General features: G+C 39.2%; 1 protein-coding gene and 2 long non-coding RNA genes across 8 annotated transcripts; 2 read left to right on the top strand and 1 right to left on the bottom strand.

Annotated features, from left to right (window-relative positions):
• The first annotated feature begins 17,756 nt into the window (after positions 1 to 17,756).
• LOC125695141 (uncharacterized) lies at positions 17,757 to 41,713 on the top strand. Of its 2 annotated transcripts, XR_007377833.1 has the most exons (4): positions 17,757 to 17,860; positions 29,339 to 29,399; positions 37,175 to 38,680; positions 41,606 to 41,713. It is a non-coding gene; the product is annotated as an uncharacterized LOC125695141 (long non-coding RNA). The 2 variants fall into 2 exon arrangements; XR_007377832.1 differs by lacking the exons at positions 17,757 to 17,860; positions 29,339 to 29,399 and having other exon boundaries at positions 34,238 to 37,335; positions 38,630 to 38,680.
• A 1,326-nt stretch (positions 41,714 to 43,039) lies between these two features.
• LOC125695140 (uncharacterized) lies at positions 43,040 to 47,316 on the bottom strand. Of its 2 annotated transcripts, none has more exons than XR_007377831.1 (3): positions 47,207 to 47,316; positions 46,071 to 46,145; positions 43,040 to 45,967 (listed from the first exon to the last, which is right to left on the bottom strand). It is a non-coding gene; the product is annotated as an uncharacterized LOC125695140 (long non-coding RNA). The 2 variants fall into 2 exon arrangements; XR_007377830.1 differs by lacking the exon at positions 47,207 to 47,316 and adding an exon at positions 46,254 to 46,769 and having other exon boundaries at positions 43,049 to 45,967.
• On the top strand, positions 47,161 to 52,729 carry GSC (goosecoid homeobox). Of its 4 annotated transcripts, none has more exons than XR_007377829.1 (4): positions 47,161 to 47,488; positions 47,592 to 47,851; positions 48,141 to 48,610; positions 49,828 to 52,729. XR_007377829.1 is itself a non-coding variant. In XM_048949239.1 (3 exons), the coding sequence occupies exons 1-3, from the start codon at positions 47,161 to 47,163 to the stop codon at positions 48,291 to 48,293; spliced, it is 741 nt and encodes a 246-aa protein (XP_048805196.1). In that variant the 3' UTR covers positions 48,294 to 52,729. The 4 variants fall into 4 exon arrangements, 1 of the variants encoding a protein (XP_048805196.1); XR_007377828.1 differs by having other exon boundaries at positions 48,141 to 48,643; XR_007377827.1 differs by having other exon boundaries at positions 48,141 to 49,708.
• Positions 52,730 to 72,089: the final 19,360 nt, after the last annotated feature.

The following is a 72,089-nucleotide window of genomic DNA, read 5'->3' as shown; positions in this document are numbered from 1 at the left end:
TGCTGGCCACTGACTCTTTAAATATAGCAAAAAGTAGCTGCTGCAGCCCAGAAGCAACTGTGAGCCATTTTAGGTCCTGTCATCACTCACTCTGCCTCCTCTTCCAGCTGGTAGCTCTTGTCACTTCTTTCTTGTTCCAGAGGAATCTCTGGATGTTCATAGCCATTCCTTATTGCTTCTAATTATTTGTTCAGTCCTCACAACTTCTATCCTTTCTTCTATGCGTGACTGGGATGGATTGCTGCTTTTTCTTTAATGATTGAAGCTGGGAGTGTCTCAATAGGGGAGATGGGGGAAATATCTCAATGTGGTAGTGTTGGTTCAGACTGCAAAATCTCTGCTGGGAAAGCCTGCACTGAGTTCACTTAGGTGCTAACCTGTGGTGCCTTTCTCTCTCGTGCTTTCTGGCTTTATCTGCCTGCAGGGGACAAACCTCCTCATGCCCTCTGCTTCAGCTGCAGGCTGAAAGGGACCATGGAAGGAATGAGGATCATGTCTCCTTTGGGCTACACATTTGTTATTGTTTCCTTTTCATTGTCTCTAGTAATTCTAGACTGAAATTTGCCCTGCACATCTGGGAAGTATGACTGTACAAAAGCTTCTTTTTTCCTACTTGAAATATTATGCCTTTCATTTTTCATCTTTTTTCCCACCTATATTTCCACATTTAAAAAAAAAAAATCTTTAAAAAGAAGCATTACCTTCTATTTTTTTTCTTTTTTCTTTTTTTTTCTTTTTTTTTTTCTCTTAAGCTATCGTTTACTTGTCATTGAAATGGGGAGCACAAGATATGGTTGTCATTAGTACTTTTCAGATTGCATACGGACACTGCTCCGTTACAGCTGCCGGCCATATGACCAAGCTTTCTTTGGGGAAACCTGTTTGCTTTCACTGTGTAAATCTGCACTCATCCAAAGCCTGCCCTTCTGCTGTTACAGCTCTTGTAAAATGGACATTTTTGTTATGAATTAGGTGTTGATATTGTAGAGAAGTTTAAAAATAAAGAAGGTCCTGACATCAAGCTATAGAAAAAATACCATTTTACTGACTAGATTGTAGAGGTAATGGATTTAGTGGGTAGCATCTTTCAATACTTTAAGAGTCTGAACTAAGCAGAAAAACAGCATTAAACTTTGAACCTTTGGCCTGTAAGTGAAAATGGGATATGTTTTAGTTTAAGGAGAAATACAGCCATTGGGTTGTGATGTTGGCTCTAGACTCAAAGAACTGCGAACCCATTCCTGAAAATATCCTAAGGGATTGTTGTACGGAGAAGGTTACTGGAATATGGATATATGGGGAATTTTGCATCCCTATGTATCCCTCCAGTATCTTCTGAAGTCCTGGAGAGTTGGGAGGAGTTGCATGTTCCCATCATTTGCAGCTCTACTGCAGAAATTCTTCCTGTGTGAAGAGGATTTTCAGGGGGCTGAGGAGCTGCAAGTGAGTTATTCCCTGAATGAGGGAACATCTAATTTGTTATTCCTAAATGAGTTTGTCACTTCCAAGGAAACACAGGTGTTAAAACTCAGCTTCAATAGATGTACATCAGGGCTGATGGGATAGTTTTGGTTTCCTGAAAATTGTTGTGAAAATGAATGTTTATTCAGACCTTCTGACACAACCTGAAGCACAAGGGGTGGCCCTCTGGGTACGGGGGTCCTCACACAGTGAAGCAGATAGAGTGGCCGTGCATACAGGCAAGGGGAGGTCACACATCAGTCACAGAGCTGTGAGGCCACCGAGCAGTTGTACAGGAGCAGGAACAGCAGCCAGAGGTGCAGGAGGCAGAAGCTCCTTCAACTGCCACAGAGAACAATTTGGTCTGCTTTAGCCCTCTGATGAATCAGCCTTAGTGCCTGTCAAACACTGCTGCCTGTTTCTCAGTGAGCATTTTTTCTTATTGGCTGATGGACAGACAAATGCCTGTGGGTAGGCAGACACATGACATCCTGGATACCAGACCCATTTTTTTCCCTCTTCCAAGAAATGAGGGAATTGCTTCTCTTTGTACTGGGAGTGATAAACCACTTGCTGAATGCCTGAATTACAAGTGCCTCTGTTGCCTCTATCAAGCTTTTCTTTTTCTTAAAAAATTTTTTTTCTTTTTAAGATGACACTTGATGAATATTCAAGTAAATATAAAAAGAGAATGAAAGCACGTTGCTCAGTTTTGTCAGACTGCACGTGCCACTGCTGCTGAGTTACACTATATCCCTAAAATGACTGTGGGATCAGACTGGGTATTAAGGTATGGTACACTGAGGCAGCAATAGGGAAAAATGCATGAGTTTACCTACAAAAAAAAAACAACAAAAAACAAAAAAACTTGCCATTAGGCTAATGAAACAATACCATACATCTGGGTTGACTTTCTCCTTAGTGATAAAGAGTTGGTATAACAGCTAAGCCTTGGTCATGGCTGACTTGGACATATTTTAAACTCTTTGATAGGGTTCTCATATCTCTTTGTCTAAAATCATGACAAGGAAAGTATTTATTACCAGGAAAGCTGCACCCCTAGGCTAGAACTAGTCATCTTTGATTTAACTTTCGACTGAAGTTGCTGAATTAAATGTAGTTTTATCTGTTTGCATGGAAGGCTTCCAGATAAAACAACTGTTCTAGTGACCTGTACACTTGTATCATGTTAATTAGGTTTGAAAACTCATATATTGTTTTCATAAGGCTATTACATTTTCTGTAATTAAATTAAGCAAAAAATAAGGATGCATGGCAATAATATTTATTATTAATACCAGACTCAAAAGGCTTACAACATGCGAATTGAAGGTAAGGACCTTGAAGACAGCATGAACTTCAAAACAATGTCAAATTGCCTCGTTTTTCAGCAAGTCATTACAACATGTATTTAAAGAAAGCAGTGATAGAATGAGGAATAGCCCCACTGAACAGACAGACTTCTCATCTTCTTTGAAACTGGGCAATTTCTGGGACCATCAGTGCCTGAATGGGAATGGGGCTTTAACCCCCACTGCACAAAATGGATGGGGCTGTGATTTTGTGCTGTGCTCTGTGATCTGCTGGTAAGGCACCCCATCTCCTGAGGGTCAGGAGAGCACACAGAGGGCACTGCATTTCAGTGCATGTCCAGAGCTGCAGGATTGGCAGGAGATCAGGATATGACAGTCCTTTCCTCATTACTGCCAAACATTGAGGGCAACTTTTTGCCTTTAAGTTTGAAATAAGAAGACTTTAAAATAGATGTTCTGTGGCTCTGACCACAGAGAGGAGAACCAGCCTGGCTAGCATGGTCTTTGGGAGCAGATGTCCTGTACTGTTCTTGGTGTGCAGGGAAGCCTCTCAGCCCTGGCTGCAGTTTAGCACAGCTGGACTATCCCACATGGCCAGACTCTGACTCCAGCAGCTGGGTGGCCGGCGGGCTGTATTTTGCAGTGTGTGTTTGTCATTTCAAGGGCAGATGTCCCACGAAGACAGAGTACAGACCCATTGAGAAAAGGCTATAGGACCAGGGCTGTCTGCTGGACAGAAAGGACAGCTTTGGAGGGAGCACACAACAGCCCCTTAGTACCTGTGGGGAGGTCATAGACCCAGGTTCTCAGCAGTGTGGGGTGAGAAAACAAGCGACAGCAGGTATACACTGAAACTGGAAGGGCTCATACTGGCTGTAGGGGAACATCCTCTCCTTGTGAGGGGAAGCAGCAGCAGACAGGTTGCCTGGAGAGGCTGTGCAGCCTCCATCCTTGGACGTTCTCCAGGGTCGTGCCCAGAGATGTACCCTGAGCAGCCTGGTCTGGCCTCATGGCTTATGAGGGGAAATGGACAAAAGAGCTCTCCTGAGGTCTCTACCAGCCTGAACTACCTTATGGTCCTGTGACATCTTTCATATGTAGGTTTTGCGGTTTCTAATAAAGCAGTTTTCTCTCAATTGGGAAAATATTAGTTTCAGTTCTCTGGAAGATTGTCTTTTATCCTTAAATGCAGGAAAATAGTAATATCTTACAGACCTTCCCCATCTCTCAAATTCAGTGAACTTTGGTAAGGAGTTCAAAAGGTCCAGGGCAGGGACACATGGATGAGCAAACAGAGATAAAGAGGAAAATAACTTGACTGCAAAATCCTCATTTTCTTAGGTAAGTAGGCTAATAGTCACATTTCTAAAAATGGACAAAGATTCAAATGAAATGCAATATTTGCTAAATCATTTCACTTAGCATTCAATGTAAAGATTATTAAAAGAAGTATTTTTCCCAGAAATCTATGCATGTCAGCTAATTATTGCTGAGGTATGCCATGGTACAAGAAGACTTTGCCCTTTAGGTAGAATATTCTGAATTGTCTTGAGTCCATGTACATCAATCAACCAGAACTAATCTCATGGTAAACATATACTGTGCAGCAGCAAAACCACCACTTGGATCCTCTAAAATTTAATTAAAAACCTATGAGAGATTTTTAAAGGCAAAATGAGAGTGTCTGTCAAATGCAGTCATAGCTTCTAGCAGTGCTATTTGTAATCTTGGGCTGTGTCCTTCAATGCTGTATATCTGTCTTTTGACATAATCCTGGAGGATTGTACAGTTGTTATTTTTACAGGGTACTTTCAACTGGTTCTTTTAAAAGTGCCTTTACTGCTTGGGCACAGGCTGTTGGCAGAAAAATATTGCCTGGTATACAGTGCTGGTTTACAGTGCTTTGTGTGCTTACAACTCAGAGAGGAGAAATATACTGAGCAGCTGCATTTTAAAGCTCCTCAGAACAATGGCTGTCCTGTAGCACTACTGTCCAAAGTAGGTTGGTGAACCAGAGCTTGAGGTTCCTCATGTGGAGAGGTCTGGCTTTTACTTTTAACTTTGAAAGCACTTGTTATCTCTCAACTGAGTTCCCTCTCCAGTTGTTCTGCCAAATCACTCCCTTTTGCCTGAGCTCAGTTACTGGCTTTTCGGGCTCCTCTGCACTCCATTGCTGACCCTCCATGCCATCTGGCCAGAGTCAGCATGCCCTCCAGCAGGATACACATACTACTAACAGAACCTAAGTCTACAAAGCTCTTTGAGTAGTGACCCTCTTGCCCTGTTCAGAAGTATGGTAACATTGCATTTCCTAAAACCAGACCCTCCCCTGTTGCCAGGGGACAACAAAGCATTGGTGGGAGAAGTGGAGACCACTCCCTAGTCACTCCTTTCTTACACATAGAGTAAGTGATAACCACAAAATGATTATCTTGTGGTTTTATTTTCATGCCCATAGGGGGAAAAAAAAATATTTCAGTACAATTGTTTAAATTCATTTTCTCGCAGAGCTGAAGCTGTACTTCCAAGGTTTCTGAATGAAACAATTGATGGCTTCATTTGGGATGGATGATGGCTCTTTGGAAATTGTTTTGGTGGAAGGATAGCAGATAAAGAAAACTTTTTTTTTCTGGGCATCAACTGTTGGCTGAAGTTGATGAAAACAGCTTCTTGCTCCATACCACCTATTTACATTTTCCATATGCTGGATTGCAAGATTATAGGGTTTTAGATTCTGACTTTGCATGTTGTACTTTACATAATAATGAGTTTGTATCTGAGGCTGAGTTGATACATGAGAAAGCAGAACCACCACCACCACCCAGAAAGTGGGGAAGCAACAAACCACATATTGAAAGAAGCTCTCAGTGAGTTGTTCACCTTTTTTCTGGGACAAATCTTCAAATTCTGTTTTCTTCTATGCAGAGGTTATCTGCTTTTTGGGCAGCATGGAAGGTGTCTGACTTCCTGCTTTTTGGATCTGTTTTTAGTAAGTTTGTAGTAAAGATTTTCTGAAGTGGCATCATGAATTACTCTACTACAAGTCATTCTTATTTCACTTTCAACCATAACATTTTTGCACTTCTTTATTATCACAGTGGCCTTTTACTGCCTGGTTTAACTGTAGAAATATTACCCTATCAAAACAAAGTCCTTGAGCATTGCTATATGTTTACCACTTGCTTCCCTATTGCAAGAAGATTCTTTGGTTAAAAGGAGCTTTGTAGTAGAGTTGTTCCAGAGAGGCTGGGTTGGATGGTCCTCTGAGGTCTTTTCCAGCCTGAATTTTCTGCCCTCTGAAAATGAATTCAAGAATGGATTTTTTTTCCTGGTTCTTTTCATTTGACATTTTTATTTAATATATACTTTCAGGTGAGATATCTGCCAAGGATTTTTGCTGCATAAAGCCATGCTGGGCACCCAGCTGTGGGAGTGGTCCTTTTGCATCTGTTCAGCAGTCACTTTCTGTGAACTTTATCCCTTTTTGCTCTTCTCCACTCTGACTTATAGCAAAATTGAATTCAGAGACATCTTCAAATTGTTTCTGCAGGCAAAATGTAACTGGCATCCAATATTTCCTTGAACATTACTATGGATGGATCCATCACATCCCCCTTGGTCCAGAACCTCTCTCATCCCAGCAGTTCCCTCGGCAGAGCCCTTGCAAAGATCAGCATTACACTGGGCAGAGAACATGGATCACATATGAGGAGCAGTCAAAATTTTACATCTCACTCTGTTTTGTTCAAGCTGAGTTCATGCATTTTGCTGTTTAGATGTAGACTCTATCAACTGACCTAGCAGAAAGATTTATTTTAGTTCATGTTCTCAGAGAAAAGGGAATTATAAGTGTTTCAAAGGCTTTTTATACCAGGAAGTACTTAATATTTATCTTTATGCTAAGTCCATACTGAAGACAGAATATCTTTAAATGACAGTCTCTGGGATGTTAAGGGACACTTCGCTTTAGGTAAGTATTTGTTAATGGATGTTGCACAGATTCCTTGTAACTTACACTTAACAGACAAGTTCAAAGACCTTCAGTTACACTGGTTTTGCCAATTTCTGGCACGCAGGAAAAAAGGAGAGTATAATCGTACAGGATACTGGCAGAGCATCTTATTATGTGGCATTGACTGAGAGTGAACATAGATCTGCTGCTACAAAGAGCTACAGTAAAAGCTGGAGACATGGAATATGTCTGAATTCTTCAGCTTGAGGACAGCTGTAATTATAATGAGCTTACAGAAATAATGCTGCAATAGTAGACTGTTCCCTTCCTCTATCTGGGATTAGACGTAAATGACTCATACTAAAGAGTAACATTACCTTTCCATTGAGAGGGTTGTCATTTCTCCAGCTATATGATAAATCATTACATGTTTATTAGGAAATGGAAAATGAGAGAAATGGTATTCCATTGCATGTTTATCCAATTTGTGTCCAGCTGCTTTAAGAACACCCTATTTCTATTTAGTATCTTAGTGAGCTTTGCTAAATCCATCTGTTCTAAAGCAGTATTGTGTTAAGCACAAAATAAAGAACTCAAAGCAGGCACCAGCTGCAGTTACCAACAAGTGGCCTATTGAAATCCATTTGAAATCCATTTGGTCTGGCTTACTAGATGCTTATGAGAAAGAGAGACCATTCTAATATATTTAAGGCTAAAACAAGGTTGTGCCTCCTTGGCTAAGGCAAGCAGCCCAGTGATCATAGCTGGTGGTCTGGGTGGCAAGAAAGGACAGGACAGTTTTGTCAAAGCTCCTTTGACTTCAATGGCAATATGTATTCAAGAGTGCCGACTGAAGGATTTGACCCCCTGCAAACAATGGTAGTATGTAAAACTAATTATCCATCCATTGAAGTTTTCTCCTCTACCTTCCCCCCTTCTAATTTCTAATGAATGTAGATAATTGCTGTGTTCCCACTTACACGTAGATTAGGCCTCTGGGATTAGGCTGTGATTGAGTAGCTAATACTAAGGGTAAACGCCTCTAGTGTTCCTGCTAAATGCATTCTTGCTAGTAAGTTAAATAATCACCCTACTAAAGCATTACTAAAAGATTTAAATACTTGTTTTGGAGACTTCTAGTAGATTTCAATAGCTTCTGACACACTGTGACATGCTTCAGAATGTTCATTTATATACAGTTTGATTTCCTTTGATGATTGTCAACTTAAGTTACTAAAAAAGGAGTGTATTTTGTATGAAGAAAGGAAGGGGTGGAAGAAAAGCAATATATTAGAAACATGAGTATGTGCCCTGGCTTGTCCATCGGTCTTGGCATCATTTTATTTATACATTTTCTAAAGGATTAGAAGTAATCAGTTCCAGAGGATGTGCTCTGGAGTATTGGCAGCGTCTACTTTCTTGGCAATCATTCCAAATATTTTATATAGTTTCATATTGTTTTGTGCAGTACTGTGCATTGGAGGTTTGACGTAAACAGCGTTGATATTTCAACTCCTATGGCAACAGCCTTCTTCCTATGTGCTCTGAGCTCTGTGAAGTCTGGGAGCTGGAGGGACCTGGTAAGTACCTGGGAGTGCTCTCCTGTGAGGAGCAGAAGAACCCTCAGAGCCCCAGCAATACGTGGCTCCGCTGAGCCCTTCCAGCAACCTCATTTCCACTCCACCTGCATGAGGGCCTTGTCAGTGGGCAGCAAGACTCGAGCAGTTCTCATGCAGGATGTGCTCATTACATTCTTGTTTGCAGCTCTGCCTTACTCACCAGGTGAGAAATAATGAAGCTCCCCAACCCCTTCGTTTTAACATTTGCTTATAAATAACTCCTAAGGTGCAGATGTCATCATGCAGATATGGGTGTTCCAGTTAGATCTATCCTCCATTGATTCATAAAGGTTATCTCTGAAAATAGGTTCAAACGTTAAGCTTGATCAGCTGATTCCCCACCAAGCATGCTTCAGAACTGAATACATTGAATGGAGCCTACCTGGCCCCATCTACTGAGGCTGGGGGTTGGGTTTTTTGCTGATATAACTGTTAATTTCAGGAGTAGAAGTGGAGTGGGGTGTTAATGCAATAACTTGAACTGAGAAGCAGTAGAAGAGCTGAGAAAGGAACATGATTTAGATTCCCTCAGATGAGAAGTATAACATTAATAAAAGAGAGCTCTGTATTCCTCAAGGGTTTACTCCGTGCTGCTGGCAAAAAGAGCAAGGACATGTTGGAATATCAGTAAATGGTCTTCAGAAATCGCTAGCAAAGTTCTGGAGTTTAATAAAACCTAAATAACATTGTAAAAAGAAACACAAGAAATAATTGTTTCTTAATATGGCATTTGCCTAAAGTAACATTGATGTTGATTGAAGTAATGCAATTTTCATATCTAAAATGTTGCAGAGCAGAGTATGTCTACTTCATTTATGTTTGTAGAAACTTAATCTACAGGAAAAGATTTTATAACAGAATTGGAGGTTAAATTTCATTTGTTGATTTAATAAAAGCTAACAGGATGGATTTGGGGATATTTCATTAATCTTTCTTTCCTTTCAGTGAAAAGGAAATTAAGTTCAATCTAGTTCAAACTTTCCTTCACTATTATACAATAGACTGCCAATGTCCATGTTCTCTCTGGCAAGTTAAAACCTAATTAGTCACAGAAAATTCTTCCCTGATCCTGTCACTGTGAGGCAGGAAAAGCCTGGGCTGCAGACAAAGAACTCAAATGCACTAGATGCTTTCCTATGCATGCAGTGATATAACTGAAAGTAAGGTATTTTGTCTTTCATGCACTGAAATCAGATCTAAGCCACCTTTGCAAAATATGAAGAAAAGCTTTTAACGTGAAATGGTGGAAAAAGCGTGCTGCTATTGACTCCTTCACTGTGCCTGCCTGTTCTTTGGAGTGATAAGAAAGGATGTTTGGGTGCTGGTTTTATATGGAATGCGGGACAATCAGCTGCGCCCAGCTGGGGCGGGCAGGGACAGGGCTCTGTGCCTGGCTGCAATCAAGTGCGAGCCTCCTGTTGGAGCCCAGAGTGGCTGCTGTGGGGCACGGGGGCATGTGTGCTGTGCCTTCTTCCTGTGGCCCTGGGTTTGTAAACTGCAGCCTCATGCTTCAGCCTTGTGGAGCTTTGAAGAGAGGGATCAGCTGATAGAATTAATACAGAAGTAGTGCAGAATCAGGCACTTCCCCTACACTTACATAAAATAACATTTGTCCTTTCAGCGCTCGTAATTGCACCTAATAAAAAATAATTATCTATTAAAAATACCTGCCCTTTCTTATTCAAGGCTTCATTCTAACAACTGCTGTTGCATTATTCTGGGCTGAATTAAGCCCCTCTGGCACCTACGCTGTCTCATATGCACTGAATATCCGGTATCTGATTGAATTTTACGGCACACACTGTTCATCAGCTGGGAGAGGAAAGCTAGTTTACTTCTGGAGGTGAGACTGCAGTGCATAATTGTCAGAAGCATGTAGTTTAAAAGGGAGCTTTGTTTGTTTCTGAACTCGTACTCATAGCTGGGTCACAGGCAGTGTCAGATTAGTTATAGGGATGCTCTGTGTGCTTTGCATTTCAACTGAGATTTCCAATGCACTCTGTCACACTGCCTTTGTGCAGCCCCTCTGAAAGTCTCAGCATTCAGCAACAAATTCAGCGTGATCCTCAGGAAAAATTTTAGCTATCCCTGTCCTATGACAGGGCATCTAGATACAGCCCTTTATTATTATTGTTGCACAATACGTGGGGGGAAAAAAGAGCTCAGCAAGTAGACATGAGCTGCTCATTCAGCAGCCTCTCTCCTCATAACAACAGGTGACTAAACTAAACCAGGTACCACGATGAAACCCTGTAGGATATGTGTTATGAAGGTCTTTTTTTTTTTTTTTCTTTTATTCCGGTGGCATGGCTTTGTGGAATATGGAATAGTCCTTGAGTTTTCTGTAGTGGAGTGAGGGTGAGATGAATGTGAATATCTCCAAGAACCCAAAGCCACCTCTGGGGATGTTGCTTAGTGTGCCCCAGCCTGAATTCAGACGTCTTTAGAGAGATATCTTTGTGAGGAGAGGAGGCGGGTGTCTTGGGACCAAGGAAACACCAAGCCCTGCGGTGCTCCCGCTGCAGATGGACAAATGCCTGGTACCCAGCTGTGCTTACAGACTCAGCTCTTGTTCCCTTGGCTTCTATGAAAACCACAAGTGAAGAAACCACTAGGCTTTGCCCAGGAGCTGCATATGGTATTTGTATGAAGCCTAGTTGTAGGCTGACTGAGAAACTGCACCAGAGTGTATTTTCTCCCTATCAGGACATACGTCTATTTGCTGCTCCTGTGTTTGGGGTGATACAAGCAGAGGTTCACCCTGTTTCTGGGCAGGAGTTGGAGAGGATATGGATCTCAAAGCTAGAGAAATGCCCTTCCCATTTCAGCATGCTCATCCTGGTGAGCACTGGGAGAAGTTTCTCCAGAAGAGTTGTGTTAGGCACTTGCATGCCTCAGGCTTGTGAATAATTCAGTATACAAAGTCATGGCTTTTTTACAACGTTAAACTCTTGAAAGAAACAAATGGAAATAAAATGATAACTAGAGCTTAAACACACAGGCTGCGGCAACTCAAGAATTTATTATTTTATCTGCTACTGTAGAGCAGAATTTTAAATGGATATGTCATGTCAAAGCTTTTATTTTTCACATGACTGTTGAAGAATGTACTACTGTGGAAGATATCAGCATTCCAGGCTTTTCCTATATTTGATTATAGCTGATAGCAATCAAAGTAATTTTATTGCCAATAATAATGCTAGCAGCAGCTTAATTTAATAGCATGGAGGTTAGATGTTATTTATATCATTCCTCAAATGTTGATAACTTTGAATTTAACTACAAAAAATTTCTGCAGTGAAAAGTTAAAATATGAAATTAAATTTAGTGCCTTGGCCTCAGTACTTAAAAATGTTCAGACTACACAAACACATTCTTACACGAGTTGTTCAGAGGCCGACTTTTCCATGGAACATGGGCTCTGTTCCTGAAAGTCCAAGAACTGTCAATCACTTTATCACTGTAAGCATGCAAAGGTAAAAACGTGCCAATACCTGAAAAATCAGTCTCCAAAAACCTTTGTACTTTGTCAAAAGTATATAAGTAATCATGGAAAAAATAAATCCCTTAAATGTTGTTGGGTTGTTTTTTTTTTTTTTTTTCTCATTCTATTTTATTTCCTTATCTTGGTAGTCTTAGAATTGCATTATTGTCACACCAATTTATTACTACCAGCTTTGAAAGCTGTGTCATGGTTACACCACTGGAAAGTAGCAGATTTTCATCCCATTGCAGTTATGGGATTTATGCCACAGATTCAGACAAAGTGGATAAGCTTATAGAAAAACTGCAGGGCTTGACCCTCTTGTGCCATCTCTGAGATGAACTGACATCTCTGAGATGTCAGTGATGAACACTGGTTTTGTTTGACCTCTTATTTAAAAATATCTGTGCGTGTTTAGTCTCAGAACTATTGCTCTTGACCTTCTGCAGACATGCTCATTTCTCTGTGATCAGCACTTCCAAGGTTGGAGCAGGCAAAGTAAAGTAAGGGTGGGAGTTGTGGAAACATGTTCTATTTTCCTCTGTTTGCTAGAAGCTCCCAGGGGTTGACCAAAACAGCAGAGGAATGGTCTCCTGTCTCTTGCAGTTTCTTAATGTCCAAAAGCTAATTTTCTGGAAAATTTCGTTCACAAACTGGCATCAGGTTTAAATGCTGAAGAGGAAATATGTGAGAATTTCATGCTTTTAAAGCACTTCAACACAGCTGGTTAATTCTGTGGTAGGGAGGTAAAGTTATCCCCTGTTACAGAAAAAAAAAGCAAAGTCAGAGGAGTCACGTATGAACTCAGGTGAGAAATATGCAGACAGTCAATGGCAGAACTAGAAGAAACAAGGGAGAACAGCAGCTCTGGGACTGAGATAGAATCCTCTAGGTGGGAAAAGACCTTCAAGATCACCAATTCCAACCATCAACCTGCCCTACTAAGTACCATCACTGAACCATGTCCCTTAGGGCGAGTTCCAATTCTTTACCACCCTCTCATTGAAAACAAAATAATCATGTCCAATATAAACCTCTACTGGAACAAAAGAGGCCATTTCCTCAAGTTCTATCACTTGTCACTTGAGAAAGGAGATCAATCTTCAAAAATAGGCAGGATATAGTAAGAAAGTATAGGGAGAGAAGGACTGGAAACCTCTTTGTGGCCAGAGGAGATTTCTGCAGGAGATTTTCGCACCAGCTCTGGAGAAATTCCATCCCTATCTGCACTCCTTGCTCCTAGAGAAGTTCCTGTCCATGTCCATCTTCCCACCAGGATGGTACACTTAAGGTGGAGGGATCAGTGTACCCCAGTTCTCTTGCTCTCAGGAAGCTCTGCTAGACTCACCTAAATACAATATTCAAAAGCTCACACCAAAATAACAGAAAAAAAAATCCATCTTCTAACTGTAGAGTGAATTGCTTCTCTGCTTTAGTAGACTTCATGATAAAAACAGAAATAATTGTGTATTTACTTCCATGATTATTAAATTACATATAGAATATGCTTCCTGAGTATTAGCAGAGTTTATAACTGAATTCATCCTATCCATGCTCTGGTTACATCTAATGAGGATAATTATTACATGGCTTAACTATAATTTGGTATTGACTCTTTTGCACATGAAAAGCTTTTGTTGGCAAGCATCAGTGGAGAGCTTCAACAAAGGACATCTTTAGCTTGTGTAAACATTGTTATTTCGAGGTCTCACCCTAAACTGCTTTAGGCTAAGTACTTTCTCCTCAATTGAGTTAATAAAGCCAAAATGATATAAGGATGGGATTAGATACTGGCTTACACCGTGGAGAAAAAATGAAAGTTGGGCAGGGAAAAATGCAGTTAATTCTGTTCTGTCAGCAGTGGATATTAAAGATTATTAGTTGGCACACTCAATTATGTGTGAATCACAATAGTGGCACTGTTACTTTTTTATTTAATTTTACAGGGGCAGGTAAAAGTGTAGGTTCAGTATCATCTGCGGTGATTATTTTTTGCTTGCCGAGATATGAGGTTATATTAAAATATTTGACGGATTTGGAGGAAACATCTCTGTGTAATAAAATGTCCCACAGTTTACACGAGTAAATGGGTAGAAATGAAAAAATCTGTCTGTTGGGAGCTTGGCTTTAGCTGCAGTCTATGAATATATTTCTTTAGGGAGCAACTAGTTATTCTATTTAGTAATTGTTATAATGATAAGCCAACAAATATAGCTCTCTTTTTGCTGCTTCCCTCTGCTGGATAGAGTCAGTAGTGCTTAGTTGTGTGTCATTCATTAGCACCAACAACCACAGGAGATTTCTCTACCACCCTGGGAATGGAGAAGATGAGTTTTCAGGGTACAGAAAAGTTTGAATCTTCTTCTGATACAGCGAATATTTCAGTCTTCAGGTAAATTAGCAGTCAAAGAGACTATATAAAATCCTTAGGTCAAGTAAATTGTTCCAGTCTGAGGCTTTGATCCTGGGAGCTCTGTTGAGTGGAAATGTGTGCTGTGCTGGAGCAGAGCGTTGGGCACACCAGCCTCTGCCCCTGGCCCTAAGGTAGACTGACAGTAGGGCAAAGAGGTGAACTGCATAAGAAATCGAATTAATTATTGGCCATATATGTTGAAATTGGTGGATTTTGTTTTGTTTTGTAGCAAAATAAACCTCCAAAGCATTGTTTATGTTTTCTCTTTTTCATAGGTTTTGATAACCAAAAGAGACCGCTGTGACAATATGCTTTGAGTGCTTGACTGCAGTTCCAAGACCAATAACAACAGTAGTTGAACTAGAGCATATATTTTAGGAAAAACAAACAAACCCAACCTTCTAATCTTGGTTTCCAGTTTCTAGAGTCAGAAGGCCTCCCACAGCATGGTGACATTCCCATGCCAGAGCCCCCTAGTACAGTTTACATCCCCTCACATGGCAAATGAGTCTCATTTGAAGATTTAAATATCCAGATTCATCTTTCATCCACTGGATCTTGCACATCTTTTTTTCTCCAAAACTGACAGAGCCAGTCATCATACGTGTGTGGCCTGTATGAATACTTAACTTGAAGCAGCTTGGACAGCTTTGTAGCTGTCTGAGTGCCCAGATGTATGATTCTATAGCCTCTCATTCAGTTGTTTCATTGGTACTCACTCTAGAGAGGAACTTGCCCTTCAGAGACAATGGTGGAGTTGACATTCATATGAATTTCCACACAGATCCCCACATCCCTTCAGAGATAGAATTTCTCAGGATCATAAACAAGACCTATGTGTTTTGTGCTTAGATGTCTGACTTTTGAGGCTTACTATCCTAAAACATGTCATCTAAGCTAAATTTACCAATAAATTTAGTCTACTGCTCTATTTATTTATTTATTTAGTAAAAAGTGTGTCTTAGAATTTATAGCCTGAGCTAAAAATTCCAGAACAATCTTATTGTACATTTTTGTCACACACTGTCCTTCAACCAATAGTTTATTATGGCTGGGGTCATCCTGAACACTTGTTTATTATTCTGCCCAAGCAGAAGAGTGGATCTTCTGGAAAAGGGAGTTTTCTTCTATCAAGCTTATTAATCCAGTGTCCTTTGCCTTGAGATGTGCAGAGCACTCCTTGGATTGCTGACTTAAGTCTCTCTACTGCAGCCAGCTCTCTGATCTGAAGAGTTTCTGCTCCATGTGCTCTGCAAATCAGCAGGCTTCAACATCCTGTAATAAATTTGAGATCTATTTTATAGGAGGAATGGAAAGGACAGTACAAGAAAACACCATACCCAATAGCTTTGGTTCTGATCATGACAGATAATATCATTATAAGAGAACTGAACCTCTGGATGCTCCAGGAAAGTGAACTACAGATTCAGGTAATTGGGTTCATGCTGCAAGCTTCAAAGGAAGATTTGGCAGAATACATTTCCCACTGTTCCTGCAGTATTTATCACAGAAAAAAAAAGAAAAAAAGAAAAAAAAAAGAAAAAGAAAAAAGAACTTTTGGACTAGTATTAGTATCAACTCTTTGTGAGTCTTTGCCTATATACTGCCTTCAGTGAAGGTTGGATGGGACCCTGGGCAGCCTGAACCAGTGGGTGGCAGCCCATCCCCCATCAGGGGGATTGGAACTGGCTGATCTTCAAGGTCCATTCCAACTCCAAGCCATTCTATTATTTTATTATATGATTATATATCTTGTCACTGCTGTCAGTAAATTCAGTGCTTCACAGTTAGGGAAAAAAACAATAGCAGATCAGGATCAACTTGTCCAACAGAACAGTGGGGAAAACATCTCTCCTGGTCTCCCAAGTAATCAAATATTGGTACAATATTGTATAAGTATACAAATGCATTAAGTACTTACTAGCACTCAATCATCTCTCATTACCCCCTTCATAATTGGACATTCAGAGAGCTCTGCTGTAAGTTTAATTCTCAATTTCCAGGAACTGCCTCATTTTGTTCCTTGGTAGGGTTGTGACATTTCTTCTTTTAATTCTTTTAATACGACTTTTCCTCAATATCTGGTTTGGAAAGCTTATACCAAGACTGAAATCTCCTGCTGGATAAGAAGGAACTACTTCATTAGGTTTAACACTCTAAGTTTTTTTACTTGATTATTCTTCCCAGGCACCATAGGTTCTCATTCAGTACAGTAAACAAGTGTGCCACATTATCGCCCTGATCATCAGGTTACCACTTCAAGAAACCACAAAATCTCTGCTGAAATAGCCTGTAGAGAGGATAAAGAGCACACCAGGATCAACTTAGACCCTAGTAAGTGAATGTGGAGAGTATTTCAGCAAAGGAACCACATGCTTAATGTCATGGTTGTGTTGATATTCAAGGTTCAGGTGGATCAGGATTACCCTGTTGTTGCATAGACCAGGTGAATTGGAGCAGATGCTTGAAATTGAAATAACAGGCCAGAAAAAAAAACAACCTGGGTAGATCTGTACATGATTTTAAGTATCTGGTGTTGCTCTCCCAGCTGCATGCAGAGTTCTGGTTTTCAGAAGGGCTGCGATGTTTGCCAATTGGGTAAGATAACTTAGATCTTCCATGTCCCAGCAAGGACTTTTGCAAAAATCAAGCTCTGGGAAAGGAGATTTTCTCAGCAGGTGCAGGGTATTGCTTTCTGTTGGCACAGCAGTTTTGGCTTTGCTAAAATGTATGTTTACTTTATGTAGTTCTGAGTGTAATAAGAATGCTAGCAAAAACCACTTGGAAAAGGAAAAAAGGAAATGTTAAACCTGAACTCGGTATTCTCAATGAAATGATTACTCCTTCAGGATGAAATTGTACTTGATTCTTACTGTAAACCTTTCAATTTCTTACATAAATAGCATGATTATATTTACGTAAATAGTTGCACCCTGGAGTACAACAATCCTATTGTACACAAAAATCCTATTAAAATTTTCAGAGAACTACTTTGAGCAATGGTCTGTTATGCATAAAACCAGACCTTCTCACTTCTTTCTTCCTTCAGAGCCAAACCATGCATTTAGAGGTATGCACCCAAATACAGAATTGATCCCTTAGAATTCTGTCCTAGAGTTCAATATAGGAAAATGCATTCATAACTGAACTAGGGATATTTCTAAGCAATATAATGTATTTCTGTCTATTTTTTTTTCTTTTTTTTTCTTGTCCTGGAGTCTGATTACATGCATTTAGACATGATGTAAAAAGCCTACCCAAAGGTATTTGACTCATCTCTGAAAGACACAGCTGCTAGCTGTCTTCAACCCAAAACAAGTGTGGTCCGGTATCTAAGCAAGAGAGAGCTTCTGTCTCATTTTATCTCTCTTCAGCATTTTTCTGCTGTAAAGAAACTGTATGAGAACTGCTGAATCACAGCCTGAACCTCTGATTGATCACCTGAGGCGAGCAATGAGTCAGCCATGGCAGAACAGGTGAAGGTAATTGACCTGTGCTGCAGGAAGGGGTGGAGCCTGGCTGCACCTCTCCTACACCCATCTAAGAGCTGACTACCAGTGCGAAGGTTCTTTTCTGGAGATCCCTCCTCTGGAGTTTTACAGTGAGCCCAGGATGCAGGTAAGCATTCTATCTATTCTCTTTTTGTTATTATAATCTGCTTTGCCTAATTCTCTTGTTTATTTCATAATTATAACATATTTATATTCATTAATTATACAGAAACTTACAACAAAGATGAATATTACCCCACTCCACAATGCCAGCATATAAAACTTGAATCCTCAAAATGAGATGTAAAGTATGGCCCAGAGTGCTCTCTCAGCCTCTTGGATTGAGAAGCACGTATCAATCTCTGACCCTAATTTCAAAGCATAACTTTATATAGATGATAGCGTTGGGCAAGTAAATACCAAATACCAGCAGCTATTTATGGAATCAGATTGCTCATACTGTAGGGCAATGTTTTCAGCAATGGCTGAAACTATGACTGTATTGACTAGTTGACCATTGATCCTGTTGCTGTAGTTTGTATGCATTCTGATACATGCAGGCAGAAAAAAGTTTCTTCACGATTAAAGATTGTCTGGAGGATATAAATAAATACTGTGAGTTGAAGAACTTTTGGAGTAATTCATAGTAGGCTTGATTTCTGAAGCAAGCAAACAAAAAAGTTGAGTGCTTGACTCAGACCAACCCTGTGAATGAACATGTGCATGCCTGTACACATCTCACTAACTTTGTTTCAAAATAACATAGACAGTCAATTAATTGAAAGCAAACACATCTTACTTTAACTCTCTATTTAGATAGTACTCCCTGAAAATATTCTTTTTAAAAACAAAGCCGAAATACTTAGAAAGAACAGTAATGAGCTGTGTCTACCATTTCATTTCCACGTTAGAAGGAAAATAAAATAAGATCACCACGAAAACTCTGTCCCAATTGTATCTGAATTTCTTGCAAGTTTTCACCAAAATTACAAATTTGGTGATTAGTTTCCAGTAGAGAAATGTAATCCAAACTTCTAGTGAATGATATTCCTGGTATAGTCAAGTAGCTCTGCAGGAAAGATATCTCTGGGCAGATTCTGTCATGATGGGAAGTGCTCAAAAGGGTCCTACGGGATTCTGTAGTATTTCAAAATCAAGCAGTTTTCGTTGCAAAGGAAGAAAAAATAAATGAAGTAAAAGTGTTAAAAAAAACATTTGTAATCTGAAATGAAGGGACCAGGATGTGTGGCAGGAAGAAATCGTAGCAGGTGAGTGAAGCTAATATCCCATGCTACTGCAGACCTGTGGTCCGGACATGCAATTCAAATTATTTTGTTAAGAACTGATAAATCTTTGATTTTTGGGAGCGATGTGACAGTACATTTTGTATTTCCTGACGCAGCATGAATCTAAGAATGTTTCTTATTTCATATGGAAATGATTTTGGGATGCTAGCGACATAACATTTGGGGAATGAACAGTCTAAAATTTCTATAAACACCAGAATCAAGGCATTTATGAGTTTTAGTAAAAATTTTATTGAAGTCTGGTCATGTTGGCATATTGTGCATTTTAAATGTAAATTAGATTACTGGCAGTAGATTCAATTTAGTGGTAAAAATGTAAAGAAAACAGTTGGGCTACAGATGAAACAATAATGTAGCTGTTCTTTAGTTAAGAGAAGAGTGAAATCCAGAAACAAATGGTGCTTGGGAATACTTATGGTAGAGGAAACATGCTGCATACAATTAACTTTGTCAATTTTATGCAGTACAGTAGTTTTTGTTGCTTTGAAGAGCAGTTTCTGATAGTAAGCATATGATAGGGCAAATGGATGGCTCTAAGGATCTGCAATGGAAACAGAAATCTTTTCATCTTCAACTCCCTTGTTAAAATGCAGCCTAGGCTGTGAGAGATAAATGCTGATGACTCTGTGTGTACAACTTGTCTGACATGACACCAGGTCTGCTCTCCTTCTCCTTCCCCCATAACAGTATTTCATATCCAAAGTCCATGTGACTAAAAAGGACTACGCTTCTTGGCACTGCATTGGCAGTTCCAGGGGAAATATACTACTCCTGGGATGTGGGCATTTGTCTTCTTTCCCCAGTTTGTCTCATTGTCCTGATGTCTGGACCTCATTCCATTAGTCTACCAAGACAAAACATCTGCTTGTTGGGCATGTCTTCAGTCATTTTGGAAAAGCTTTCAAATCTCCTGAAAAGCAGCAAGCATAAATAAAACAATAATAATATATCAGCTTAAGATTAAGTTGCTTGTAAAAATATTCAAGAGAAGATTCAGGGTGTGGGCAGAGAGAAAGCTGCTCTACTGGACTATAAAGAAGATTTAGAACATGTTGGAAAACAAATCCCATTTGCCTCAAAGATGCAACCATACTGGAATTTGATGATTTTGCATCTACAGCAACCTCTGCAGATTGCAAGTGGTAGAGCAGTGCAGCTAAGTAGATTTGATGCAGTTATTTAATTAAGCCAAATCTGTTTTTGGTTCAAAGCTATTAAAATGGATACTGTTGTTTACACAAACATACAACATGCCCCATTGCCCTGGTGTTATTTATCCTGTAAATGATTAAATTGTAGGAAAAGAGTGAAATTAGAGAGAAGTCACCCTCACATGCCAATCCATCAGGCTAAAGGCAAGTGTCAGAGTATTGTCTTGTAAGTAATGGTCTTCGAGGTTAAAATCCTGTTCTGTGATGAGCTAAGCTCCTTCTAGAAATGAATGGTGGGAGAAACGGAAACCTCCCTTTAATGACAGACCAAGTTTGATGAAAAAACACTTGGGCAAAGCTCATGTGAAGGAGAGGGCATGGCTAGGATACTGACAGTCACCTTCTGTGTGTGGGAACAAGAAGCAGGGAAAATAACTTACAAGTGTTAGAGCCCAGGGTTTTACCAGTATGGGGTCAGGTTTGTGAGAAACTGAGAAGGTGAGTGAGGTTTTCAGATAAGAATTAATTGTGCAACAGACTTGAAAACTGAATCCTGAATTTCTGGCCTCCAAAGCATGACTTCTGTACAGGTTCCTCAGGTCCATCAAAGAAATACTTAATGCATTTTATGAAAAAGAAAGCTGGAGCTTTGTTTAGCTGAATTAGAGTGGTTCAGGCACTGCAGTGACTAACAGCATTAGGAAGCACGAAGTCATACAGAGGTACAAGTAAAACCAAAATGTGAATAATGCAAAACTGGAACTGATTTTACTTTTGGATATGTTACTCCTTCTGTTGGGACCCACAGCTCTTTCATTAGCAGCACTCTTCCCTTGGGTGGATACAACCTGTATGTATTTGCTGTAACATTTCTCTTGTGAACTGGCTGGTTTGGAGGAAAGGCTTTGGGCTTGTATCTCCCTTTTGTTCCCTCCAGCTTCTAACTCTGTACTTATTAGTCAGCACAACTTCTATTGTGTTCTGTTGTGTTAAAATTGGAACTGCTTTGGCAAGAGCCTTTGACACCTCCTCTCAAGTGGGAAGTTCACTTCATTGGTTAAACAACTGGCTGGAGATTTGTGAGACTGAAATCAGTGTGTTGCACTCCTATTGTTTTCTTTCTGCCTTTGGCTAAATCACTGGAGGAGGAATTCATCTCATCTGGCTTCAGCTGTTACAAATTAGGCATCCAGATTAGCTTGTTGTCTATGCTCCCTTTGTAGTAAATGGAGTGGAACAGGAACCTCTAGGGGCTGACCCATCCCTCTCAGAGATGTCTGCTCCATCCAATGTCTACAGGAAGATTGATCAGTTAGCTAAGATCCATATGCCTTACTTTCAGGTGCCTAAAATTAGTAAAATTGGATCCCATACTTGGTCTCTCTTTTCTGTCTTGCACAAAAATTGAATCCATTAAGCTCATTAAAAACAATACAATACTACAGCTATTCACATTACACAAAGAAAACAAAGTCAACTTGGAAAGCAATGACTGGCTTTTAGAGCAGATACTTAGGAATGTAAAGGAATAAAAAGATGCTTCTTGAGCTTTTAAAATCTCCTTATCCCCAGTGAGATTTTTCAATTGCTTACCTCTTGGCTCATTATGAGATGAGTAATTGAAAATCTCACTAAATGGTCACCTGTGTGTTGAGGTATTTAAACACCTAGCTCTGTCCTAGTCTTATTAGGGAGGGCGCTACACTGAAATGAATCTTGCTCTTCAAGTGCTGTTTTTCCTAGTTTTGTGCCCCTGCTTCTGTGTACCACATTTCTCGCTCCTGGCAGAGGTAAGCTTGGAAGAAGAGCATGCGTGACACACAACACTGCAACTCTCCCCTGCTGGTAGATAATTCATTAGGATGAGAGCTGTGGCAGGGCTAGGAAGAGAATCACTTAATCACAGCCTTCCCTCCCATTCAGCTGAAGTGTGTGGAAACTTGGCATGGTAGAGAGTCTTGTACATAAACTGTATTTTATTGCTTGGAGTTGACAATTCAGCTGTGACTGTGGAACTAGAAAGTTACAGGCACAACGCAGAGAGTGTGAACTTAATTTCTTCTTTCTTTTGGGCTGCTTTTCTTCTCTCACTCCTTGCTGAGTGTTTCCATCAAGACCAGCATGATAAGAGTTAATGGGTGGCCTGGGAATGAATGTATGTGTGTGTGGTGGAACCGTTCCTCCTTTCTGATTCTCCCTTTCCATTTCTTTATGTGAGCAGACTTGCTTGCTGTCCCAAGAGTGCAGGAGGCAAAGGTGAGAAGGAAGCTGACAAACAAGGAAAATAATCCCTTTGCCCACCCCTAGTGGAAACTGTTAGCTACAGCGTGCTAGCTGAGACAGAACAACTTAGCTCGACCAAATCTCTTTTATTATGTTCCTGTGTTTATTTTTCCGCTGTATTTATGACTTAGCATGTTGTTTTTGGTGTGGAAAGGACTCTAAAGCTGTAGATATGTGCTGTAATTATACAAATTCCTCTGCATGGAGTCTGTTAAAAAGATTGATCTATTTTTATGAGGACACACACAAATACTCATTTTGATGGACCTCATTGGCATTTATTGCAAGCCTGCCACTACTAAAATTTAAAGCCAACCTTGTAAATTTTATGGAAACTACATGCTGCAATTATTAGCCTGAAGACCTCCTGTCTCGCAGGAATGAGTCAGATTTTGCTTTCCACGTACACTATGGTTTACACCTGAAAGAGATTAGTGGGGACCACCAGTAGCTTGAAAACCTAATCTCCAGTATTTTGTTTCCAGTTTAGCTCTGAAAGATACTCCAGGTGTTCTCATTAATTAGTCATTGTAAGTCACTGTGTCACTATTGTGCATAGAACAGCTGTTTTCCTGGTGCCCTTTTTTTCTGCAGGAGTGTTTTAAATTAAAAGTTGGTTTATACACTATTTAATGTTCAGAAACAATGTTTGTGACTGGTGAAAATGAAACAAAAACAGCCCCTAACAAATCAGTTTAGGAAGACAAATTCTACAATGGTGTAACTTTACTGAGTTTTACCTAAGTGGATGGTCCAGCTAAACACCACAAGCAGATCCTGTTTTTTTTTTTCCTGTTTTTATTTTTTATTTTTTTTCCTGTGGCAAAATTTCCACTGTTATCAAGAATTGGCCATAGTCCCTATAGACTATGCATTTTGTATTTCTACTCATATGACTTTATTTTATAATCGCAGACACTGAGGCAGACAGAAATTAAGTAAATTAGAGCTACCAATCCAGGCAATCAAAATGGAAAATTGATAATAGATATAGCTAGAAAACAATAGTATGCAAAGTATAAATATGAATTTGTGTATTTTGTTGTATACTGCCCCACAAAAAGCCTTGCTAAATTTTTTTTGTAAAGCCTTGCTAAATGTTTTTGTTTGTGACCAGTGAGACAGCCTGTTGCAAAGGAAAGTTCAGCTGAAAGCAAGCAAGTCATTGTTAAAGAAAGAGAACTTGTGTGGGATCTAACAACTATAAGTTACATTTATTTTGTAGTTCATTATGGTGAGGCTCTAGAAGAAAAGGTATTATTGTCAAACCTTCTCATCCTTCATTTCAAAATAAGTCCTTGTTCTTCTCAGATCAGTTGGATCCCAAAAGGAGAAGGGGGAAGAAATACTTGTGTGTTCATCTTGTTGGTATTATGCCTCTCTCCTCTGGAAAGCTAGTGCTATTCTCCATAGCTCTGATAGTGCACCTCTCCAAGCATCTTAGTATTAATTTGCAATGGCTTCTAATCAGCAAACCTCCCTATTTCAAAGTAAACTCAGAAATGGTACGTCAGATGTGTGGTTGTGAAAACTGTACCTCCAAGTTGCTAAAGAAGGGACAGTATCTGCAGTTATATTGACTACAGATTTAAATGAAAGAGGGTTGATAAGTTTAATTTTAAGTCCCCAAAAGGCTTGGTTAAAAAAAAAAATAAAATAAAAATTGTTGTGACTATAGTGTAGCTGTAATAAAAAGTTTGCTGCACTTTCTTTGTAGCATCCAGTTTGTTTGGTCTTGGGGGAAGGATCAGAAGAGGTAAGCCACTTTTTTGGCTTGAAAAAGCTAAAGAGGTGCAAGTTGATGTTATCTTTTCACTACCTGTTGGATCCTAGCCAAAAGCAAGAACTCAAAAGAATTTATTTGTTTTTACCAAAGAAATGAAGAGGAAGCTTCCTGTTAGGGGAAGGTGGGTGACAAGGAGAAAGGACTTACGGGTGAAATTACTGAAGAAATGATTGAAAGAGCTTCTTAACAATCTGGTTTAGTAATAGAGTACATCAGGACTAGAAAAGGCAAAGAATAAAAGGCATTAGTCTGTGTAACATATTAAAAATGTCTGTGGAAGTGGTCACTTTATGAATCCAGTTGTGTCAGGATGACAGGCTGCAGTAAAGATATTGCAATTTCACAAGAGGACTATCGGTGTCTTGACCTGGCCTTTAGACTAAGGGGAATGACAAAAAAACTTGGGAAGACATCTTGAGAGTCCCTGGCAAATGGTAGGTCTATGTGTCTTTGTGAAATAGCCTTAGATTAATCAAAATTATTGTGAAGGAAAAAGGGCTTATAGTAAAAAGACATTTGTAAGAGGAGGATGCTCTTCACTCATCCGTAAAAAGATATTGTTCTGATCTGTAGTGACTAGCAAGCAGTATTTACTTTGTTTTCCTGTATGAGAATGTACATAATGAGAAATATGTAAAGCTCTTTTGACAAGTGGGCAGGGCTTCTGTGAGTGAATTGTTTCTTTCTTACTTTTCAGAATTCTTGTTTCAACTTGAATAGTTTACCTCTGGAATTGGATACAACTTTCTTTAATAGAAGGACAGGTTATCTGTATCATTAGAAGAAGCATTAGAAGCATTCTTCTAAACTATTAATTCTTCTAATGTAATAAATTTAGCAATATCCTGATTCTGAGTATATCATAGTTGTTTGTGGAGCAAAGCAAGTTAGTTGTGCTCTTTCTCTGATTTCAGAAGTACAATGCATGCATGAAATGTTGTCACTCATGATATGTCAAGATATAATAATGTGCAAAATGCACATAGAATTTACACTATAATGTGCTTTAATTTGATTTGACGTTAGATTTCTACTCCTCATCTTTTCATGATAGCTACTGAAAAGATGTAATTTTATTTTGAAGTCTTAAATTTTACCTTTGGCATACTCTGATAAATGGAAATTGAGGAGGGAAAAGTTATAGAGCAGAGTTGCGGACACATGCAAATTAAGTTTTGACTTTGATTATATTTTTTTTCACTTTCTATTTGAGATGTGCACTCATTCTATTTTCCTTTTTGGTGAATATTTATCCTGATGGCTATAGCTAAATAATTGCTTGGTGTCTAAAGCTTTTTCATCTGACGGGCAATTCAAAACCTTGACCAAGGTCAATTGTTAAGGTGTCGAAATCTGAAAATTTAATCATCACCAACAGTAAAATGATACTCAGAATTATACCTTTAAGAAAAGCCAATATTTACCAAGGAAAGAGTTTTTTTTATATCCAGTGATCATAGTAATTTCTAAAGTGTAGCATCTTAGAATTTGCTTTGGCTTATTCACTTGAGGAAATGGCTGTCTATTCATTCACTCAGGAAATTCTGGACAGCTAGTCAGAAAAACAGACAAAATTCAGTCTGATCAAGAGTAACACAGGTTTTGTCTATAACTTAAAGAAACTTGGTGCCCTAACCATGTTTTGATCTGCCTCATATACTTTCAATGCACTGCAAGTCCCCCATCCAAAAATGGCCCACAGTTGAAAAATCAATTCTCAACCACTTTTAGTAAGACCAGTGTGAAATTATGCTAGTTAAAACATCTTCAGTGGGACTGGGCTCTCCTCGCAGATATAGTACCTGCTCACATGAGACCGTAATAGCATTTAGTGATGCTTTCCTGTACAACAAACACTTGCAGCTCATTTGTCTGACAATTCTCTGAACCCACTTCTGCAAAACATTTCTAATGGCATTTGCATGCACAAATTTGGAACAGGGAAATCCAATTTGCCATTATACTTAGCAATTAATTGAGACATATAGCTGACTTTAACAACAGAATGACACACAAGCTGCATCTGGTTGACAAGACCCTCTCTTTCTAGCTGGGGATTTGCACATCATTAGATAGTCACTCTGTTGCAACTGGAGCAATGCTGTCATCTTTTATGGTATGGTACCTCACAAGAATGTTCACTGCAGAAGGCACAAGAAGGTCAATATGTCCTCATAGAAAACTGCTGTTTGTTTACTTCGGATCTCAAGAGCTGCTCAGGCCTCACTTGCTGCAGCTGTTGTCCCAATGCAAATCCAGTGCTCCATCCTGTGGAAACCCAAGGATTAGACTCATATCTAGAGGCTGCACATTATTTCAACAATAATAACAAGTTGGCTAGATCATGTAGTTCAGAGCAAGGAGCCCCTGCGCCACTCTGAAATAATCTCATGTGCTTTGAGTATATCTCAAGTTCTCTGAATGCTTTTGTTTATTTTTAGTGTTTTTTTTTGTTTTTTGTCTTTTTTTTAAGACATGCTTCTTGATGGCTGTCAAAAGTTTAACTGGGGAATAGCATATATTTTGTTTCTGAGTGAGTATTGAGTCCTCACCAACAGTTCCTGGGCTTCCCAAAGTTGCTGTGAAGATACCTTTGATACCTTTTGGTAACTCCAAAAAGGCAGGACAGTAGAGCAATAAGAATGCTGCAGTTGATTAAGTACCCTGTTAACAAGCAAAACTGAAGACTGCGTGGAAAGGCACTGTACTGCTTTACAAATAGTACTGACGTATTTTTTTTTTCCTTGTGCCTAAGAATCTGCTTCTTGATAAAGACACAGGGACCTCATTCATTAGGAACTCTCCTGGGGCATCTTTACTCAGGTTATTTCCATCCTCATTTTGCTAGCATCTTTCAACCAGTGACATGATTACAACCTTATGTAAATATATCCAAAACAAATAGCTTAGATATTACGTATTGTTCTGGTAGTATGCAGTGCAACACATTGTCATTTATGGTGTTAGATTTTGCTATCAAATAGCTCTATACTGTTACAACTGTTCCTCTAGTTGGTTTTGAGGATGGTAGATTAAAGCTTGTGTTATCTCCATCCAAGGAAGAACAGTCCCACCTAGGCTGCATATATGCAGTAAAGCCAGTATGTTGAGTTCAGTAGTAGCACTTGGAGTGACTGTTACTGTAATGCTGCTACAGGAAATGAATGTGTAGAAGTTGGATTGCTCTAACGGCAAAGAATTAAAAAAAGAAAACAAAAAACTCAGCAAATCACGGATCTCACAAACATCAATCTTCGGAGTGAAAAGGAGTCTTATCATAATCACACATGATCACTTCCCACTTAAATGCAGGGCCTATTTTTTTTTTTTTTTTTTCCTGATGTTCTGAAGATCTCCAGGTGTGGAAGCGAATCTGGCTCTCTGGACAGTGTGATTCAGAGTTCTGTGAAGAATTTTTTTTTCTTATAACTGAAATTTCCCTTGCTGCAGCTTCTGTCTGTTGACTCTTGTCCTGTTCTGCGCACCTCAGGAAGAGCATATCGTTAACTTTCATTATCGAAGAGTGTTTTTATCTCAAATATATCACATAAGATCTTTTCATTTCTGCAGTATCCTACTAAATGTATATCAGTAGGGGAGGAGGAAGAAGGTCAGGGCAGTACAAGATTTTTTTTTTTTCAAAGTTCTGTTTCCTCTAAGGATTTCAAAGAACATACTATGGAAAAAAGGCACTAGATGTGCCTCTGGAAATGTTACATCTCTTCTCAGAAGTATATTTGCAAATGTGGGCGTTGAAAACTTGTAAATACTGAATTACTTGTCTTGTCTGAAATCACAAAAGAAATTAATCAAACCACTTCAGTTTTCATTTTAGGTGCCACCCTCTGTATCAAAGCAATTCAGGTCAGTGTGTCAAAAAAGTTTGTGCCTGTTTTTTTCTTATTGTCCCATTATTGAAATGATGATACAAATACTTTTGGCTTGGAACCTAAAAACACATCAACAGCTATGAGACCTTTTCTTCTAGGAAAAAAAAAAAGTGTTTCATTTTCTTTTGGGTTATTTGTTTTTTTCCCATTGGTGGGCATTCATACATTTTTACTAGATCTCTTCTTGCCACCTTAAATTAAATTCATAAAAATGTCAGAATGCAAGTGGTCAAAATTCTTTTCTCATCAGTGCTGTGGTTCTAGAGGGATTTTTTTTCTCCAGATGATGCTATTTGAACTTGACTACTGACAATAAATTTACTGCTTGTAGAGCTCCAAATATGTGATGTCTTTTCCTTCACTTTCCTGACTTGATGCTTGTAACTTTTTCCCTTTCTGGGAAAATACTGCCACACACAAAGCACTCTTCTCTATTTAGAAGAAGTTCCGTGGTCCTTCCCATGAGAGGGTCATGTAAGGTAAGGCCATGAAATGAAAAGTTTAATCATGTCCATAGCAAATAGGAACAGGGATCATGTTAGAGAAAAATAGTCCATTTCCCTTCCTTGGTCTTTGATTTATACTGTATTTTAGCAACTAAAATTTGTTGTCATGGCCCTGTAAGTTGTTCTGGTATAAAAATAGCAGCCATATAATCCTCAGCCTACCAATGTAAGTTAAAATGTAGAGGTATTGATTTGGAAAAGATTGGTTTAGCATGCACTATTTTGTGTTTTACAAGAATTATTGCATTCTGAAAGCAAGATTATAACAGTGTTTCCAACACTCCTGATTCTTATTACAAGTCTCGCGACATTTGGTGTTTTTCCTTAGAATGCCAGCTCCTAGACACATTTCATTACCTGTGATTCTCAGTTTTCATAGAAAAGGAATGATTTTAGCTCTTGCAGTTCCTGGGAAAAACTTGCAAATCTTAGCCCCAAACCCTTTTTAAAAAAAAAAAAAAAAAAAAAAAGCAAAAAGTAAAGACCAAAGAACTTGTAGAATTCCAGTTTGTAAATTAATCTTACAGTCTTTGGTTCTGATTCAGAACTTCTGGGTGTTTGAGGCTGGAAGTAGATTTCCTATTAAATTAATGGATTACTTTTCTTTTAAATTCATTTCAGATTTATTTACTTTTTTTTTTTTTTTTTTTTTTTTTTCCCTAATCTTTCTTTGCTACTCCAGATTGAAGTCTGAGAAGATTGACTTGAAAGGCTTTGGGATGCCTCAAAAATAGCGTTCATAGGTGAGTGAGGTGAACGAGGCATTTGCATGCCCAGTAGAGATCTGACTGGAAATGTTTCTGTATCCATAAGCATAACATTTGTAAACGTTACCAGAACATTTCACAATATAATTTTGAACTAAATCTGTGTTTGCAGCACTTAGAGGACTTCACAATTTTCCTATTTTAAAATATATCATGGAAGAGAAGTCTTCTAATTTTGGCATGTGCTCAGAAATGCATGGAAATGTTAGAAGAATGTGCAGGGAGGGCGAATGAGTACAGCAGATCTACCTGCAAGATACTTTAATTCATTTTCTATAGAACGTAGTTGGGATCATTTGTGCTCATCAGAGGGTTTACAAAAACAAAATGAAAACATTATAAATATGATGCTCTGTTCCTGGAGGACTCATTTTTCTGTCCTTCAAGAAGAGAACAAAAGTAGTTCCACGTGCCCAAGGTGGTTTGTCATGAGGCATGGACTGCATCCAGCAGGAAAAAGTGCATAGACTACAAATGATGGCGTGTACACAGGAGTATATTTGTATTCAAATACAAAAATACTTTGGAAATAACTTTGATTGGAAAATTCATAAATTATAACAGCTTGTTACTATTTTTACATTTACTCATCCATCTATGTTTATATTTTACAATGAGTTATTTAAGTCAGCTGATGCTGCTGCCATGTTCTGCTTATACTGAAGTATCTGAATAGACAAAGTTTTTACAGTACTGTGATAAATTCCAGTCATGCAGTTCTGTGGGGATCTTTTGTCTGTTTTCCTTGTGTGTGTGTGTGTGTGTGTGTGTGTGTGTGTGATTTGCTTGAAGAAATAAGAAAATAAAGCAGGTGAAGTAAAGAAAAATTGAGGTAAAACAATTTCTTGCTGCAAAATGAGAAATTCAGATATCTGAATACAATTTTCTCCAAATAAAATACATTTTTTTCTTTCCTGAGGGGTTTTTTCTACTGATACAATTGTAGCTTGTTGTTAAAATTGGAGTTGTATCATAGGCAATGCCAAACCAAACAGAGCTGGCTGCAGCATTTTAATGACTTTCTCTGGCCCACACGAAGCCTATCTACTGTATTTATTACAACAACTCCTCAGGGCTAGTCAGAGGCATTGTGTTCACTGTGAAACTTGTTATGTTTCGCAAACATCAATTAAGAAGCAGCCTTTCTCACTTTGCTACATCTCTACCTCCTCCCCCCTGGGTTCTACATCTTAAATAAAGTGGTGAAGGGAAAATCCATATGGTAAAAATTTCTCCTATATGCATGCATATATACATGACTATGCATGTATATGTAGATGTATAAATTTCAGAGAAGCTGTGCTACATTTCTACGTCTCCAGTTTCTCCTGTATAGAAAGTGTTGTGAGATGTGGAGGAAACTCCCTGCACAATTGACCTCTGGTGCTGCCACAGCTCTCCATAAACTGGTCTGGCCAAACTTTCACAGACCAAAACTTTGTAATATTTTCTGTTTGTGATCAAAAAAAGCTCTTCCTATGTGGGGATCTGACCATGGAGCTTTGTGTTCTCCCACCTCTCCCTCACTCCCTCTGTGCTCTGTGCAGAGCATCACTTGCAGTCACCACTCATGGGAAACTGTGTTGCACAAATTCCTACACAGCCGCTGATACCGAAGTGCAAGAAAATCCCATGGCTTCTCTACTTCTTTGCCTTCAGTTTCCCCTTACTAACTTTATTTTGCACTCTTAATATATTAACATACTTTATTTTGCTCTATTAAATTAAAATATTTGACTAGATATCCAAGCAGTTAATCCCATTACTTTTTTTATTGGATTTGAAACGGGTTTGTCAAGAAAACTGCATTCCTGCAATTTATGAATGCACTGAAGAACGCTTAGGAGACAACTGTGTCTGCATTCGGAACAGGAAATGTTAAATGGAAATTGAGAGAGAATTTGTAAGATTTATTTTCCACTACTGCAAGTCTTGATCTGAAAAATAGATTATTTCTTTTTCTGCTTGTGTCCAAGAGACAGTGCTATAATTTTTTAATAAAGATCATATAGCCTTGGAAAGCCATTTAACAAGCTTCCTTGGGATATTACAGTACTAGCAAGGTTTGTCTGTTTAAAAAAAATATATATATTCTGAAATGTGGAAAATAATTTTAAATTTTGGACAAGCTATGGATACCTTGTTTTTTTTTTTTTTTAATGAAGTTACAAAATAGATGTTGCCCCCAAATACCCTGATCTATAATGATTAAATTCAGTTTTGCATGGAGACTGGGCATTAACCTTCTGCATCATAGCTTAATGATTTATTTTGCTTGGGAAGTAATTGTGGTCCTGAACTTGTCCTTAAGTCCAAATGGTTTCCTTGGTAGCTGGATCAGGCCTATAGATTGTGTGATAAAAGCCAAAATCTGTTTTGAATAGACTGGGCTGAGTCCAGGGCATGATAGGACATGGTTGTGTAGGAGTGGACATGAAACATAGTTTTATTTTCAGAGCATCTGGAACATGTCCTGAGGTAGGCTCCAACCCCACGTCTGCTGTGGGAGGGCTGCAAGATGAGGCAACAAGGAGCCAGGCTGCTCCCAGGCCAAAAATTTTCATATCCATTTGTTTGGGCAGGAATCCCTCACAGGATAGCTGCTGGGGAGGGCAAGTAGAAGGAGAGGATGTGGCTGGGTGGAAACCCAAGAGTTTCCAAAGATGGCTATGGGGCACATAGCAGCAGGGCCACACATGCCTCATGTGGGAGCCAGGCACCATTCTAAGAAGTTTCAGAGGGGTACAACCTCTGAGGTCTCCCAGTCCTACCAGGGCTCCAACTGGGTATAATGCGCTGGTTTACCATCAGTCACACACTTCTTCCTTCCTTGTCCTGTAGACTGGATAATGTCACTGTGCCAGGGCATTAACCTTGCGGTTTCTGCATCTAAAATTATTTTGTTTTGAGTTTTCTTCTAATATTACAGCTTTGCTTCTGGTTTATAAATGCTCCATTTAAGGAACTATTTAGCAGTAACAACATTCCTGAGCTGAATCCAAGGATTGAGCTAATTATGGCTTCCCTTCAAAAATCCATCTTTAACTCCCTTCTACCTCCACCCCTCTCTGCTGTGGTCAGAGATACTGAAGATAATAAAGAGCTAAAACTCCTACCTAAATAAACAGAGGAATTAATTGGATGCACTGTTTCTCCCAGATTAGCAAATCCCCGTCTTGCAATCCTTATTTATGTGAGTTATCCTGCTAAGTGGAAATGCTTGTGTAAGTAATACCTTGAGTCTTGAGAATTACTCTGAAAAACCCAGAAAGTCCAGGAGGTTGGGGTTTTTTTTTAGTATCTTCTGTAAATGGGAGAAGGAAGACTGGCAAGAAATATTTTAGCAATCCCTTAGCTAATTAAAGTGGCTGGTGATGAATATACAAAAGAAAGATCCTTCTCCTGCAACCGCGTAACTGCTGCACTAATTCTTCAACTATATATCCAAGAAAAAGCATGTCTTAAAGTATCCTTGGAAAAAATAAGCCTCTTCTGTTTATAGGCAGTATAGTTCCACATTCTTGGTATATGGAACACCAAACGTCCTGGGATAGCCAGCATCCTGGCAGAAAGCCATGCATCTTATTATATGGCAGAAGAGACAAATTTCCTTCTGCACAGTATGTCTATAAATAAAGTGCTTCTTCCACAAGCGATTAAATGGAAGCATTTTTCCTACCAGCATGCAGATACAGTATTTGTTTCTTACTGCTAGTAATAGCCAATTTGCGATATTAGTTTAAGATCAGAATTATTTTAATGATGACTTTAAAATGCTTTCTCCTTGGTTTGCACAGGGATGTTAAAATAAATAAAATAAACAAAAAAAAATTTCTTAAAGGGGCATTTCTTCACTTTTAAAGGATCTGGAATTAAGAAGGCCTCCTTGAACTTTGTAAGCTGTCCATGATTAAAGTGTTATGTGTGTCTCAGAGGCAATTTAAAGTTAATTATTAAGGGTTGCCATTCTATTGAAACTGTGTTTGCAGACAAGCTGTAATATCTTTGGGGCATTTGTGTAGTTTATTTACATAATACCTACCAAAATAATCTCGTATTTTTTCTGTTGATGTCTCTAGGGAGACACTAGAAAAATAAATAGTAATACATGACTCTTCATCTAAAATCTGGATAGCAGACAGTATCGCTGATATGCTCTTACCTTTTATTCAGAATATATGGTTATACATTTCTGGGAGTGAGTAATGAGGTTGTTGAAGTAAAGCAGGGGAAAGGCTAGGGCACCTTCATCTGATGGTTTTGGTAGCTTAATTTTTGTAGCAATAAGTAAATCTTAGGTGTCTTTGTTTTTCAGCAAAGTATTGTAGTATTCTGAGTTACTATGCCTATCCTCACTCCTTTCATGGATGAGGATCAAAAGGAAACTGGAATGGCAGTCCATCTTATTATATGAAAAATTTTATTATATTACAAATAGAACAGCTTCAGAATGATTGGCAGGAAAACAAAGATTTTCTACTGTAACTGGTAAATCTGCAGCCATCATACAGAATAATTGTATGATACTTCTAAATTGTTAAATTGTTACCTGGACCTTAGTTTTGCAAAATAACAGAAACATGGAACTGTTGAGGTTGGAAAGGACCTTTGATAGACATCGTCTGCATCCTTCCCATGTTTGAGTAGACATCTTGAGCAGGCTGCTCAAGGCTGGGTTGCCTGTACTCCTCACAGGAGTTCCTTTTTTTTAAAAAAAAAAAAAAAAAAAATCAATTTCAAGTTTATTTTTCTCTTGTTGATTCTAGAACAAAATCCTTGTGGCTTTTCTACTTGTCTTCCTTTCTTCTCCTTTATGAAAGCTCTTCACACATAAATAGCATAACCCACAGTGAACTACCTCCAGAAGGAAATGTTTGTAGCAGTGGCATTCCATATGGCAAGAAGGGTGAAGAAGTTACAGTGCTTAATCAGTGCTGGAAATTAGATTATTCATGTTGCAGTTAGAGGCATTATTGTAAAGAATTTTGTAAAAATGTTGATTATATAATTAAACAGTAGAAGGAGTTAATATTTTTTATCTCCTACTGTTTCCTGATGAAAAACAGTGGTTTTTAATGTCTTTTGATCTAGTGTGTGGCAGATAGTTTCTAGTAGCTTTGCCTGTCTCACACATTGAGTGACAGCCAGAAAGGTGTCACACACAGACCTAAATGGGGCTATCTTTTTGTAAGACAAAGTATGTTCTTAAATAATAAATGATCCTGGCAAGTTGTTTATTACCAGCAGTTAATGATCTGTTTATTAGTTAAAGTCTGTGGCTGTTAACACTCCAACAAATCAGTTCACTCTGTTAAACATCAATTTTGAGTACATTATTGGTATTAACCATACAACGAACTAGAACTGTTGCAGACAGTTGATTTTATTGCTGTGGTAGAATTGTATAACAGGAGGCAAAGGTGTTTGATAGGATACCAGTGTTCCTGAAAAGAAAAATAGATTAGGTTACTGTTGTTTGTACTGGTTAACAACTGGCTTTTATTCATAGTGAATGTATATTCTGTTTTCCCAAATGTCTCTCAAGTAGGTACATTTTGAAGTCCTAAATTCTCTAATTTCCATGTTTTTAATGCTGTAAGGATTACTTTTGCTTGTGTACATTTACTTTGGAAAGAAAAAATATATGGTGGCCTTAAAAATTAGTTTCTAGGAGGGGTGTGGGAGGAATAGCTTGCTTTAAAAAATTGCTCAGAAACTAAATTTTGCTAAAACCACTTGTTTGAGCAATTGGTGCCAGATCAACTGGTTTTCCAGACTAGTTGCAGCTACTGGGAGGAATAGGCAGAAACATAGTTTGAAGACTTTGTTGGATCTGCGTTAAGCTATGCTTCACTTACATCATGTTAAATTCCCATAAGCATCTTCAACAAAATAAAGTTCCAATGGAAGACCTCAGATATTAAGTGATCTTGATGAGAATACTTGATCTTGAGTGGAATGGTGCTCTACACAGTTTTGGCTCTGCCTACTCCCAAACCATAAAATACACATATTCCAATTTTGCATCAGATCAGGAAACTAAGCAGTAAAAGTAAGTTCACTCCTAGGGCTCAAGTGGTGGTAATAAGTCTGGCAAGGCTGGATAAATAGGTGTGAGAATTACATTCCAACCCACAAATTCAAGAGTTCAAATCTGTTCTTTCAATTTTGGCCCACTTCTTGTAAAAGGTAGCTCTGATACTTTCAGCATTTAGAAATAATCCTTTGATACATTAGCAGAAAGTAATCCCCAAAAGCATTTCTTTAAATTGTATCAAGAATACTTTTTTTTCAGTTTGTCTGACAACTAAAATGCTCTTATGTTTTCTCGATACTGAATTAATTACATCGGTACAAGTCATTACATGGAAGCCAAATTCTTTTTGGCTTTTCTCAGTTCTAGAATGGCTTATTCTGGTTTAATTTGAATCATTCTTAAAACAGCCGAACTCAGCTAAAATAAACACAGTAAAAACATCCATCAGTAGTTCATAATGCTCAGCTAGTGCAAAGGCTATCTCAAAATAACATTTTAAATTAAATCATACTGACTTGATGTCGATATCCTGCAACTTGCCTGAGGTAGAGCAAATTACTTGAAAATTTGTTCTATCACCACAACTTTAACTGTAGTGTAAAAGGTCAGTACTGAACAAGAATTCAGTAACAAGAGTGACACTTTGGACCCTGCACAGCAGGTCGTCTAGCAGACTTTTCTGTAATGGTATTAAAGTGCTTAGCTCTTTTTATGCTCAACAGGGCAGTAAATAGGTTGGCAAACAAGGAATAGGAGGACCTGTGGTTTACACCCAGTGTCAACAACAAGATAATTTGCCTATGGCTAAGTACAGCTTTCCTAAGAGTTTTAATTCCCCTAGAGGCCCTGTGGTTTCCATCTATTCCTGCAATTAGCCCTTTATCACACAGGAAGGTATTTGCAATGTAATCTGAATTAAAACCTAACCCAACACCCGTTAAAACCCAAGGTGCTGAAGATTTGCTGGAATACTCTCGCTGTCAGTGTGGTGCCAGTGTGGGTAGTTCAGGGGCTCAAGCTTCCCCTGTGCACAGCTGAGTCCTCCCATACCACAGCAGGTTTCTCTGCTCCATCCAGAAAAGTCTCAGAGAATGAAGTGACAGCAAAGTGTGGGGGTGATCTTAGTTCTCACCCTTGCTAGACAGTGGCACAGACTTTCCAGCGGCCTCTGGGAGCACTGAATCATACTTTAATCTTGCAAAGCATGTGGAGTTTATAGACCAGTGATATGAAAATGATCTTAGCTGGAGTCAAATCGCTTGCTGTAGCCCTTGAGGATTATTGCCTGCAGCTGAAAGTTTCTCTGGTTGGCATTCTGAATTACTTAATTCACAGGGTGCACTGCAAACACAGCATGATTACACAAAGTCCACATCATCCAAGGAAGAAATCTGTGGCTGCTTGAGCTGATTGTTAGTGCTATAAACTCAAATGCACTGACATTTGCTTCTTGCCTGAAATGTAATGATCTTTTCTGTATGTGTATTTATGTGTTTATACATTATAGCCTTGTGTTGGAAGACATGAATGTTAAATGTGTTTTTCTTCCCTGACCTGAACAGCTTTTACTGACTCTTATTCTACCCTGTTTATACAGTGCTACATAGCAATGAGTGCTTTTAATAGAAAAACCTCAGAGCTGTTTCTGGTGGTACTTATTTTTTCTTTTCAATGTGATGCAATGCTTAGCGAAAGTAATTGACTTTCCTCATAGTTTTATTTTCCTTCAAGCTTCAAGAAGAGCAATTCTCCAGTTAAATCCCTCTAAGTGAACACTGCAAATGCCACATCAGAGAAAAGCATGTTTTTTACCAGTCTGGCTTGAGAACATTTGAAATCAGACCTCAGTTTGAACCAAAGGGTAGAGAGCAGCAGGTGAGGTGACCAGGGACTTGGGGCAGGGGGAACTTATTGTGACTTGAGGAAATGCAAAAATTGTGACATTTTGCCATCATTTGTCATAGCATCTGACTGGCATCTTTAATATCACAGTCACTTCTAGAATTGTGTGGTTTGGTCATTGAAAGGAACAGACTATTATTTTTCTAACATTCCGTGAACTGTCAACACATAATTGTTCAGTATTCAGTAAACAGGCAGAAAATCCAACCACAGATTCAGAATTTCTGATGTTAAATTTGCAAATGCTGGAGTTCCCCTAGAATGAATGATTTTTGAATAAATTTATTGATGGAATTGCTGTGCACAGGCTAACTCCACGGTTATCTTGGTAGAGTGGATGCTTCAGTTTTCATCTCTCCATATGCCTCAAAATGCACAATACAGCAAAGTGTATTTTGCAGTGCAGAGGATTTTAAGACACAATTCAAAGGCTGTCTGAGCAAATGCCTTGCTGAACCGGCATTTACACTAGCCATAGTCAGTTTTGAAGTCAGTGTATGCCATGCACAAGAAAGTAAATTTATATTAGCAAAGCTCTTTCAAGAGCCTGAAGTTCATACTGAAATAGTCCTTGTACTAAGAATCCAGTTGTTGGGGCCAGAGTACAGGCTGGGGGATATTTGTAGAAAATATTTATAATTATGTTCTGGTTTCCCTAAATTCTGCTAATGTTTCAACATGAGTCAGTCTTCTTTTGTTGAATTAGGGCAGGCTGAGGTTAGGAGAGCCTAAAATTAGTGGGTTTTAAACTGATTGCTAGACTATGGCATTAGTCATCTGGTGATCAATGACTTCAAAAGTCATTGTAAAGAAAATACTTTACAATCAAAAGAAACCAGAAGAGTGTGCTACCCATTTTGGATGAACTGAGCACATCCATAATAGGGGAACTTTTTGGGTTGCAAAGATTCTGAAAGTTCTTTCAGCTGTTTTACAGTTTGTCTAATGTGCCTTACAGAATGTTGGCACTCTGGACCTTAACATCACATCCATCATTGGTTTTTCAATGACTTATCACGGACAGCACTTCAGATAGATGCATGAAACAGCAGTGAATACAGACAAACCTTGCTGCCACCAACTACTGTTTCAATCTGTCTTCATGCCCTGTTCCAAACAGCAGATTTTGTTGCAAACATCAAGTTTAACAGTCTAGAGCAACAAAACTGAAGCTCAGGCAATGACATGTGGCACTGTGCTAAAAGGGTTCTGAAAAGACCCGGAAAGATAGCCTCAATAAGCTTGAAGTGCATTTCTTTATCCTTAGGTGATTTCTGAAGGTGAAGTACTCCGATGTAAAAGCCCATACAGCCTTAAGGTAAGGTTACTCCTTGTCTGTTAAACTTGGATTTCTTAAAGCATGCAGTAGGATTCTGATATAGGTCTGCAGCTTACTGTTTTCTTAATGCCCATTGTGCAATGCTTCTGGTACACATGGCATGTGATAGCCGAAAGGTGCAGAGTACTTGCGGCACGAAAAAATTTTCCCAACTGCAGATTTAGTGTAGACCAAGACAGACTATAAATTCACATTTGATGTGCACAAACTTTCATGAATCAGTCTGTCCTGAAGTATCTTGAGCACTTTGGATTTTCACAGTGTGGTATACCTAGTGTGCATTTACTGCCCTGAGGTTAATGCACAACAAAGAAGTGACCTAGGAAATGTTGATGTCTATCTGTTGAAGTTTTGAGCATATTTAATCTCCAAATCTGTTGCTGATGTATGCTGATATATACTGCAAGAGGCAGAGCGGGAAGGAGTCATTATTTCCTCTCAAAAAATAATTTATCAAGGGCAAAAGTCCTCACTCTCAAAAATGTATGTAACACCACGTCAGCACATAAAAAAGAAGATGTAATTGGTAAAACTTCTGAAACATGAGCTATCCCTGTCTTCTGGCTGCTGCATGTTCTCAGCTAAGTTCCAGATCCAGAGCTATATCTAGCTATACACCGCAACAGCCTTCTGAAACAGGCATTGGGCCCAATCCATGGTCTTGCATATCTTTTCAGTAACTTTGGAACAAATCCTCCAAGAAAACTCAGAATTATCATAAAAGAACTGAACTTCCTTCAAAACCAAAAGATTGAAGACCAGACTGCATGGAAATAAGATGTAGAAAAAATGTATTCAAAGGTCAAAGTGTCTGATCCTAAGGACAGCCAAAAATGTAGGGGGAAACATCCAAGGTCAGGCTGGATGGGGCTCTGAGCAACCTGATTGAGCTGTAGGTGTCCCTGTTCGTTGCAGGGGAGTTGGACTAGGTGACCATTAAGGGTCCCTTCCTACTCAAAAAATTCTATGATTCTATGAACAGATAAATACTGACATAACATTCTGGTTCACTGGAGTAGCTGACACTGTTGTTTCCCCTGAATACTTTATAATCTCAAATTATAAAAATGCCTTGTCTCATTTGATCAGGTCCAAAGTATAAAGTTTTAACTATAAGTTCTCAAACTTGTAGGAACATTGACGGAATCTGAAACTTCAGTCCTGAACTGGTGAAAGTTGAGTAGCAAGGGAAAAGCCATCAATTAATCTAGACTTCAAAGATAATCCTATTTAATTTAAAAATTTTCCGTTAACTTTCAGAAAGGTATTAAAACTCTTGTGTGTACTAACAGTACAAATAGAAATAGCTTTATAAATAATAAGAAGAAACAAACCCAAGCTTTAGAATGTCATATAAACATAGCTTCATACTTCTGTCCTTCAGTGATTTGGGTCTTGTGTTCCATTCCACAAATGACCTTTGTTGTAAACAGACTGTGTTTTTCCCCCTAAATGCATGAATTAGAATTCATCTGGGGATACAGTTGACTGAGAATGCTGTGATTTAATCTAGAGACCTATGTTAAGGTCGAGAGTATTAGTAGGTAAGTATAATCATTCTTCTACCTCAGCTGTTTAACTGGATGACCCTGTTTTATCTGTGTGGTGTAACCAGTGGTCACTGCAACCAATTATGGTGATATTGTTTATTTCATTATTTCAAAATAACATCTAACCAAGGCAGCAATTTTGTAATTCCTTCTGGCATATTTGTCTTGCTTCCATTAAAACTATTACCTTTCATTTTATATTTCTCTACTGTAATTATCCTTTTTTTTTTTTTTCTTTTTAACTTTTGACCTTTGCAAGAATTCATTTTTAATATAATTTCTTCTTTTTTAAAAATTGTGAATCTTCCTGATCAGTATCTGGCACACCTCACTCACTCCAGAAATAAAGCAGTCAAGGCTTCTATTAAGTTTCAGTTACATGGTGTTTGGCAATGATAATGTAACTTTTAGCTGGAAGATCCCTCTCTCTCTCTTTCAGTTCTCATTCAATATCGGTGGCACTTAGCAAACAGGCTTCCCTCGGTGTAGAATTGGCTGGTAATTCCAGTCCAACTGGAGTAAAGCAACTAGATTATGCTGGAGTGATACTCATAAACTCTAAAAATCCCCAAAATAACCTGTATGTTCCATGAATATGTTAAAGAAAACAATGCAATAGCTGCCTTTTCTGTAGCTCCCTTATTTATTTTTAATGCTGATTTTGTTTCTCTAACTCCCTAGAAGATCCTTTTGAGGCTCTTTGCATTACAAATAAATGGCTATTTTGGGTGTAATCTCCCACGGCCTTTCTGGAGAGGGGAGAGGTTCTGGTGGCATTAACTATGTCTGGTGGCATTAAGAAGAGCTTTAGCCAAGGAAATAATGCTTGTGTAGAATGATAATCGCTGACCACACACAATTTCTGTTGACTTGATTTGTAGTTGTGTGTGCTCAGGATCTCTTGTGGTTTAAAATCCAGTGTGCTACATGATGATCCAAGAACTTAGTTCAATCACTGGGAAAAGGCAGTTCACCAACAAAGGTCTTAGTTTGGTTTATGTTTGTCACTCAAAAAAGCATTATTTTGGCTTACTCTGTGTGTGTGTGTGTGGTTATCATTATTATTCTTTTTAAATGGCTGTATTTATACTAGTAAAAACCTAGCATAGGAAGAGATCCAAATAGATACTGTGTTTAACACAATTTAGGCAATGTATGTAGGGATTAGATGCACATACCTATACACAGCTATATGTAACTGTATGTACAGGGAATTAGAATTATTCTTACAAAGACAAACCAAAGTACTGAAATGTTAGAGTGAAGTCACCTTCTCTTGGAAGTTTGTGAGAACATTGTTATGGTATGGTTCAGTTTTCAGGGAAAAATTTGGTTGTTGTCTGTCCTACGATAGGGAGTCACTTCTAAATTGTGAGTCATTCAAGAGACTGCTACATCAGCCTCTGCATCACAGCTTTTGGCATGATTGTTGTTCTTAATGTTGATGTCATCTCACTTTACTGATACTAAGCAGAACTGATCACAGCATCTTTGAGTTTATGACCAGACTGCACTTAGTGGAAGGCAAATGACCATGGAACAGGGAACCCTCTTGGCTCCTGTGAGTGCAATCAAGGACCAGAAATTTTTTCTCACTGTCCACTCTGAGATATACTTTATTTTGAAAGAATCTTCCTTGCAATGACCTGCACAGTTTAGATGTCTCGTAATTCCTGTTCTTTATCAGCAATGATACAAACCTTAGTTTGCTAAGCATGATATGTGTTGGAATACATGAGAAACCTGCGCAAAAAAAAGAAAGAAGGAAAGAAGGAAGGGAAGAAAGAAAGGAAGAAAGAAGGAAGGGAAGAAAGAAAGGAAGAAAGAAGGAAGGGAAGAAAGAAAGGAAGAAAGAAGGAAGGGAAGAAAGAAAGGAAGAAAGAAGGAAGGGAAGGAAGAAAGGAAGAAAGAAGGAAGGGAAGAAAGAAAGGAAGAAAGAAGGAAGGGAAGAAAGAAAGGAAGAAAGAAGGAAGGGAAGAAAGAAAGGAAGAAAGAAGGAAGGGAAGGAAGAAAGGAAGAAAGAAGGAAGGGAAGAAAGAAGGGAAGAAAGAAGGAAGGGAAGAAAGAAAGAAGGAAGGGAGGAAAGAAAGGAAGAAAGAAAGGAAGAAAGACCCTATCTTTCACTTTTGTTCACATTCACGAACTTATTTAAGAGATTATACTTTCTTCATTAGAAAACCTCACATCAGACTGAAACCATAACATATTAAGCTTCTAAAACATCCAAACCACCTACAACAGAATGTGTCTATGTTGACTCATTACATTTATGGAAAAAAAAAAAAAAAATCATCACTGTACACTAACAAAAGGGGCAGTGTATCTTGAGAAGTGAGTGTATGACAAACTGACATATACAATAAATACGGATCTTACTACAGTAACAGATTGAAATTATATAGCTCATTTGAACCTTTTTCCAACTTCAGCTTAGCCTCAGCTAAAGCACACAGGAAATAAACACATTGAGCTGTCTGGCACCAAGCAACTCTCCAGGTCCTGTTCTGTCTCGCACTGGGCTAGGCTTATCCATCCAATCAACATTAGGAGGTTTATTTATGTGAGACAGATATATTAGCAATAAATGGATTTATTCAGTAGCTTGCTGGATTTATATACATTCACAAAATCATTTCAGTTTAAGGAGACTTAAAACTGAGTGACCTACTATTTGTGCGCTCTGTGTGATGAAGCCCTTATGGTTCTACACTGCTCTTCACCAGAAAGGGAAAATAAATAAATAAACAAATAAAAGGGAGAGGGGAAGAACAAAAAAAAAAAAAAAAAAAAAAAAAAAAAAAAAAAAAAGGCAACCCAACCCAAATTGAAGTCAGTGAGATATTTACTGGAGTAATACCTGCAAAAGACTTGGGAACTGGTGAAATGTCAGTGGACGCACAGCTGGCTGAACGGCAAAACCATGGATTGTGGCATGCCGATATACTTTGTGTGCAACGTTCCATACACACAAGTCCGTTTTAATTTTTACAAACCAAGAATAAGTGGAAGAACTCAGAGAAATACATTCAGGACGGATGTCTGACTTTCCTTTCTCCTACCTAGACGTGCTTGCAAGTCAGGTCTGAACTGTATTGAAGTGTTTTCATTGATTCGTGTCTGTTTCTTAGAAAACAAGACAGAAAGTTCGCGCTAACGCTATGGATTGTCCATTTCAATCAGAGAGTGAGTGGCACATTCTCACCTCATTTGCAATTTTTAATTCCAATTGGACATTGCTTTTGAAACGTCCCTTCTCCTTTTCCCGTTCTGCTGCCACTTGAAAGTTGAAATGTAGCAAGAACGTAATGGTAGGTGCCAGCATGCTGAATTACAGGGTGACTGCTTTAGCTGATCCCAAAAATCAAGTGTCTTTTTATACCGCATAAAAGCCTGAAATGTTTACATATCAAAAGGCTATAGGCCAATTTCTGTCAAAATTATACATGAAGCTAAGCAGTACAAGCAATTTATTTAAACACTAGTCATTGTAGAAAAATTCAAAACCATATGCTCTTTTAGCAGTTTTTCACAAATGCATTTGACCCATGACTTGGCAAGACATGCATGCTTCATAATTTACTCTAAATTTCAAATTCCCCTGACATTTAAATAAAAGATCTTCATTAATAGAGTTTATATGAATGAAAACTTTAGAAGCCGATATTGTTAGAGGGAAACTTTAAGGGGGGAAAGGGGAGACGCGTTTTGAAAACGCTACCTCGTTTTCAAAATGACTGACTTTCCTAATCAGTTCAAGATAAGTTTATTCTGGGAACAAATTACCGTAATTTCTCATTGTACCGTTGGTTTTTGTTGTTGTTGTTGTTGTTGTTTTCCCCCTTTTCCCCCGAAGTAATGATGCAAAGGCTGGAGAGTGATGGCATTCGCACGGGAGGGATGTGCTGCAAAGCTCCGAGGGGCTCTCGGCGCTGGAGCAGACCCTTTGATCCGCCTCAGCTTCCCCCGCAGCCGGAGTCCGGTGGGCGAATAGCGGCTGAAGCCCCTCCGTAGCCCCCGCCGGGAGGCCCCGAACGCGACGTTGCGGCCCCGCGGGGTGACCGCGGAAGCTGCGCGGTGCTGCTCTGCCGCGGAACCCCCGCGCCCCGCAGGCGGCGCGTTTTGCATCCCCGGAATTATTCCTTAATACCTCGAAATAAAACTACCGGCCGATTTCTCAACGAGCGCATTTCCATAGACTTGAGTACGGTGATTGCTTTGTATGAAATCGTGTTTGGGTAATAATATTGAAAATCAGTGCAGTGTTTACTGTATTTCCCACCTAACAGCTTGTTCCGCCCGGTGCCGTACTCCTCTTTAGGTCTTTCTTTCAGCCCATGCTGTGACTCTCCCTCAGTAACAAACAATTGCTTAGCAACACTATGCAGCACAATTTGCTTGCGTTTCATTTGTTATTACAATTTCATCCCGACATTGTGTGAGCGCTGACTGTTCGGTTAATACAATTTTACGTCTGCAAAGTTAGCGAGGAGTGGGTGCGAGATGAGAAACTGCGGAGCAGCCTTTGCGAAGTGGATATCGACACCGAGTTCGAGCTGCAAGGCTTCGGAGATTAAAACAAAACCAAACAAGAAGTTCCCCGACGGGAGTGACAAGGACTTGGAGAAAATAGAACAATTATCATAATAAAAAATCATTTCTAAATTGGCAACGAAGGTGAGCGTTGCAGTCTCGGCGACATATCCGCGCTGCCCTCCATTCCTCCCTCCCTCCGTCCCGCGGAGGCCCTCAGAGCACCTGCGGAGGCCCGAGGCTGTGCCCTCATGGCCCGGCCCGGCGAATCCCTGGGCTCGGGGCCACCCGGAGCCCCTGCACCGCTGAGAGCTGAGGAGGCAGCAGGGAGGTGCGGTCGCGCGTGGCTGCGGAGCCGCTGGGACGTGAGTGAGCATCGCGAGGGGGGAATTAAGTAACACGCGGGGCAGGGCCGGAGCCAGGGAACGACTGACCCCCCCAAAACCCAATATCAAAGCACACAAACACACATCAAAAAAATCCAACCAGAACAGCAAATCAAAAACCACCCCAGAACGTATACAAAGTAAGAAGAAGAAAAGGAAAAGAAGAAAAAATAAAAGGAGAAAAAGAAAAAACTGACTACCCATCAAATTCCTTTTACATCAAATTTGTAAAATTCGCACGAAGGTCAGCTCTAAATACCAAAGGTGCAAGGAAATTGATAGGTAAATAAATGAAGGAAAAGAAACGATGGTAACTGTTAGTCACATCGCTATGTATCAAAGTGAGAAAAGAGTCCTGGGGTCCTTTTTTCTTAACGTTCCTACGCGTCTTTTGATAGGCATAGGTCTTCGGTTTGGGTCAATATCAGACGCAGTAACAAAATCTGGAATTTCGAGGAAAGGAAGGACAAAGTGCGAGTGAGCGCTAACGAGGATGGTCTTTGTTGAGGAAAAATAATGTGTTCCTCGTAAACGGATATTAATAGCTTGTTTTCATTCCTTGCCTACAATTTCCTACCTTCTGTCATGGAGGGCTGATGGGGTAAATAGTCTAATCTGATTGAGTTCACCTCCTGTGGATTCCCAGTGACAGTCGTGACAGACGAAGTATTCTGCAAATCACAAGAGCAGCTACCAGGAGAGCCGAGTGTCTCAGCTGAGAATTTTACGGACTTTTAAACTGCTCCATTTCAAATTCTCGGAACATGAAATAGGCGAAGTTTCTCCGTATCGCCGCAGCTCTATACGTTTCGTTTTCGAAGTTAGAAAAGAAATTATTCTTGCTTAGAAAGTGAAAAGAAAAAAGCACCAGAACGCAGATGAGAAGCAAATCGGAGCACCTACCAGCTCGGCGATGTGAGATGGCAGCGGTCATTGACATTCCCACATTCTGGCTCGTTAAAAAACAGAAAGCGATACCTGTGTGGATGAGAACACACAACATAAAATAAAATTTAAATTTTACAGTGTCTGAATGTTTCCTCTCCAGGTGATGTAGGAACAGAGGGAGAAAAATAGTTCGCATACTCAGCAGAAGATATTGCACAGCGCACAGAATGCAAATGACAGCAGCGCACTCCTCAGTGCCCCGCCGGTTCCCTGAGTAAAGTTCGCCTCGTGGTACAGAGACACTTCGAGGGGGAAAAGTTGCGTGGTTAAACCGAATTTTTTTTTTTTTTAACGTGTTTCTCGATCAATTCGAAGTATAAATAATGAATCTGATCTTCAGACGGAGGAAATTGCACCCACTAATGCGAACTAACACGAGTAAAGTAGTGCATAATAGACAAGGCGAAGACCTGCTAACCGCTTCTGCACAATGGCATTAATGAGATTAACCCGGGCAATTAGCCGGCGCAGCAGAGATCAAACCTAAATCTGGGGCCTTTCAAAAAAGCGCACTAATGGAAAGGATTACGTTAATTTCATTAATTCTCAATCCACAGACCCAGGCTCCTTTCACTCCTTTGTGCAACCCCCCCATCCTTTCCCAACTGAAACGCGGGGGGTGGAGGGGGGGGTGGGGGAGTGGGTGAAAAATCAAATCTGGTTTTGTTTGTCATCTGCATATTACCAGGAACTGAATCCAGGATGACGTCGCCTGGGTATAAAAAAGGGAAGAGGTTCGGATGGATTATACTCCGTGCAGCCCTCCGGGCTGAGATCAGTAAACAGGCGCGAGTCGAGGGGGGAAAGTTCCAGGGGTGGATCCTGCGCACACACACACGCACACACGCATGCACATACACTCTGCCCGACTGCTGCCCTCGGAAAAGGCTTCGCTCTTTTCTCTCCGATCCCTTTCCAAAATTTCTCCCGAAAGTTTCGATTTCGCGTCTCTCCCGCTTCCCCCCTCCCCTCCACCACCACCACTGCCGCCGCAGCCTCCGGCAGCACCTCCCTCCCCCGGCCGGTCCCCGGCCCGCGTTGGGGCATGCCTGCGAGCATGTTCAGCATCGACAACATCCTGGCGGCCAGACCTCGCTGCAAGGACTCGGTGCTGCTGCCCCCGAGCGCCGCGCCCGTCGTCTTCCCCAGCCTGCACGGGGACTCCCTCTACGGCGCTGCCTCCGACTACGGAGGATTTTACTCCCGGGCTGTGGCTCCCGGCTCGGCGCTGCCGGCGGTCGGCGGCTCCCGTTTGGGCTACAACAACTACTACTACGGGCAGCTGCATGTGCCCGCATCTCCCGTGGCCCCGTCGTGTTGCGGGGCCGTGCCGCCGCTGGGGGCCCAGCAGTGCTCCTGCGTTCCCCCAGCAGGTAAGGGAGCGCTCGGGGGGGACGGGGGAGAGCGGGCTCGCTTCGTCGGGGAGCGGCGGTCTCACGCACGAAGCCTCCCGTCGTCTCGTCTGTCTGTTCGTAGGTTACGAGGGCGCTGGGTCGGTGCTGATGTCCCCTGTTCCCCATCAGATGTTGCCCTACATGAACGTAGGCACTTTGTCCCGGACGGAGCTGCAGTTACTCAACCAGCTGCACTGCCGGCGGAAAAGACGGCACCGGACTATCTTCACTGACGAGCAGCTCGAAGCGCTGGAAAACCTCTTCCAGGAAACGAAATACCCGGACGTGGGCACCAGGGAACAGCTAGCGAGGAGGGTGCATTTAAGAGAGGAAAAAGTGGAGGTATTCCGATCCCCTCTTTCCCTTCTCTTCCTTTCCACTTTAAACGCGGAGATGCCTGAGTTCGGCTCCGCCGGCCGCGGAGAGGGAACAGGTTCGGGGCTGGGGAACGTCTCCGTTCCTGAGAGCGGGCAGAGAACGCGGAGGCGGCCGCACCGCGGAAGTTCCTGGCACAGCCCCGAACACGGGGGCGGCCGCGGGTCCGTGCGGTTCCAGGCGGGCAGGGCCCAGGGCTCGGGAGGGCCGGGGAAGGGCCTTTTCCTTTCTCTAACTTTGTTGCCTCGCTTAACAGGTTTGGTTCAAAAACCGCCGGGCGAAATGGAGGAGGCAAAAGCGGTCGTCTTCTGAGGAATCGGAAAATGCACAAAAATGGAATAAAGCATCTAAAACGTCTCCGGAGAAGAGGCAAGAAGACGGGAAAAGCGATTTGGACTCCGACAGCTGATGCCGCGCAGGGGGACGCTCCCCGTGGACTGTAGGATACGCTCCAGAGGATGCTACTATCTTGCACAAGCTCTGCCTTGTCGGAGGGGAAAACTATCTGTATATAATGTACAATACCCCGAGTCGTATTTCGTGTAAATAAAATGTGTTGCGGAGGTGTTGCACAGGCAGCCGGTGCCGGGTCCGTGCCGCGGGCGAGGGCTGCCGGGCCGCAGGTGGCCGCGAGCGGGATGGGCACGGCCGGAACCGAGCGGAGGGGGACGGGGCCGAACCTGGGCGAGGGGCGGCGGTGGAGCGGTTGCCTGCGCGTTCCCCGAGGTGAGGCGCGGAGGCCGCAGTCATAACGATCCGGTAATTTATTAGGGCCGCGGCAAAATGCCTTTTTTATTATTATTATTATTATTATTATTATTTTCCCCCATGTCCTTTATTGCTCCCTCACCACCTTTGTACTCCCTGGTCGTAAACCTGGAATACTTGCAGGCAGCGCAAATCCAGCATCCCGTTTGTTCTTTTGCTGTGTTTCCTTGCGCTTTTCACTCTCTTTTCTGCTTTCTGGAGCTTTGTCCCGCTGAGTTTCCACAAGTTTGCCTTTGATAGAAAAGCTATCTCACTACATCCACATCTGAAAGCTCTCCTAATAAACTTCAGCCGCTATCAGCTGCGTTAAGCTTGAAGCGCAGCCCTGGTATGTTGCTCTCGGGGATGCTTGCTAAGAAGCTGCAAATTGATGTTTGGCCTCTAACAGCACCTTCGCTGTTAGGAAAGCAGCTCTCCTTTCGCTCTTCCTTCGGGGAGGCCCTCTTAGCAAAAGCATCTATTCTCCCTGTAAAATCCACATTCTTTTTTTCTTAGGCCTTTTTTCTCGTCTCTCCCAAAATCTCAAGGCAGAGCTACTTCTCTGAGATGGCAACTTCCTCATATTGTTTTGCTGAGAAGGGCCTTCCCTCTCCTCTGTGAGAGTTCTATAAACTGAATGCTAATGACTTGAAGGTATGAAGTCAATGAGGAAACCTCCATACTGTGTGTTTCATTCAGCAGTTAAGGTTAATTAACGTAATTTTTCTTAATTACCTTAAATGCTTGAGCTCACCTGTATACAGCAGCTTGTCTGGGTTAGACAAGACATATAGGAATGCTCCAAACATTGTTTCCAGTGATGCTAGAAGTAGTTTACAACTGTGTTTCTTGTCCTCATGCTTTTCCTCACATTCAGTATACATTCAGTTTTTATGGGCAGTGTATCATAGTGCGTACCGTAGGTGTCAGTGGGACAGGGAGGATCCTGGCAGCTGTCTGCTCAGGTGACATTTCCTAACATTATGTGTGCTTCTTCGTAGATGTGGTATTTCTCTCCAAGCAAACTCTCCCTGTACCAGGTAGAAGGAATAGCTGCTGTGGAAGAAATAAACTGAGGTTTTGTATGAGTTAGTCCTTTAGGGGGCTTATCGTTTCATAGCTACTGCTCTTTCAGAGAGAAGACTTGTAAGACTTGCCTCCCTTTTTTTTTTTTTTTTTTTTTTTTTTTCCTACAGGGAAAGGAAGGTGAATAGAAAACTTCTTAGTTTCTTCTTCTTTGACACATACCGTGGTTTGGCACTTCGGAACTACTGCATTTTGGAGATGCTGCCCTGCTGCTATAGATACGTATCTGGACTTCATTCACTGCAATCCAGCAGAAAATTAGCAATCAAATTATTGAAAACTATTTTTCAAAAGAATATTTTCTCTCTCTCCTTTTTTTTTTTTCTTTTTTTTTTTTTTTTCCTTTTTTTTTCCCCTTGTTGTATTCAAGAAGTCTCACTGAGTGGATATTTAATCCATCGTCTTCTTTGTATTTAGTCATTGTTACCTTTTTAAATCTGTTTTCAATTTGCCAAATAAAAAGGTAGGTCTAAGGATAATATTGTCAAGGGTGTTGCAAATATGGATATATTTTCCTTATTTCTCATGTATAATTAGCCTCACTGCTATACTGGGGACTTGGTAGAGTTTTGTTTGGATTTTATGTGTGTGAGTGTAGTGGAATGGTAATTTTGGAAGTCAGAATTGAGGATTTCAGCCTGTTCACTTCAATGTGAGCGTTAAACTGAATTGTGCTATAAGAGATGGGATCGGAATACATTTCTGATAACCAGCACCAGTTAACTTAATATTACAGTTCACATCTTCAGAGATTTTCAGACTTCTACAGTGGGAGCAAAGTGCTCAAGTACTGTGTAAGCTCCAGGTCACAGAACATATCCTTATATACAACATTTGTTCTGTGAAATCATGTCATTTTTCATAAGAATCCAAAAACCATGTTCCAAAACAAGCTTTCTATGCACAGGATTGTGATGAAATCACCAGTGATCGCTTCTTAAGTCATGTTGTGCCCTATCCTGAGTTAGTATCTGCATTTTCTCTAAAGTCTTGATCACCAGAGCTTGGTCCTGCAGTCAGTGGTATGTGTTCTTAATGTTATATGGAAATGAAGGTCTTTTAGAGATAAAAATGTTATGTTCAAAGTTATATTTTAGTATTTTATGTCTAATTGAAAAGCAGTTTTAATCTGGATCTAAAAATGGCATCTATACCATTAGTTGATAGAAGTATCTGTCTTATTGTTTTTCTCAGAAGTGTGTGGCAGAAACCCAGTGGCTTTGCTTTCCCTTTTGGATGCTATGAAATCAGGTTCTGTTGGGTCTGGAATAGATCAACAACTGAAAGGCAGTGAGAAGGCAGCACTGGAAGTATCAAGAATGTAGAAAAAGAAATGGTGGAAGGTGTGAAGAAGACAGTAGTAAAATCTCTCTTTAAATTGCTGTGTTTCATTGACATTATCAGATGGATTATTATTATTATTATTATTATTTTAATTTCTAGATTAGGAGAATTCCTATGTGCCAAAATGCAAATCCTACAAAAACAGTTTCATTATTTTCTCTGTTAGTGCATTAAGGGAAAGGCAACGTGAGGGATTTGAATACCCACTATGTTCTAACAGGTTCAGCTCCAACAAAAGCACTTTGAAAGGTTTCATTGTGGTGTTGTATGTTAATTCTTGTAGAAGGAGACCAAAACAGATTTTTTTTTTTTTTTTTTTTTTTTGTCTCTATCTCACCCATAATTTACAGCCAGAAAAACTCATTTGGTGCTGCTGGTTTTTTTGGTTTTTTATTTTTTTGTTTTTTAATATATATATATATACATGTGCTCTATGATTTGTGATATTGACATACTACCAAGGTTTTAGAACTTTGGTTCAGTTTCTTGCTGTAATTGGTTTGTGTGCTGTTCTATGAAATGTTGGACTTTCCTTCCTAAACTTGTTTGTAGAATGAATAATATTCCTTTCAGATCTCACAGGAGAGATAGGGTGGAGGGTGGACTGGAAGAAGAAACATAAGCTACTTACAGAGGCTCACTGTTGTAGTGAAGAATTATTCCAGATAATGTTATGCATTATAGGAGTAACAACTGAATAATTATACAATAGGACCATACACCACACACGTCTTCCTGACAGTAAGTGGCTTAGGATTATGAAATTGTTTTGTGTGGGACATTTGAAGCTAGGAAGAGCAGACTTGTAAAGGTGGAGCACAGATGCATTCTGCCACGCAGTCAGCTTGAGCAGTCAGATACATATCTCCCTTTGTGCCATCTGTATCTAGATGACCCTAACTCATGTTTTTATTTAATATCCTGTTTACTGTATTTATTCCTGTCATCTTGTAGTAAGTAATACTGGAGAGCAGAGTCAGATTATTTTGGCTGACAAAGTGATTTATTATCAGTTGAAAATCTATACTTTTTCCCCCTCAGTTTTACAAATACTTTGGTGAGCTGGTTTTGAGCTTTACCATAATGGGACTCTGGGAATATAAACCACGCAAACTCCTTCTTACACGGCTTGTGAAGCAAACAGTTGGATTAGTAGAAGTTATAAAAAAAAAAAAAAAAAAAAAAAAGCAATGTTGAGTTCATATTTTTTTGTGCTCCATCTGCATTTATTGGTTCTCTGGGGTTATACACTGTGGAGCATAAAGGAACAAAAACCCAAAGAGTTCTTGTTTTGTGTTCTACTCCCTTAGGGTTTCATTCCACTTATACTTTATGTTTTCCTACTTCAGAGACCTGGTGAGTCTTGACTAAATCTAGACAGAGCAGTTCAGTTGAATTGTTTCTCTGGGGTTACGGTTACCCTGATTTGATACACAGAGTCTGTTATACAAAGGTAATAACTGTAGCTGCAATATTTTACCTTGTAAGCAATTAATACAAAGTTAAAGGGCCAATTGCTTAAACTCTGATAGCTTCAGATGTAGAGCCCTGTGTCGCTACAGTACTCTGCTTTGTGCTGAAAATCTCCAGAGAGAGAGAGAATTGAAAGGTAAAATAAAGTAATAATTAAAAAAAGAAGAAGAAAAAGAAAATGTTAAACCACAACCAACCAACCATCTTTTTTTCTTTTTTTTTGGGTAGGGGAGGTGGGTTGAGGGGGGGCTGTGGGGGAGAGGTAGGGAGGGGTGGAGATAGAATCAGTGTTTGCAGAGAAGCACAGACTATACCCCTCAAGGACATAAAGCAAATCTGAGCTATAATGGTATGGAATATGGCACAACTGAATGCAACATGGACCTACAGCACGAGAAAGGCCAGGAGACCTTGTATAGCAAGTGCCTGTGTAACAGAATGCTGAAAGTCACCCTTGTCTTCTACATGATGTCTGAATACTGGTATTTGCATTTCATTTTCACTCCTTGTTGAGCATGCTTTCTAATTTGGGAGATTTGCAGCTTTGCCTAATTAGTATACCTCAAAACATACTTAATGTATGTGCCAACCTGGAAATTCTAATTGCCTCTTCCCATTACATCCATGCGAAGGAACATTCCCTTTAATTCTGAACTGAGCAGTGAATCTCCACCAGATTCTACATGTGTTTATTTATACAGGCACAGTGGCTACAATAAATCTTCATGGTTTTCAGTCTTTGAGGGGATTTAGTCAGCGGTTGCTATCCAGTGACTGCAGAGTGCTCTGTTAACACCGTGTGTTGTGTTTTGACCTCAACTGCAGCTTGGCAAGAGTATATATGGATTCCCCTCTCCTCACTCTCCTCACTATACCATCTTCTTGAGCAGAGCATCAAGCAGCAGGGCTTTGGCTGCTCTTTCTGTGCAATGCAGGTGGACTTGTGGACATGGCAGACTTAATACATTGTTTTCTACAGGAAAAAATAAATATCAAGAGAATTCAGAGCCAGATTATGACCATATAATATCACAATGGCCATGTGTTATCACAAACCATTGATCCTGCAATAGCAAATTATGGTGCTGGAATGAGTTGCTAAGAATCAGGATGGGAGTTTCGGAAACTGGAACTGTGAACGTTGACTGTAAATATAACTATTTATTTCCTTTATCTAAGGCCTTTGGGAAACTGCCACAGAACTGAGCTGTGACTTTTCAGAGTGATCCCAAGGTTGGGCGCTACTTTATTAGCATTACTCTGTTTTACTGTTGGAGAAGCTTACGTACCTCTTCCTCAAAAAGTTACATGGGAAGTTTTTTTGGCACAGTGTGGGGAAGAGGAAGTGATGTCATGTTTCTGGTGATGAATTTTAATGCTGTCACCATGATTCCCTTTTACTCTGGTGAAATGTTGCTTTTCTGGCAGAAATAAAGCATTCATAGTCATGCTTTATGTAATTATGTACATAATTTCTGTTGGTTCATGAATAAATTACTCAATTTTTGCCATGTGAGTGAACTCAAACTAAAAGCTGAATTAATGGAAGATAAGTGAAGGAAAGGGCAGTGTGGTTTTGTGGTATGAAATACAGTGTTTTTAAAAGTTACAAAATGGGTTCCCTGGCCTGCTTCACTTGCACACCAAAAACTCACTGAGAATCTTGCCTGTGTGAGAAATGCGGTACCAGCAGTGTGTAATGTTCTGTTAAGAACAGAGAATGGAAAAGAGTTCTCTTAATGCCAGATTTTACCACATAGTGTGTAATTATAGTCAAGTTATAACCCCCTAAAAAGCTATAAGGCACCAGGATAATGAAACACGTAACCAAAATTTACTGTTTGCATGTACATTGCAAGCTTATTCTTGAATGTTTAGCCTTCAACTTCTTAAATTTGTAGTTTCCACAGAGGGGTTGTAAGTGCTAGAATTTTGATTAACTGTCTCAAACTACCGCTGTTGTTATCATGATAAATCTCCCCAACCTAAGAGTTTTAAGGAGGCTGATGTTTTCTGTGGAAACTGTCATGGTTTAGAAGGACATGAATCTTTTTTTGGAGCTTCCTGTCATTTAAAAAGTCTCGTATCTTATTAGTTTTTGTTTTTTTTTTTTTTGTTTTTTTTTTTCTTTCTCTCTATTTATTGTGCAAGTTTTTAGACCATACCTTCATTTTCTTTTGGCTGACATTAATGCTAAGGAAACGGCTCTTTACAGGAAACTTATTCACTGTTCTCCATCAGCCCAGTTGAAAGGACAACATGGACCCAGCCCAAAGATCTATGATCAATATCAGGTTCTTAGACTTCGTGGTAGGGTAACCTTGATCTGCACAAAGGCAAGGTAAAGTGCATTGACACCCATTGTATTTGCCTTCAGAGGAACATCTGATTTACCAGATGTTGAAGAAATAATCCAGAACAGTGTTCCTGAGTTGGAAAGCAGCTGTATTTTTCACTGCTCACATATTCAGCTGCTTCAGATATCCAGGCATCTAAATTATTCTGACATTAGAGAGAAAAAAAAAAACAAAAAAACAAAAAACACAAACAACAACAACCATTGAAACAGGGTCTTATTATGGCCATATTGCTTATGATGTTTTAATGCTATGGCTGACTGATCACTGTGAATACCATTCATTTGCCAGACACATTGCATTTAAGAGGCAGGTAGATTTTATGTTGAGTGCTAAGAGCTAAGACATTAGGTGCATTAGAATAATTCTTTCTCATATCTCCCCCTTTGAAGTCTCTTTCTTAGGAGCAGAATCAGTTTCCATTGCAGTTTCACAGCCTTTTATGTTGTGTTCTGAAAATTTTGGTCTTGTCTGGATGGACATCAAGTGAATATAGAACTAAAACAGAATAAGGAAGAGTTTCTATATTAAATCCAATGTTAAAAATAAAATTTTTAAAAAGCCTATTAATTTGCTTCTTCACAATTTCCACATTTTTTTTCTGTTCTTTTTTGTTACAAGTCTAATTTTGGTTAAATACTGCTGGACACGTAAATAATGACTAGATGCAAGTTTAGAACTAGTCCACTGATCCCAATCAGCACAAGTAGAAACAGCTGTCCTAGAAAAGTGTCTGAGGACATTTCTGGACAAAGAAGGACTTGATGTGACCTGGAAGAAGTACTCTTGCTGGGTGCATTGCCAAATCTCTCTTGGCTCTGGATGAAGAAAGAAGAACAGGTAAGAGCTGCTTCTCTGCATTTCCAAGTCATCACTAGATCTAAAGTCACTGTGGCTATGAGCAGGCATGACTCTTGTTATAAGGATTTGGATTGCAGATAAAACCGATACAGTCACTGTGGATTTTGGCTGAAGATTAAAACCATTTAAAGTTTGTTTGAAAGTACATTTGTACAACTGATGTTTTGGGAATTTTTAAACAATATGAGATGCATTTCATGTTTATTTTTAGAAAAAAAAAAAAATGAAATGCAGTTTTGTTTGTATACCATCATGTGTTTTTGTTTTGTTTTATTCATTTTTTATTTTCCTCTACTGAAAGTCCTTCCACTGTTGCTGCAGCATACGTTGTGAAGACTGGAATTTATGCTTGTAAATAACTGAAACATTCTGACCCATTTTAGAAACTCCAGGGCTTTCTGATATCTCATGATTATGCACCTGTGATGTTCAAATGATAGGGTTCCATTCAGACAAGTCATTTGTCAGGCAGCTCAGAAAACCTGAAGAGGGTGGCATGTTGCTTACTATAAAATGGAAAACAAAATCTGCCTTTGTTATTAAAGAGCCAAAAAGCAAAGAAACAAAAAATCGAAGATCTTACTGAAGCTAATTATACATGACTATTTTAGATTGTACTTGCAAGGCCTAGAGTCGTTCTTTACTTATTTCAGCAAGTTTGAACTCATACCTAGTACATATAAAATAAGACACAGCAGTGTCTTATAAAATAAGAAACAACAATGAAGTGTTCAGGAAGCTTTTTAGAACAAGAAGGGCAGTATTTCAGGGCAAAGCCTTCCTGAGAACTTTTAGGCAGAGATTTTTCAAGGAAAAAAAAGAAAAAGTCAGTATTTATAGCACAAACTGAGAGTCTGTAGTACAGTTCAGTATATGGAATGTAAGTATGAAAGTAATAGAGGAGACATCATCTGTAATTCTGCTATTGTTTGAAACTTGTGGAGGCTTATGATCTCAGCTAGGCTACATATGTTTTCATCAGGAATATGGAAGCCTTTCTATACAATACATACAGATACCAGGTACTAAGTATTATACCTCTATTGGATTATCTTCTGTGTATTTTCCTCCATTCACTACAGATAGTTAGAACCATAATTTAGGTCAAAAAATAAAAATGTTCAGATGGGTCTGTAATATCAAATCAAATTGAGTATCGAGAATGAAATATTGCAAAACCTGACTTGACCTCACCAGCACTGGGCTTGTAAATTGAAATTTACTTTCCCCTCTAAAATCTTATTTTAAAATCCATCCTGAAGGAGGAATAAAATGACTATGGAACTCATAATAGAGGCATCTGAACATGTGAGAGATGCCTGGGAAGGAATACTGTAGGTTGTCCCTCTGCCACATTCTGCAGTTCTAGGAGAAAGGACACTGAGGAGCTGTAGACAAAAGACTGAAAAAATAAGGGGGGAATTGAGGCATATAAATCTTTGGTCTTTGTCACAATGAGAGCTTACTGTAGTTTGTTTTACAAACTGTTTCCAATGAAGTATTAAAGAGAGGGATGGGAACTAAAGGGTTAATCAGTTGAGTAGAGGCAGAAGGTTGGAGGTTAACCTCATTGATCTGTGCTACTTTGCCAGTGCAGGCATTGATTAATGAATTTGACATCTTCTTAATCTGTATCTACGAGTGATATTTTGATTGGTTATGCATTGCATCTGCATATTTGTGTGTTTTCAAATAGAATAGCTTTTATTTCAATATTGTAAGTATCCCCTTGAGGGGTCTTACAGTGCGCAGTTATCAGATGATCTTGTAGTCATTAACAGCAAGTTAAATGTGATCGTTATGCATTGTAATTTCATTAATATGATGGAAGATTTTCTGGCTTGTCACTTACTCCCTATCAAAATAAATTGCAAGGCTGTAATGCTCCACTGTGGTGAGGTGGATAACCACTTCATGGCAGGTGTTGAACTGAGCTGAAAATTACTGCAGCCTCGGAGCAACCATTTGGATCATTGGGTTTTAATCTATTAGTATATGAAATATTGAGGAGGCTTTGCCCCAGAATCAACAGGGCACTTTGTCCAAGTAGGAGGATTCTTGTTAGAGGGATGGATCAATACTGACCAACATGTGCCCCATCCTTTCCCTCCTTGCAGATCAACATCTAAGAGTGAAGCCCCTTTGGACTGATTGCACAGTAACTCTAAGAGAAGGAAGGTGGGCTCTTGCAAGGCTGGCTGCGCTTGACCTTTCAGCTGACAGCTCTCTGGAACAGGTGGGTTCTTGATACAAGGTCTGAGTTCCAACAGTTGGGATTTGGCCAAATTTCACAACTTGGTGACCCTGCTTATGCCATTACTGTCTCCTTTACACTGCTAGCAGGAGATCAACCCCATTCCCTTTGGGGACTTCCCCAAGCCAGAGAAGTCCCTATGAAAGTAACTAAACTAAACAAGCTTCACAATAACATACATGATCTAATGCTATAACTAATGATTGAATTAAGTAAAATACTGCTTTTCTCCATAATAGTATGGCTATTTTCTTTTTTAGCACAATTTTTACTTCTGAGATTATAAACTATAAAAATTGAAGATAAGATTTATAAACATTTGTTCATAAGTATGCGCCCATATGAAGTTAAGAGACAAAAATGATTAGTACTTACAATTGCTATTTGAGTTTATGAAGTGACTTAAATCTCCAAATTCCAATACAGTGAGGAAACTTATTTTTGAAACTCTGCTGCTCTTTAGGAGGTAAATAATTTTCTGAACTCTTCACGTTCCCACTGTGTGGTGCTCTTATAGTATGTTTTTTCTCATAAGGTCTTGTATACTTATAGAAACAGTGGAAAGAATAACATATTCTGTCACTTTATGTTCTTTTGGTGGCCAGAAAGTTGGTTTCAATTTGACAAATAATAGTCTTATGCATCTATAGAAGACATTTTATAGCAGAATTTGATCTGAATGCATCTTATACATATTGAATGTTTATCTTCTGTTACCAGCAGTTCTAAACGTGAGCAATTGAAAAGTGGTGGGGAAAGAGGTGAGGCAGAAGCGCATGTGAAAAAATATCTTAGAGATTTCAAGGCAGATACTATGTTCTGGTGGAAGATGGATGATCCATATAATCTTTTTGTCAAGAGAGGAAATCTGGAAAAAACAGAGTGCTAAAAGCTTTCATTACCAGTACTGCTTAAGTGCAGTTGGATATTATGGCTGAATCGCATTTCAGATCGTTTCCGATTTGCAGGCTTTGAATTTTTGTACCTTTGCTATAATGTCACAGATTTGCTGAGTGTCTTTACTTTTTGTTGCCTGCAGAGCTTTACAGTGCTGGATTTCCAGTTTTTGCAGCTGTACCTGTTTACACTGAGTCATCTTAGGAAGCTTTTTTTCATGTGTGAATCTTAAAAGAGAAGAGAGGAACAAATAAAAAGTAATTAGTGGTTTAGTATGCATACATTTGGTAAGATTAGTTACTGCCTGAGCTCTTCTCATACCCAGACATCTGAAAGGACAGAATTAATGATGACTGACTTTACCTGCTTTGGAAATGGAGATGTATATATATTTCAATGATTGTCCTTCCGCTAACTTATATTCATGTGTGCCTATAGTTTCACTTTTCTGTTGCATGTACAAATATTGCAAATCCAGCACTGATTGCAGATAAATAAATGAGCTCTTTTCATGGGACATTTTGGTTACATCTCCAATAGCTCCTCCTATAAAGAAACTGAAAAGACACTGGTTGTGGTTACAGAACTCAACTCATTCTGAGAAATTCTTCCAAACTATGAAATGATTCAAATCCACATTTTTCTTTTCTCAGACAGTAGAGCTCCAGAAATGGGTATGATTTGGCCTAAGGAGCATGTTTTGTGCAGTGCTTTGCTCATTAAATTTCTTCTGTCCAAAACCACTTCAGTGAGTTTCAGTTTACTCATGCAAGATATTTTATTCCTGTGGTGGAGAAATTCACCCACTTCTGATGTGGAGCAGATTTAAGAAAGCCAGCTGCTTACATGTGTTTGTATAGATACACATGCTGGTGTAGTGATCCCTTCGTAAACATCTGCACCTATGAAACTCATGGGGTTTGGAAGCTTTACTGAGGAAGTGGGGGAGAATTGTTAATAGAACTCTAACTTGCAAGACAAATGGTGTCTTAGACTTTTTTGACATGTTAAGGAAAATTGCACCCTTTGCCTAATATTTTAGAAGAGACAAGAAATACAGCAATATACATATATATTTTGAGCAAGTATAGCCAACTTTTTCAAGTTCTGGCTAAATTTTTAAATCCACGTAACTTGGACTTATCATCTTAGTTGATGATTAGTTAGCAGTGTAAGAGGTGGTGTTTAGAAGTGCTGAACATCTGTGTAGATCAGCGTGAGTGTCAAAACCGTCCAGTTTTTTCAAATTATAGCATCATTCTAAGCCTGTTGATGGCATTTTGAGTCAGGTTCTGCTCCAGTTTCAGCGCGGTCAGTAGGTGTTGATGAAACACCCAAACTGCTCCTTCCTCAGATACTTTTTGTGGTAAAGGTACTACTGTCATAACTAATATATTCAACTGATGCAAAATTTGTATACTCAGAACTTGTATTAATGTTTCAAGAGCCTTCCAAGAGAATAAATGTTATTTGGAAAGAGAGTTAAAACTGAAGTAGTGTCACAACTGCTGTTTACATCAACTCACACATGACCTAACAGGGATCCTCTGCAGGACTGTTGTTGCATTTGGCATTTCTTGGAGATCTATAAATTATATCCTGGACTGCCAGTTCCATGTAGCTTCTGAGACTTGATGTTATGAGAGTACAATGGAAGGGATACCTGGTGCGCATAGCATTTATATATTCTCTGTGTGACTACAAACCTGAGAGAGAAGAGGGCAATGTCATACAAGATTCTCGTAATTGAAAACAATAAAATACAAACTTGCTTTTTTCTGTTCATGTTGTTACTCTTTAGAATGATTTACACGTACAAATAAAAATGCTTTCCTCTTGTAGATTACAGATGTAGGATGTGAAGTACCTGATGTATTTCATATGCAGTTTTTTTGCCTTTGTATAATGTACTTGGAGATATTGTAGGAGCCCATATCAATACTCACTCATCTGTAATTTTGGGGTTCTTTAGTGTTTTTGTCTGTGATAAGAACCTGAAACAAGGGATTCTACTGTTAAAATAATATGCAAAAAAATGCTAGAATTGGAGGGAAATTGAAACAATGGAAAATATTTTTCGATCTCCATGCACTTGTAGAAGCTGTGCTAGAATATCAATCCCGCAGATGTTATTCTAAATAGCAAAAATTTGTCTTGTTTTCTGAGGGGTAACCACTAGGTTTTCTTTGTGTGGGATGGAGGTTAGTGTAAGCACAAAATGAGTGTCGTGCCTTGGAATGCGTTACAGTTTTGAGGGATAGGTCCTGTATACTCATTTTTGGTTTTGGCATTTAATGCCTTCCTCCCATTCGAATATGTGGGAGGAATCAAATGTCAAGATCTTCACTATATGTGATATATAATTTCTCTCTTGTATTTCAGTGGGAGGAACATCAGACTCCAAAATGATTATGTGCGTACTGGTAAAGAATACATCACTGCATATTTTAATGTCAGTTGTGGAAATTGCCGATAGAGTGAAATATTGTTGTCACCTTTCGTCCTTCTGAATTTTTGGCTGTATTTTCCCAAGTACTCCTGCAGCAATGTGGAGCTTTACTTCTGTGTCCCAGCATTTGGTCCTGGCCAAAGCAAAACTCGAGATACAAATGTGCCTTGGGACTTCAGTATCCCAGTCCAGATCTAAGTTCAAAGACTGAAACTGAAGCCTAGCATTTGTGAGTAGAACCTTATATACTCTAAATAGCTTTTCAGTCATCTTGAAAATTCTTTGATACATGCTTAGGTAGCGTGCCTATTTTACAGCTGGAAAAATGGAGTCATGGAGAAGCTAAAAGTGTACTTGCATTTCACAATGAGTCAGCGGCAAATTTATGAGAGCTTGGGATTTCCATAGCTCTGTGATTCTTAGGAACAACTGAGGTTGTAACCATTTTGTGTAAATTATATTCTCAAATAAGATGTCAGTTTGATTGTTGGTGTAATTTACAGATTGAATCCTTAAGTCACAGGGAATAAAGTAGAGAGAGTGTATGGGAGAAACTGAGTTGGATATGAGAAAAATATTCTACATCCCAGCAATGCAGACTTCAGACAGCTGGAAGGTCACTTGCTGAGCTTCTGGCTCACTCCTGAATAGAGCTTGAGGGAGAACTGCTAACGCTTTGTTTGGAAAATGATGCTAGAGAGCCTGGGGGCTGTGCAGTAGTTTGGAATGCATCTGTTAGCATTCTCCTGATGCTGGAGTGTTCATAGAACAGCTGAACAAGAGGAGAAAATGGCAGTCCTCTTTTTGTGTGCTCTGGGCGTGTGATGCACCTTACAGGCTTAGCTCTCTTCCATGCTGAGCTGCTCTGTTGTTGTTGTTTGTATGACTGGTTTAGGCACAAGCTTTGTTCCTGGTCCAGTGCGTCAAGGCCTGTCTACTGCACCCATAGCATGTGATAGGTGACACAAACCACACAGAACATGAGCAGAAATTTCTGTCTGTCAGTAGCATGAAATCTGGATAGGACAGAAATCTGTTCTGTGCCTCCTTATGTGTTGTTTGAAATGGTGATTCTAAACACGTTTTGCAGATGGGGCCTGATACAAAGCCTATTAGAAGGAAATGGTCCTGCACCAGCTTTAGTGGGGCTTGAATTGATCCTTATGTGTCTGTTCTCACTCCTAGCGCAGTCTGGGAGCTTTGCCAGTGTATGGGAACTGCTGAGTCATGGCCTGAACCTCTGATTGATCACCTGAGGTGAGCCAGAGGAGCACAGGTGAAGGCAATTCACCTGTGCTGCTGGAAGGGGTGGAGCCAGGCTGCACCCCTCCTGGACCTATTTAAGAGCTGGCTACCAGAGGGGAAGGATCTCTTCTGGAGATCCTCCTCTTTGGTGTCTTCTAGTGAGCTCAACCCAAGGGTAAGCTCTTCTACTTATTCTCTTTTGTGATCCTTGTTTGCTTTGCCTTACTCTTTTGATTATATTGCAATTATAACATCTTGATATCTATTGATTATACACAATTGTATTGTGATTATAACATCTTGGTTATACAGCCACAGATTCATTGAGAATCATTTGACTTCACTTGGTTCAGGACAGGATCCAAGATGAGCAGACATGAGGGAATGAACAATCATCTTGACCATTTCTAATTCTATTTTAAGGCTTCACAGCAATTCAAAATGGTATAAAGAAACATAAATAATTGCATATCCTAGGAACAATGATGAGAATTCTAAGGACGTGAAGTTTTGTTGAATATTATCAACATTCCCTAGTAGTTACTTTGATTAAGTAGGGCTCCCTGAATACTTTTTCTCTGAAAGTGATTTACAAAGTGTTTTAATATGAAGAGTTTCCAAAGGCTCTTGAATGCCGAAGAAGAGCTATTAATCTTTATATTAGTATTTTGAAAAAATACTTGCATTCCCTGATTAGCTGATATTTGTTTTCATTCCTCCTTTCTACAGAGGATTATCGCTTTTGACCTTATTAATATACTGTATAACATTTACCTATAGGAGAGGAATGTTTACAAGTGAGTTAATCTGGTTTTTCACTGGTGCAAATAGGGTGTGAAGTCCACAAAGAACATTGAAAAACTTCAGCAGTGAATTTTAATAACCTTTATCTCATGGAGCACATTATTGATCTAGCTAACACACCATATATATGACCATCTTTGACAAGGCACGGTGGGGCAGAACCTACCCATTTGCAGCCTGTACTGGATGTCTCACTGTCTTCAGCAAGATGGGCTGTGTGAATTATGGGATTTCTGCCTGCTGCCTTTGCTAGCAAGGAATATTTACTAATTCAAAGAGAGTAAGGCAAATGGGATTGGCCTGGTGGGCAGGAGATAGGGCTTGTGTGCTGTGCAGTTATCCTTCTTTCATGATTTTAAGTAACTGTAGAGCATACTTTTTAATATTGTCTAAATAGAAAGACAATTAACACTTTATACTTCATGTATTGCTGACTATTGGAATTCCTGTTGCATCACAGCAGCGGTTTGTTTGTTTTGTTTTATTTTCCTGTTCTTACTACAGTTTGGAGTTGTATCCGTTATTGATACTTTCCGTTTCTGTGTCTGTCTATGCAATAAGAACTCAGAAAGCTAACATAACCGCAAACTAATGACTCTTTCAGATGCTTGGGACTCAGAATGGTGCTTGAAGTTGTAAGCAATAAAGGCATTGTGCATGTTAAACAGAGGCAAAAATAAATACATATGGATTAATAAAGAAAGGCCATATTTGATAAGATCACAACAGGAAATATTAGGACATGTCACAGAAATTCATAGAAGAGTTCAGCCTTCCAGCACATGCACTTGCTCTGAAATAAATGAAGTACAAGTCCTGATTGCTACAGGTAGGACAGTTGGCTTGTTGTTTTGACATTTTCAGTATTATGAATTTGGCACTATATTGCCAGGTGAGAACACTCAAATTGCACATTGCTTTGGATTGCCTCATAGTATTTCTGCTAGAAGAAAATAAAGAAAGAAACTACTCAAAGCTAGACCTTAAGAATCTGCTGGCAACTATAATTCTGACATCATGTGAAAGAAGATATTACAGACCTTACATTACAGACACTACTGCTTTTATTAAGATTTATGAGTTACTAATAATTTGGATCCTAGGGATTCCAAGCATGACGGAAGCCCTGGTATAACAGTTATTTCTTTGCTTGCAGAAAAGCACCTGACATGTAGCAATATCTAGCAAGCTGTGCTGAGACCATCAGAGCTGCAGCTGGAAGCAGCCAGCATCTCTGCTAGCAAGCCTGCAGCATGACCTGGTGAGTGGAAGAGACAGTACAGTGCCAGCCGCACGCTTGAGTATATGAGGGAATCCTACCAGATACTCTGCATTTTTTAGAATGTTTCTAGATTGTGCTTTCTGTTTTTCCTTGTGATTTCTGCTGTGTGCATCTACTTCCCAATTTTACCTTTGGTTGGTGTAGTTCTTTTCCTCAGAGAGTGATTTTTCCATTGCCATGCCTTCCTTCTGAAATACTGGTTGCTACTAATTTGTTCTATCATAGCTTCTGGCTTCTTGTAATCTCAGTTCTTGTTCTCTTCTGACCTTGTTTCATATACCTAAGCCACAATCTATTTCTGTCTTTCTTAACCTCCTTGCCTTTCCCTTTTCATCCTCAAATATTAGATCTATTAAATCTGCATATTAATATACACTTGCTCATAAATTGAGAAGATAAATGACTATGACAATATGGCACCTTGAAATACAGAATACTTTTCCCACCACTGTAGGGCAATTTAGGTGGTTTACATTAGCACGAGAACTTATACTTAGTTAAAACAAGTGCTTTACCTAACCCATTGATCCCAGCCCCAATCTTTGTTCCCTGGAGAATCTGAATTTGGCTTAATAAATATAAATAAAGGGCTAACCTGTTCCTCTTAGCCAATAGAGCAATATCTCAGTCTCAAACTCATCTACTTAACAGGCATTTTAAAGTGCAGCAATGCCAGTTGGCTTGTGCCGACTAATGGTGCATAGAGTTTTACTGTCATAAGCTCTGAGATGTTCTTAAGAAAGCTTGAGATTGGTTATTTTTATAGAGCATTACCAAGCAGACAGCTTGGTAATGTCAGGCAAATCCCAACATCTCCAGACTGAAACTGGAATGTTCTGTACCTCGCAACCTTGAACTGTCTGAAAGGCAGAAATGCTGCACATGACAACTGGCCTAGCAGACTCTTGAAAACTTCTGGGATGCTGCCGCATATCCCACAGCCTCTTGGCTGACCCATTTTTGGCATGCACGGTGGGGATAACCACCTTTTGTGGCCATTATATTCCCAAGGAGGTATTTTGGGTAGACCAGATACGGCTACTTGATTTCAGAACCCTTCTAGACTCAATGTGAAGACTCAATCCCTTTCCTGTCTTTCTCCAAAGAGTAACAGCAATATTCAGCCATACTTACAACATGGTTGGCCAGGCTGAGGCTGAATACAACTGTGTGACAAGTCGTCTTTCACCACTGTGTTACTAATTGGTGTTCGTGATCCATGGCAAATTCTCCTACAGGGCGCCCAGAGCTGTTGGATGCAGATTTCTCTAACACTTAGATCTACTCAAGGATGACAAAAAGACAGATACTATATGGGTTTCCATTCACTGTAGGAATTTACTACTATGTCCCATCTATCACTTAATTAACTGTCATTTGCTCTAATAAAACTCAAAATGCAATTTTATTTATTTATTTATTGTGAGGAGCTTCATCTGGCCTTAAATCCATAGAGAAGAGGAAAAATCTATGCCTTTACTGGAAATAGTATTGTTATTTTTGTTTTCCTAAAATTATTAGTATTTAACATTCAGTATGCCAGACCTAGTGTATTGTAGTAAAAGCTGCACTGGGACTTTAAAGTTATTTACTACGTGATTTTTAGATTTACTTTCTTTCTAGTTGATTGTAACATTTTACAATTTTGAGGCTTGATCAGGAATACTACATCAAGTTTATTTTCTGGCTATTTTTCAACATTTTCTGTGTAAGAAGGAGTAAAAAAACCTGCAAAACTGACTGTGACTTTCATCAAAGCCATTACAAACGTCTAGTTGTGGTTTCCAAATAATAATTCTAATAATTGATTGTTGTAGTGGAAATATTAAGTCATGGATTGAACCAGTGATTGAGCACCTGGTGGAAAGGCAGGGCCAACCTAGGGGAGCTCAGAGAATGCAATGCACCTGAGTGACCAGGAAAGGCAGAAAGGGTGGAGCCAGGACCCACCCTTTCCCACACTTCATTTAAGGGTTGGCAGTGGAAGCAAGGGAATCCTGTTTAGAGATCTTTGCATATCTGAGGCCTTCTAAAGGTAAGCAGATTCTTTTCTTCCCCTCCCCCCGCCCCATGTCTACAGCTGTTGTATTTGTGCGTGTTCTCACTTGCTGTAACCTAGGACAACACTACTACACTGTCATTGCTGAGCTTTCTATTGCATTACAGCATTATGATTGTTAATTTTAATTGCCAGATGAAAATCCTGATAGGAGAAGGTGTATGTGGTCAGTCAACCAAAATAAGCTTAATATTAATAGGCCATTTTAGCAAGGTGTTAAAAAGTAGTAATATTTCATGGTGATGATTAATTTATCGTTCTGTAAACTGAATGGGAGCAGGATATGGTTAATGTGATGTCACTGTTTAGATAGCCTCTTTTAATGACTGGTTTATATACAGATGTTCCATGATACAAGATGGTGGGTCCGTTCTTTTAACCCTTAGCAAGCTGCACACTCCAGTGAGAATCTGTTTTTCAAGTGGAAGATTCACAGTACCTTCAAAACCTGTTTATTTTGCTGAGATCTCTAGGCCTCTAGCACTATAACAACTGTATAAATGTACTTTTTCTTCTCCTTACTGTGAGGTGCTGCAACTGCATGGTGAATGCCTTCCAAGTCTTAACAGGAGTAAAATATTAACAGAAGAGTTTATTAACTACATGAAGGCACAGTGTAGATTTAAAAAAAAAAAAAAAAAAAATCAATACTAAGTGGAATAGAGGTTGTATCTTCAGTTCGCCACCTCTAAATCCTGGTTTCATTGCTGTGGTCATCTGCTGTGGATTGGTGTAGTCAAGGCTCAGGAGACATTAGAAGAATATCAGTGAAGAGGGAAATGTTGCTGAGCTTTTAAGTTAGAAATACAGGTCTTGAAGAGTTGCATGCTGAAATTTTCTAATAATTGGATAAAGTATACTTTAATTTCTCTTGGTGTATTTTCTTGTCTTATGTGGAGAATCCAGCCATTCACACCATCAAAAAGAGGAGGAAGAAATGCTTTAAGTTAGTGTTGAGTAGTAGGTCGTGTGTAAGGATTGTTCTCCTATAGTACATCTCTATCTTGACCCTGTACTGGATGAAACTAAACTGAGTTTAGTACTGCATGTCAGCCTATGGACAAGGGTTTTTCTTGTGTTGAGCTGGTGAGAGGCAAGAAGTTGAAGGCACGACTTATAATAAATATTTAAATAATAAATAATGTTTTATATATATATATATATATATATAAATGTTCATATATTTTATGCAGCAGAAGAAAACATGGTAATATGTAAGAACTACTTTGGCTCTTCAAGTAACAATGCTCATGTAGAGGGAAGAGGGGGAGGGAATAAGGCTTATCTTTGTTCCAATCTCTAACTTCGAGAAATAGACTAAGAACTAGAAATATAATGGATGTATTATAGGTAGGTAGATCATTCAGGTTGTAGGATGTCTGTGATGTGCTGACCAATAGCAGAAGTGATTTCTTGTGAGCTGGTTTTAGTTTTCCTAAATATTTTCTTGAATCAACTCAATCACCTGTTCTTGGTAGAGTTGTTCTTTTCTACACTCTCCCTTGTCGGTTCTTATCAAACCGTTTCAAAACTTTTTTTTGCCTTGACAATTGTATTCTGTACTTTTCTCATTCCTCTATTCAAATGAGCAGTAATCATTTGAACTGATCACAAAGGTCAGAACATATTTCTTATTCCGAACTAAAAAGGTAAGTAATTGTAACACACAAAAAAAAAATCTAACAATAACTTTCTCAGAGTCTGTTGTCTTTAGACCTTAGACATCTAGGTAGATAGATGGAATAAGACATTAAGATATTACTGAGGAAGTCAGTAATGAGGATGTTTTATGAAGTTTGAATTCTACACCATGAACAAGGCATTTTAGTTCCTTCAACATACTGATTGAATTTCAGTTCCAAATTTTTAATTGTGAGTCCCTCTTTGAGTAAGATCATCTATCAGTTAAAGTCACAAGCTCCCTAGGATAATAAAAACTCAGTATTTTGTGTATCCTGAATGCTTTAAAAGGAAAGTTAAAACTTGTGAGTTCCATGTTCTGTGAGGTAGAAAGAATTCAGTGATGAATATGTTTATAAAGGTTAAAAAGTCTTTCCATTTGAACATCTTGCCTCAGTAGAATGCCTAATCTAGACAAAAATGGATGAATGTAGAATATGATATTTTCCCACTTTCTCTAATGGCAGAAATTCAGACTGAACTTCTTACTGAGAAATGGCCATGTGTGGACTTCCATTCTGAAGTTTTGGTTGTATAATTATAAGTACAGATCTCAAAAATTCTGCTTGGCTACTACAGTGTGAATAAAATGGTTGCATCAGCAGACCTGTGTCTTCCCTATTTTTTTTTTCTCTCCCCTAAAATGCTAGCAGTGTGCAGTATTTGCAAACGGGAGGGTTTTGAGAAGGTTGGTCTGAAGATGCTTTTGGGATGTGAAAAGTGTGGTTACGTGCTTTTAGGGTAAAAGATGTCACTGCAGAACAGAACCAGCAGCTACTGTGACCAGGGATACTTTTAGCCTTATCTGAGATTTACTCCATTGTCAAAGTTATTCATGAGTATTCATGAGTAATGCTCATTCTTACAGACGGTAAACAGCAGAGGTTACTGCTGATAAATGCTTGGTCCTGCTGCTGTTACACATAAATCTAAGGACATTTCTTGAGCCATTCGTACCTAATATGTGAAGTACTAACAAGATCTTCTAGGTTCAGATTGTCTGCAAGCACTATAAGCTCTCATTTTTCAAGTAAGAACTTTTTTTCCTCAAGCCACATTTGAAATGCCATCATTCAGTACATTCAGATTTTTTTTTTTTTAGCTCAGTGGGCAGAGATTTAGCTGAGGTTTCTTATTGATGCTAATGCAAGTCAGGTGGCTAATACCCTGTACAGCTCACTGAAGATTCGCCTCGAGATGCCTTGTAAATTGCTTTTCATTGAAAGTGCATTCAAAATTCACTTTTCTGTATGTGGTTATTACTACAGCAGACTTAGTATAGATATCAAGGTTGTCACTGAAGAAAAATTGTCCAGTTAAACAGAGCTTTTAAAGAAAATCTCATGCAATAAAATTTTAAACGCGAATTGATCTCTTGAACTGCAGCTTTTCTTCACTAGAGGTCACAACTGGTGTGCGTTATGACTGGCTATGCACCTAGACTTTTTTGTCCTTCCAGTTTGGCACAACTAAATTTTATTTGTGTTTGCAGCCATGAGTATACTAGGATCAGATTTGTTTTCCCTTCTTTAAAAGAAAAGAAACTTTCATGCAGATGTGACCTCCCAGATTATAATGCTTAGTTAAAAAGAATTGTTTTCAATCTTTTTGATATGTTAAGCCATATAATGCTTTTTTGTTTTCCTTTCTCCAACTGTAAGTTCCTGCTGATGTTCTCTACCGTACTGCTGTTACAGTTTCTGAATGCTGTACTGTGTTAAATTTAGCGCTGTACTTTTAGGTGGCTAAGCTTATGGTTACTAGATGTAAAAGGACTGTTAATGTAATCTCAGTAGATTAAAAATCGGGTGCCGCCACGTGAACAAACAAGTTGACCATGTGCCTCACTAACAGAAATTGCTGATGACAGTAACAGCTTTGACTATTCACCTGCATCTTGTGATAGTCAAAATCTGGTACTGGTGACAAAATTACCCTTCTAAGAACAAAACAGAGTTTGGCTTATGTACTCCTTCACAGTAAGCATTAGAACAGACATTTCTGTGGTTTCTTTGTAAATTGTGGAAATTTCTGGGTTTGGAAAGAAGATCTTTCTGAGCACTCTGAGCCCTTTTGTGGGTCTGGTGAAAACCACAAAGTTACTAATGATACGATGCAAATGTGTTTTCAACTCCTTAGTGAATCCCTTTAATATCTGTACTTCCATACAAGTATGGTTTTTGTTGTTTTTTTTTTTATGAGGTGAGGAGTGGCAATATTGTTGACTGTTCAAAACAGGGATGTTGTTTATGTTGATTGTAAAGACTGTTGTGTTGGCTGTAGTTATACAGTTATATACTTAAAGACAGCGAGTACGCTGTTCTATATTATCCCATCCACTAGCTCAGAAGTGACTCTATTAACTCAAGTCTGAGTTTTGAGGAGAGGACCATGATTTGTGTTGAATTTTAAGATGTAGAATTCTAAAAAGAAAGTGAGGGGGTGGAGGAGGGGGGGGGGGGAAATTGTGAGGATTGTTCCATCATTCATAACTGGAAAGTGAACGTTACTTCTATCTTGGTGCTTTCCAGTGTCATTGGCTGTGTTCATCCTCGTACACATTCAGCTTAGTAGCTTCAGCCATGGGGCTAGAAGTTGCTTCAGAGTTAATGAAATGATGCAAGCTTTCTAGATAGTTTATTCAATTCAATCACACTCTAGCTTGGAGGGTGTTAGAGCTGCTTGTTCAAATGCCTCAAGCTTTTGCTTGCAAGTAGAATATCTATAGATTTTTTTATTATTTTTTAAATAAATCTCAGTGGTAAACTGTGACCAAATGTGAATAATAACATAGTTTCTGAATGTTCTCATGGTCTTAAGAGTATGAATCTCTGAGTACATGCATTCTATACAACCACAGCTTGATTCTTTGTGTATTTCAAGCCTCAGTATGGACAATCTTGCTGTTGAACTTTGCTGTCTGCCATACAAATTTAAGGGTTAATTGAACTCAGGGGTAGTATGCTGAGAAATACTTATTTTCTTCTTTTCACTTTCAGAGAATATTTCTACTTGCCTGTCCAACTAAAATCATACTCTATTTTACTTAGCTTTATATAGAGAAGTTAGGGTTTCAGGAGACTAATTCTGAAGAATTGAAGAGAGCAGTGAGATTTTATTTTTTATTAAAAAAACCTGATCATCTTTTTCTTTACTTGGATGAAGAAGTAATACATTTTGTATATATTTCTTGCAAAATAGAGGTAATTGTTTTGAACCACAATAGGAAATTCAGAAGAATGGAGCAGATTACCAGCTGTATCACTGAACTCTTTCATATTTTTCTTGGACTAATTCTGGGTCTCATTTTTTGTAGAGAAAGCATGAGTTTTGTTTTGGAAAACCAAACTGTATATCATACAAGCTGACATTCACATTTTATTAAGGGCATTCTCTCATGGTTGAAGCTTGTTAAAAGCCACCATTGAAGTCTGGATTTGTTAGATTAATGCTGGAATGGAAAGTGATAATAGCTCTTGACCATGATATAACCATAGATCACTGATCTCAGAAAACAAAAAACAACAAAACAAACAAAAAAAAGCACAAAAAACGACCTAGATTTGGGCAACAGTAAGCCCAGTGTGAGGCTCTCTATATGTACATACAATATTAATGAGATCTTTCTTGCTTACTGAGGGACTTAAATTGGTAACATATACTTGGC

Source organism: Lagopus muta, chromosome 6, assembly GCF_023343835.1.
Source record: "Lagopus muta isolate bLagMut1 chromosome 6, bLagMut1 primary, whole genome shotgun sequence".
Lineage (NCBI taxonomy): Eukaryota > Metazoa > Chordata > Aves > Galliformes > Phasianidae > Lagopus > Lagopus muta.
Note: the sequence above shows the minus strand (reverse complement) of the source record. Positions and strands in the feature narration are given on the sequence as shown.

Excerpts from the sequence above, each read along its gene's own strand:
- GSC (XM_048949239.1), top strand. The coding sequence starts at position 47,161 with ATGCCTGCGAGCATGTTCAGCATCGACAACATCCTGGCGGCCAGACCT. Across the intron at positions 47,489-47,591 it reads CTCCTGCGTTCCCCCAGCAG|GTTACGAGGGCGCTGGGTCG; the intron begins GTAAGGGAGCGC and ends GTCTGTTCGTAG. Across the intron at positions 47,852-48,140 it reads TAAGAGAGGAAAAAGTGGAG|GTTTGGTTCAAAAACCGCCG; the intron begins GTATTCCGATCC and ends CTCGCTTAACAG.